The 71,497-nt window shown below is 45.3% G+C and overlaps 3 protein-coding genes across 5 annotated transcripts; 1 reads left to right on the forward strand and 2 right to left on the reverse strand.

Moving 5' to 3' along the window:
• Positions 1-23,701: 23,701 nt before the first annotated feature.
• LOC127308522 (phosphatidylinositol/phosphatidylcholine transfer protein SFH6) lies at positions 23,702-28,736 on the forward strand. Its single transcript, XM_051339367.1, has 15 exons — positions 23,702-23,720; positions 23,850-23,955; positions 25,148-25,448; positions 25,564-25,663; positions 25,748-26,014; positions 26,108-26,185; positions 26,293-26,394; positions 26,475-26,524; positions 26,618-26,717; positions 26,814-26,912; positions 26,998-27,114; positions 27,530-27,656; positions 27,748-28,145; positions 28,312-28,386; positions 28,522-28,736. The coding sequence occupies exons 2-15, from the start codon at positions 23,922-23,924 to the stop codon at positions 28,549-28,551; spliced, it is 1,878 nt and encodes a 625-aa protein (XP_051195327.1). The 5' UTR covers positions 23,702-23,720; positions 23,850-23,921; the 3' UTR covers positions 28,552-28,736.
• A 397-nt stretch (positions 28,737-29,133) lies between these two features.
• On the reverse strand, positions 29,134-33,239 carry LOC127308521 (phosphatidylinositol/phosphatidylcholine transfer protein SFH12). Of its 3 annotated transcripts, none has more exons than XM_051339366.2 (13): positions 33,106-33,239; positions 32,464-32,965; positions 32,089-32,355; positions 31,843-31,920; positions 31,519-31,620; positions 31,358-31,407; positions 31,111-31,204; positions 30,856-30,957; positions 30,649-30,762; positions 30,293-30,416; positions 29,779-30,197; positions 29,607-29,681; positions 29,134-29,485 (listed from the first exon to the last, which is right to left on the reverse strand). In XM_051339366.2, exons 2-13 carry the CDS (start codon positions 32,866-32,868, stop codon positions 29,468-29,470), a joined length of 1,848 nt encoding a protein of 615 aa, XP_051195326.1. In that variant the 5' UTR covers positions 32,869-32,965; positions 33,106-33,239; the 3' UTR covers positions 29,134-29,467. The 3 variants fall into 3 exon arrangements, with proteins under 3 accessions (XP_051195326.1, XP_051195324.1, XP_051195325.1); XM_051339364.2 differs by having other exon boundaries at positions 29,134-29,503; XM_051339365.2 differs by having other exon boundaries at positions 29,134-29,488; positions 33,106-33,238.
• Positions 33,240-46,070: 12,831 nt separating this feature from the next.
• Positions 46,071-51,129, reverse strand: LOC127309758 (very-long-chain 3-oxoacyl-CoA reductase 1). The gene is made up of 4 exons (XM_051340492.2): positions 50,716-51,129; positions 50,347-50,635; positions 50,079-50,148; positions 46,071-46,544 (listed from the first exon to the last, which is right to left on the reverse strand). The coding sequence occupies exons 1-4, from the start codon at positions 51,089-51,091 to the stop codon at positions 46,218-46,220; spliced, it is 1,062 nt and encodes a 353-aa protein (XP_051196452.1). The 5' UTR covers positions 51,092-51,129; the 3' UTR covers positions 46,071-46,217.
• Between the last annotated feature and the right edge of the window lie 20,368 nt (positions 51,130-71,497).

The following is a 71,497-nucleotide window of genomic DNA, read 5'->3' on the forward strand; positions in this document are numbered from 1 at the left end:
GATAATAACCTGGGGAACATGCACAAAAATTGGCTTCGCAAAATAACGTTCTGGCTGTTTTTGAGAATTTTTATGGTGACAGCCCAGAATCTGTTTTCAATCAGCACTTCCCCAAATATCATCTTCCTCTCATTCGAAAACCACTCAAACGAACAAAACAAGTATGTACAAGTATCCAGCAACCATAATATGCAAAGAATGAGTAATGCCGGTATACCTCCCCCCAAGCTTAGGCTTTTGGCCTAAGTGGAGCTCACTCCCATCGATCCCATGAGGTAATATCTCCGTAGTACGACGAAGATGGATCGTATTCCGGGTATGTGCTAGAAGAAGCACCGGGATACGTGATGGTGTAGTCGTGGGAGGCCTCGGCGTCCTCGGAGTCATGCTGCTGGTGGAAGTCTTGTATCTTCATATGTTCATCCACCTCCTCCTTAGTGCACGACCATGATTGCCTGTCAATACTGAACAAACCTGGTTGGGGAAGAGGAATTTCCTTCTCATCCCCGTCAGAAAACAACATTCTATAGACCATATTATCTAAAGTAGAATCAGCGGTAACAAAATGGTGACTCTTCATAGCAGCAATATCAAGTTTCCTAGGGGCCAATGGCACATCATTAGGATCAATAGGAAGCCTTAGATAAGTTAAAACGCGTAGTGCAATTGTTCCTCCAAAAATAGGCCCTCTATTAGACAGGCGGCGAGCAATAAGAGAACCAAGGTGATAAGATGTCCGACCAGTAAGTGCAATATTCAAGAAAGCAAGATGGTAACTAGAAATATTGCTAGTGTTCTCCCTACCAAGAATGCTAGTAGCAATGTAATATGCAAAATACTTAATGGCGGGGAGTTGAATGTTCCTTATCTTGCCACGCTGAATGGTGCGACAATCATCATCGGTAATCCCTCGATAGAGCTCCAACAAGTCCCGGGGGTTGTCATCAATCCTACTTGTTGTACCTACAGGGGCAATATCCAATGCACGACAAAAATCTTCCAATCCCATAGTAACAGGATTACCATAGATCTTGAATGCAACTGTCGGCTCATATTGCTTGTTGTGGAACTTGAAGCTCTCAACGAAGATTTTGGTGAGCATGTAGTATTGCTCCCTTTCATCTCCCACATAGGTGGTTAGGCCCGCCCTGTTGACAAGGGTAGAGAAATCCTCCAATATCCCTGCATTCCTCAGAAAATCATAGCATGGAAAAGACGAAGCATTAGGAGCCCCGTTGTCCTCTTCGGGCGCGAAGCTAGGCGCGATGATATCCTCATTCTACGATCGCCTAATCCGGGTGGCGGCCCTAGAAGGCCTCCCGGTGCTGGTTGTTCCTTTCTTGAACAACTCTCCAAAGTTGAACTTCTTCATCCCTTCTCTGAAATTTTCAACAAATGATATAAAATTTTGATTTGGTGACATATAATTGAGGGAAACTACCATAGGAACTTGCTAGAGTACTAATCATGCATCAAAACTAGTTTCTACCACTTAGAACAAGCATGCAAGCTCACTAAACATGTTACCTACAGCAGCAAAATATTCAAGATATACTCAACCAAACAAAATTCTACTTGGATGGGTGGAGGAGTCACATACCAAGGAGCAAATGTGCCAAATTTTAGCAAGAAATCTGGGCTGAGCAAAGAGATCGAAAAATCCTGAACTCTTGAGCAAAAACGCGAGTGAGAGAAAGCTGGTTCGAGTTTTTTCGGGAGAGAGAAGATTCTGGGAGGAAGAGATGACAAAGTGGGGCAAGGAGGGGCCCACACCGCAGGGTGGCGCGCCCCCCTCCTTGGCCGCGCCGGCTGGTGGGGTGACCCCTATGGTGCCCCACTGGTCATCCTCTGGTGCTCCCAGGTGCCTCGTCGAAAAATAGGACCAACGGTATAATTTTTGTGAATTTTTGAAAACTTTGAAAAATGCACTTTTCTGGGTATTAAGTTTATTATTACTGGCCAGGAAATTTTTTGAAATATCTAATTAACTAAGGAACTTTGCAAATCAAAAGTGCTACAGCAAATAAAACAAGTGGAGGAAGAAAGAGATGATGTTTACCCCTCTATGCATATAAAAAGTATTTGTTAACAAGGTTGATCAAGTCTTGCCACCAAATAAATTTTACATAACATATGAAGAAATAAACCCCAAATCAATCATGTTACCTTGTATTGGATTGATATGGATCCAATTATGAGAGTTTGATATTCTTCTTTAGGCTCATATATAGGACAATCAATAGTTCCAATTTTGATAGTTCTCACATTAGAGATAGTATTAACTCCACATGCTTTCTCAATCCTCTTGGGAAAATAAACGGTATGTTCCTTATCATCAACATTGAAAGTAACCTTCCCTTTGTTGCAATCAATAACAGCCCCTGCGGTGTTAAGAAAAGGTCTCCCAAGAATAATAGACATATTATCATCTTCAGGCATTTCTAACACAACAAAATCAGTTAATATCAAGCAGTTGGTAGTAACTTGAACAGGAACATCCTCACATATACCAACAGGAATAGCAGTAGATTTATCAGCCATTTGCAAAGATATATCAGTAGGTATCAACTTATCTAAATAAAGTCTCTTATAAAGAGAAAAAGGCATAACACTAACACCGGCTCCCAAGTCACATAGAGCAGTTTTAACATAATTATTCTTAATAGAACAAGGAATAGTAGGTATACCTGGGTCGCCCAACTTCTTTGGAACTTTGCCATTGAAAGAGTAATTAGCAAGCATAGTGGAAATTTCCTCATTGGGGATTTTCCTTTTGTTAGTAACAATATCTTTCATATACTTTGAATAAGGAGGCAATTTAATAGCATCAGTCAAAGGTATTTGCAAGAATAAAGGTTTCATCCAATCACAGAATTTATTATAGTGTTCTTCTTCCTTTGATTTTAGTTTCTTAGCAGGAAAAGGCATTGGCTTTTGCACCCAAGGTTCTCTTTCATTACCATATTTCTTAGCAATAAAATCTTCTTTAGTATACTTTTTATTTTTAGCATGCTTTTCAGGTTCATCTTCAACCTCTTCTTTATCAGAAGCATCATTCTTATCATTATCTTTGTCATTATCATGTTCATTACCACTTTCAGTTTCAGCATCAGAAATAGAAATACTATTAGGATCATTAACAGGTTCAGAGGATTCTACAACATTTTTATGTTTCTTCTTCTTTTTCTTAGAAAGAGCACTAGGTTCAATTCGTTGAGAATCTTGTTCAATTCTTTTGGGATGCCCTTCAGGATATAGAGGATCCTGGGTAGAGACACCGCCTCTAGTTGTTACTTCATAAGCATGTTTCTCTTTAGAATTATTTTTCAACAAATCATTTTGCACTTTAGTGAGTTGATCAATTTGAGTTTGAACCATTTGAAAATGTTTAACAAGCATCTTAACATCATTGGAGGTTCTCTCCACAATATCATGCAAATTGCTAATAGCTTGAGAATTTTCCATTAGATGATTCTCTACTCTCATATTAAAATTTTCTTGGTTAACAATATAATTATCAAACTCATCTAAGCATTGAGCAGGAGGTTTTGAATACGGAATATCTTCCCTAGTAAAGCGTTGAAGGGAGTTTACCTCAATCATGGTTGAAGGGGGAATTGTCTCACATATATCTTCTATGGGAGGTAGATTCTTCACATCTTCGGATTTAATACCTTTCTCCTTGAGAGACTTCTTAGCTTCCCTCATATCTTCATCATTCAATTTAATTAAACCCCTCTTCTTCAATATTGGCGTTGGAGTTGGTTCAGGTGTAGTCCAATCATCATAATTCCGGCTTATTTTAGCCAATAATTCTCCAGCTTCGTCTGGAGTTCTTTTCCTGAAAACACAACCAACACAACTATCCAAATATGCTCTAGATGCAATGGTTAGTCCACTATAAAATATATCAAGTAGATCATTCTTTTCTAAATCATGTCCAGGTCGAGCTCTGATAAGAGAACAAAATCTTGTCCAAGCCTCGGGCAATTTCTCTTCATCTCCCTGGTCAAACCTATAAATTTTCTGTAAAGCAATATGTTGAGCACTAGCAGGAAAGTATTTTCGAAAGAAAACATCACGCAAATCAGTTGGATTTTTAATAGAACCAGGAGGCAAATTATTATACCAAGTTTTAGCATCATCCTTTAATGAGAAAGGAAAAATTTTAACGACAAAGTAAGTACGCATCTTGACATCATCAAAAAATAAGCTACTCATAGAAGAAAGCTCAATCATGTGTTCTACAACACTTTCTTTTTCAGTACCACAAAAGGGTGTTTTCTCTACAATAGCTATATGAGATAGATCAAGAGAAAAATCATAATCTTTATCCTTAATGCATATAGGAGATGTGGCAAATTCAGGATCAGGAGATAACTTATGTCTAACAGTATATTGTGCGAGAAACTTTTTAATTTTTCTTGCATCAGTAGTAGCATTGCATCTATTAATAAAATCATCATTAAGCTCCACATAATCCTCATCAGGATCATCACTAGAGTAATCAAGTTCAGGTGAACTAACAGGTGTAGTAGCATTAGGAGTTTTAGCATTTTCAATTTGTCTAGACCTAGCAATTGTAGCATCTAGAAAGGATCCCAACGAACCACTATCATCAAGCACAGCAGAAACATTATCAATATTATAAGAGTTTTCAGATTCAGCAAAAGTACCAGCAAGTGAAGCTTGCGGCGGTGAAACAAGTTGACTTATCACAGATGGTGAATCAAGAGCAGCAGAGGTACTCAGAGTTGTACCTTTTCTTGTAGTGGATGGTAATATGGCGACTTTAGGATCGCGAGTTTTACCCATGATGGAGAATTTGCAGCAAACAATATCAGTCCAAGTGAACTTCCAAATAAAGCTATGCTCCCCGGCAACGGCGCCAGAAAACAGTCTTGATGACCCACAAGTATAGGGGATCGCAGCAGTCTTCGAGGGTAGTATAACCCAATTTATTGATTCGACACAAGGGGAGACAAAGAATACTTGGAAGCCTTAACAATGAGTTGTCAATTCAGCTGCACTGAAAACAGACTTGCTCGCAAGAGTTTATCGGTAATGTGATTTATAGCGATGTGATAGTAAAATAACAAGACAGAGTAACAAAGACAGCAGTAGTAATTATAGTAAACAGCAGGATTAAAATACTGTAGGCACAGGGATGGATGACGGGCATTGCATGGATGAGAGAAACTCATGTAACAATCATAGCAGGGCATTTGCAGATAATAATAAAACGGTGTCGAAGTACAAAGCAATCAATAGGCATGTGTTCCAATTATAGTCGTACGTGCTCGCAATGAGAAACTTGCACACCATCTTTTGTCCTACCAGCCGGTGGCAGCCGGGCCTCAAGGGAATCTAATGGATATTAAGGTACTCCTTTTAATAGAGTACCGGAGCAAAGCATTAACACTCCGTGAACACATGTGATCCTCACATCACTACCATCCCCTCCGGTTGTCCCGATTTCTGTCACTTCGGGGCCATTGGTTCCGGACAGCGACATGTGTATACAACTTGCAGGTAAGACCATAAACAATGAATATCATGATGAAACAATAACATGTTCAGATCTGAGATCATGGCACTCGGGCCCTAGTGACAAGCATTAAGCATAACAAGTTGCAACAATATCATCAAAGTACCAATTACGGACACTAGGCACTATGCCCTAACAATCTAACACTATTACATGACCAATCTCATCCAATCCCTACCATCCCCTTCAGCCTACAGCGGGGGAATTACTCACACATGGATGGGGGAAACATTGTTGGTTGATGGAGAGGCGTCGGTGGTGATGGCGATGATGATCTCCTCCAATTCCCCGTCCCGGCGGAGTGCCAGAACGGAGACTTCTGGCTCCTGCGGCGGAGTTTCGCGATGTGGCGGCGTTCTGGAGGGTTTCTGGCGACTTCGACTTCTCTCCGTGCGTTTTTAGGTCGAGGCCGATAAATAGTCCAAAGGAGGGCGTCGGAGGCCGACCGAGGGGGCCACACCACCAGGCCGCGCGGGCCCCCCCTTGGCCGCGCCGCCAGGTGGTGTGGGGCCCTCGGGCCTCCACCTTACTTCTCCTTCTGGCTCCGTCGGTTCGGGAAAATAGGGCCTTCTGCATAAATTCCGAGGATTTTCCCGAAAGTTGGATTTCTGCACAAAAACGAGACACCAGAACAGTTCTGCTGAAAACAGCGTTAGTCCGTGTTAGTTGCATCCAAAATACACAAATTAGAGGCAAAACAATAGCAAAAGTGTTCGGGAAAGTAGATACGTTTTGGACGTATCACCCTTCTTTTGCCGTTCGGACTTGGGCCAAATATTGGGACCGAATACCCAACTTCAATACATTGACCAGCCAAACACACGAAATTGAGGTATTCGGGCCTCAATTCTCCCGAATATCCAATGCCAAGGCTCAAAGCAAACATCCAAACGAACCGAAAAGGTTTTTGCATGGCATGCCATGTGGTCATTGTACTGGTATTCCAAATCATCCGGATAGGACATACTCCAAGATGTCCTATATGGTTCTTGAGGGTTCACTTCTTCCACAGAGTTGACCGCCAAGTCAAGGTTGGTCTTTTTTGACATCCCAATAGCTCTATTGCGAGAATCATGAGAGTTTTGCTCAAGCACCTTGAGAGCTTGCAACTCATGCACCGCTTGTTGAGAAGTGAGAGAGGAAAAACATTCTCTCCCAACAAGAGTCTTGACATCAATGGGTTCAAACGACATCATGCAATCAATATACTTATCTTTGATCCAAGAGTCATCAATGTGTTTGGCACCCACATTCCGGAAAGCATCGACAACAGTGATGAGTCTTCTATACATGACTTCATGATCTTCATCTGGTAGCCTCATGAATCCTTCGGCTTGATTCCGAAGGGCATTGTACTTGTTTCTTCTCATGCTATCACTTCCTATGCAACTAGTGGCCAAACCATCCCAAGCTTCCTTGGCGGTGGAGAAATTCCGAACACGAGACAATTCCTTTTCCCCCACACTAGTTTGAATCATGTGCAAGGCAATGTCGTTGAGTTGATTATCAACCGCTTCTCTTCTAGTCAACTTGTCGGAGTTGTAAGGCTTGAACCCTTCCAAGATGATTCTCCAAAGTTCATTGGAGGCACTGCGAACATGAGAGTGAAACTCAAATTGCCAAGTATCGAAATCTTTATCATTAAACTTAGGTGGGTCGCCCCGAACGTTTATATGAGGATGAGGAACCGGGATATCGGGAGATAGGAAAGGCGGAGCCATTTGATTGTAGCTAACACCTCCACTAGTTCCCCTAGGAGAAGCAACGGGGTTTTCAATAGTGTTTAAGTTATCACCATTCAAGGGAGTGGTAGAGGAGGGTAATGCCGAAGCATCTCCCTCTTCTAACTCACCCTTGTCCTTTACCTCTAAGGTGGGGATGACGGGGGGGGGGGGGGCGGGAAAACGGTCGGAAAACATTTTCATAAAGGTTTCCATTTGGGTTTCCATGGCGGATCTCAAGGATGCTTCCATCGACTTGAGATCATCCATGGAGACCGGCTTTGCGGCCCCTACCGAATGTGCGTCATCCGGCATACTCTTAGGCGGTTAAGCCCGAAATAAGAGCCGAGGCTCTGATACCAATTGAAAGTATCGTATGCCGCACCTATAAGGGGGAGGTGAATAGTTGCTAACTAATTTTTAGTTCTTTTTCAATTTAGGCTTGACACAAAGGTAAATTCTCTAGATATGCAACTATGTGAATTTACCTATATGACAAGGTTAACAACTAATCAAGAAATAGCTACGCAATATATAGGAGATAGAATAGGATAGAGGTAACCGAGAGTGGAGCACGCGGAGACACGGAGTTAATTCCTGTAGTTCCCTTCCTTTGCAAGAAGGTACGTCTACGTTTGGAGGAGTGTGGTTGCTACGAAAGCCAAACCAACGCCACAAAGGCTTCACTCAGGTATCCTGTGAGCAACGCCATGAAGGCTTAGCCCACTTCCACTAAGGGATTTCCTCGAGGCGGAAACCGGGCCTTTACAAGATTCTTGGGGCACACATCCACAACCAAATTGGAGGCTCCAAATCTGTAACAACACAACAATCAACAAGATTACATCAACAACAAACAACTAGGAATCCAAAGAGGAACACCAGTAAGGGGGCCCTCAAGCATATGAGGGGCAAATGAAAATCGCTTCAGTGAGGATGTAGATCGGAGTCTTCTCCTTCGAATCTCCAAAGATCAAGAGCTTTGCTTGGGTGAAGGAGGAGATCTTGCAAATCTTGTGTTCTTGAGGTGGCTCTAATGGTGGTGAAGCTTGGCAGAATTTTGTGTAATGATTGAGCAACTTGTCCCAATGGAGAAGAAAGCTATTTATATGAGAGGGGCTTTCAGATCTAACCGTTATGGACGTTTTTGTGTAACACCGGAAGTTCCGGCCAGGAGGGCCGGAAGTTCCGGCTGGATGCTTTCGCATCAGACCAGCTGAGGAACAAAGTGTGGGCGGAACTAGGGCGGAACTTCCGGTGACCGGAAGTTCCGGCCAAGTTCCGGCCTACTTCCGGAAAAGCGCGAAATCCATACTGGACATACTGAGCCACAAATACGCTGTTTTCGGAACTTGACCGGAGGTAGGGAGGAAGTTCCGCTGACCGGAACTTCCGGCCTACTTCCGCCGAGCTTCATCGTGAGCAGAGCTGAGATTCTTCTGCCTGGAGCATCTGGGCGGAAGTTCCGCCAACTGAGGCCGGAACTTCTGGCTGAAGTGAAAAGCCAGCAGAGCCTTCAGAACTGAGATCCCTCTGCCTGGAGCATCTGGGCGGAAATTCCGCCAGCTGAGGCCGGAACTTCCGGCTGAAGTGAAAAAGCCAGCAGAGCCTTCAGGACTGACATACCATTCCACCAGCCATGTATATAAAATGAGACCATGTACCTGTGTACATCAACACACATAAAATGATACTTGTTGTTGACATCAAACACACAAAACCCAAAAGGGCGAGAAATGTTCTTTCAACAACAACAAGTTTCCCGTAAGTGGATCACCCAAAGTTTATCGAACTCAGGGAGGTAGAGGTCAAAGATACCCCTCTCAAGCAACTCTGCAATTACGATACAAGAAGTCTATTGTGTCCCCAACATAGCCAATACACTTATCAGGTGTATAGGTGCACTAGTTCGGCGAAGAGATAGTGAAATATAAGTAATATGGATGATTATGAGTGGTAATTGCAATCTGAAAAAAAGGCAGCAGGCAAACATATAGCAGAACTGGTTGTAAACAGTGTTTCAATGCTTGGAAACTAAGGCCTAGGGATCATACTTTCACTAGTGGACACTCTCAACAATGATACCATAATTGAATACATAAATATTATCACTTCACTATCTACTCTGAACCACTCTCCGGTTTGATAACAAACACAAATTCACTGCGTATGACTACATAAGCACTCCTTAAAGTTCGCATTCCCAATCTATGGATGCGCCATGCTATCACTTTGAGCATACAAAATAAACACGGTGTGCACATTGTCACCTTCACACCGTTGGACAAGGTGTCCCCGGAGATCATATAATAAAACCACTTGAGTAGCACAATAGTTAAAGAATAACATCTACTTATTCAACTAGATTACAAAGCTCATGATCACATAAAGATCATACATGGAGAGATAGATAGACCACATAGCTACTGGTAAAGCCCTCAGCCTCGGGGAGAACTACTCACTCCTCATCATGGGAGTCAACAATAGCGATGAAAATGGCGGTGGAGTCGATGGAGATGACTTCGGGGGTAATTCCCCATCCCGGCAGGGTGCCGGAACAGAGACTTCTGTCCCCCGGATCTTATCTTTGGCAGCGGTGGAGCTACATAACTTTTCGTGGACGGAGGCTGGTATTTTTAGGGTTTTCGATTCGGGAGGTATTTATAGGCGGAAGAGCGAGGTTGGTGGCCGCCAGGGGGGGCCACACCATCCCATGGCGCGACCAGGGCCTGGGCCGCGCCAAGGGCAGGTGTGGCCACCTCCTGGCCCTCCTTCGTCTGTCCTCTGGACTCCATCTTCGTTATAGTAAAATAGGAACTTCAGCTTTTGTTTCGTCCAATTCCAAGAATATTTCCTGTACAACTTTTCTGAAATACAAAAACAACAAAAAATAGGAACTAGCACTATAGCATCTTGTTAATACGTTAGTTCCGGAAAATACATAAAAGTGTCACAGAGTGTAGACAAAACATATAGAAATTGGTGTAAAACAAGCATGGAGTATCAAAAATTATAGATATGTTTGCAAGTATCAACCACATCCACACTAGGTGCACCCAACACCAAGATGGTTTCCTTGTTGCTGACATCACCGCCGACCAGCCGCTTGGATGGTGCCTACGCTACACCTAGGCATCGTTGCCCCTAGTCCAGCCATCACTAGTAGTGGGGATGCCGCCCCCGCCCACCTCAGAGTGGATGCCCAGCGCCCACAAGCTCCCTCCTGGCGCCATCGTCGATCCGTGCTCCGCCATAGGACCGCTCGCCTCCATCACAACGCAGTCGTCGTCTCGAGAGGAGATTTGGGCCGCCCCCACGCGCGCGCCGTGAGCTCTCACGAGGCCGCCTTTGTTGGTGAGGGCTGCCACCACCGTGGCGAGGCTGGAGGCCGCACACGGGAAGGCCGGGGGAGCATGTCGAGTTTCCGCCGTGTCGCTCTAGCGGACCAACGTGGGGGTTAGGCCTTTTTTTTTTTTGCTATGCAACAACATTATATTTTGGTTTCAAAAAAACATTATATTTCTGAAAATGACCTATGCTGCGTTCGGCATTGCGGCAAATCATATTCATCCCACCCCACTTTGCACATTTTAATGCTAGCTAGCCTTTTGGAGTGTTGGACAATGGACAAACATCACTAACTACTTATATGGCTAAATTTTAGCAATATATTACAAAATATGTACGATGCAGCACAATGTAGCATAATCTCTCCCTCGGCCTCAACTCTCCTAAGAGTGACAATCTCTCTCGAGTCAGTGTGACAAAAGATAAGATCCTCTCTACATGTCACTCTCGAAAAAAAAAGGACACAACTACACACGAGACGCGACTAGGCCATCATTCCTCCGACCTTTAAATACATCAGAAGAGAAGGAAAACAATACTATCCCGATCTGTGCCAAACGTTAGGTTCACCATCCAGCCATGTGGTAATCATCATTAGCTCGTGGTTTGTTTACTCGACGCGACGGTGTGTACGGCGAGCGAGTCGACGACGCCATTAACGCGGCAACTCCTAGCAGATTATACTAGTACTACAATAATAGTAGTTCTTGGATCAATCCGACAGCTCGCTTCGATGGATCGATCGGCTAGAGCTGTCTTAACGCCCAATCAAGCGATGATTGAGTCTGTATAGTTAGCTGTGGTCTGATGCTGTCTCTAGTTTAACCACTGTCCGCCAAATGGAGACTCGCGCGGACGGATTGAGCCACTTACTTGAATCAGAAACGAGAGATGTTCTTTCTCGAAAAGTATTATTTCCTCTGTTTCAAAACAGTCTGTTCAATTTTATCTAGATACTATTAGATACATATACATGTATAAAAGCTGCTAGCGGATGAAGCTGATGTATGCATACACGATGATGAGCTTTGGTAGCTAACTTTGACGGGTTACCCTAGGGCGCAAAACACCTACGTGGCGTCTTAATTAGGCGTCCAACACGAAAATACTAACTAATTAGCTGTATATATATTTAGGTCTAGGGCATCCACAACAATCGTCGCTACGGTTTGTTTTTAGAGGTGCGACGTATGATTATTCCTGAGTTGCAAAGAAAGAAAAGAACACAACGTAAGTAGTCTTATATCCTCGTGAGAAAAGACAAGCTCTTTTTTGAAGTTATATCTCTTGCTTACATATTTTTCGAGTCTAATATGGCATGTATCATTATTGCTTAGTTGTAAAAAAAGAGAGAAAAAACCTCAAAAAAGTTGTCTTCTCCTCATAAAATGGACAAGCTCTTTACACAAAAGATATTGTCCTTGTTCTATAGTATAAGAAGTCATCTCACGCGTGCATATTTTCTTCTACTCCAAATATTGTCACGCGTGGGAGTATGATTTATTATTGAGTTGGAAGTAAGAGAAAATAACTAGAAGTTGTCTTCTCCTACTGAAAGACAATCTCTTTAGTCCCAAGAGATTGCCATATTTCTGTTGTACAAGAAGTCATCTCTTTCTCATAGTTTTTCCTATTTTCGATATGTCACATATGATTACTGTTGAGCTGTAAAGGAGAGAAAAATACAAGAAAAAGTTGTCTACTGCTCATGAAAGACAAACTCTTAACGCCCAAGAGATTGTTATTTTTCTGGTGTACAACCGATCATCTATTCCTCACACTTTTTTTTTCCTACTTCAAGTATATCTCGTATGATTACCGTTGAGTTGTAAGGGAGAGGTAAGTATAAATAAAAAGTTTTATTCACCTTATCAAAGACACGCTCCTTACACCCAAGATTTTTTTTTTATTGCACAAGAAGTCATATCTTTCTCACATTTTCCTATTTCCAGTATGTCATGTATGATTGTTACTGAGTTGTAAGGGAGAGAAAAGTATAAGAGGAAAGGTGTCTTCTCCTCATGAAAAACAAACTCTTTACGCCTAAAATTTTGGTGGTATACAAGAAGTTGTCGCTTGCTCACATATTTCCAATTTTTAGTATGTCATATATGATTATTGCTCAGTTGTAAGTGAGAGAAAAGTACAAGAAGATAGTTGTCTTCTTGTCATGAAAGGCAAGATGTTTACGCCCAAGAGATTGCCATTTTCTGATGTAAAAGAAGTCATATCTTCCTCACCTTTTCCTATCCAATATGTCATGTATAATTGTTGCTTAGTTGTAGAGGAGAGAAAAGACAAGAAGATAGTTGTCTTATCCTTATGAAAGATAAGGTGTTCACGCTCGAAGAGATATGTAAAAGAAGTCATATCTTGCTCATAATTTTCCTATTTCGTGTTGAGTTGTAATGGAGAAAAAAGTACAAGAAGAAAGTTGTCTTCTCCTAAAAAAAGGCAAGCTCTTTATGCATAATAGATTATCATTTCTTTGTTGTACAAGAAGTCTTATATCCATAGATTTTTTCTGTTTCCAATATGTCATGAATGATTACCGATGAGTTGTAAAGGAGATAAAGTACAAGAAGAAATTTGTCTTCTCCACGTGAAAGACAAGCTCTTTCTACCCAAGAGATTGTCATTTATCTATTGTACAAGAAGTCATCTCTTCCTCATATTTTGCCTATTTTCAGTATATCACATATGATTATTGTTGAGTTGTAACAGAGTTAAAAGTACAAGAGTAAAGTTGTCTTCTCCTCATGAAAATACCAAGCTCTTTACGCCCAAGTGATTGTCATTTTCTGATGTACAAGAAGTCATCTCTTCCTCGTATTTTCCTATTTCCAGTATGTCACATGTGATTATTGCTTAGTTGTAAAGGAGAGAAAAATACAAAATAAAAGTTGTCTTCTTCTCATGGAAGATAAGCTCTTTACGCCCAAAAAATTGTCATTTTTTGTGTTGTGCAAGAAGTCACCGCATACTCATATATTTCCTATTTTTTGTATGTCACGTACGATTATTGCTTAGTTGTAAGGGTAATAAAAGTACAAGAAGATAGTTGTCTTTCCCTCATGAAAGACAAGATGTTTACGTCCAATGGATTATCATTTCCTGATATACAAGAAGTCATCTCTTTCTCACATTTTCCTATTTCCAATATGTCACGTATGACTATTGTTTAGTTGTAAGGGAAAGGAAAGTACAATAAGATAGGTATCTTTTTCTCATGAAAGACAATATGTTTACGTCCAAGAAATTGTCATATTCTGGTGTACAAGAAGTTATATCTTCCTCACAATTTTTCCTATTTGCAGTACGTCATGCATGATTATTGCTGAGTTGTAAGGGAAAGAAAAGTTCAGGAAGATAGTTGTCTTCTCCTCATGAAAGACAAGCTCTTTACGCTCGAAAGATTGCCATTTTCCAATTGTATAAGATGTTATCGCGTCCTCACATATTTTTCATTTTGCGTATGTCATGTATGATTGTTGCTTACTTGTAAAGGAGAGAAAAGTACAAGAGATAATTGTCTTCTCCTCATGAAAGACAAGATGTTTACGTCCAAGAGATTTCCATTTTTCTGATGTACAAGAAGTCATATCTTCCTCAATTTTTTTTCTATTTCTAGTATGTCACGTATGTTTATTGCTGAGTTGTAAGGGAGAGAAAAGTACAAGAAGATAGTTGCCGTCTCCTTGTGAAACACAAACTAATAAGGACATCATCCCTATTGAGATACAACTGGTGTACCTGCAACTACAATTTAAAGACCCATCACAAGAGCCCATGCACGTGAATTAAATTATTAGATACTTTCGTTTCTAGGAACTATTTCTTACATGCATGAGAACATGATTCTTCCTAAATCAGATGTGTTTATGTTACTTAAAAAAATAAACCTAGCATGAATGAGAGGGATGGTTTCATGACTTCAAAGCCACTACAATGAGATATGGATGTTTGGAAAAAAAATTCAAGTTTCCACTTCATAAATTTCGTACATAGAATTATTTAATGTTACAACACCTTTTTTGATGGACCAGACCCATGTAATTTTGGATCAAATATTTTAGGGAGTTTTAAGAGGCCGTATGTAAGGAGGAAGCCCCATATAGGGTTATTTTCGGCCACGACCAGTTGGATGGAAGAAAATCCCTTCTCCTCCTCCATATGTACCTCCTCATAGTCGTCATTATAATTTGGATTTTTTAGACAAAACGTTAACCATTTTTGCAATTTATGTATTTCTTTTGAGGTTAACGCCCAGAACAAGACTGACTATTCAGAATCCCACCTCTCAATAACCTAAACTTTGAAATTCATGTACTTCTTTTAAGACCTCTCATGAATATGGCACAATAAACTACAAAGATCATAGCATTTTACATGGATCGACGTCCCCAAGCGTAACATATGCTTGTCCTCGAGCATAAAGGTGATAACTAAATGAGCTTTGGAGTTTATTGTCAATAGATTCACAATATAAAATCCGTGATCATTGCTATATTAAGAATGATGGTTCGTTGAGAAGTAAATAACAACAAGCAATAGTCATATGAAGTAAAAGAAAACATAAACTTCTCATATGCGTGAAAGTAAAAGCATCTAGCATAAAAGTAATTGAACAAGTACTATGAACAATTTAACAAACTTGTATGCATGATATATATAAATGATTCTTAAGCAAGCTTATGCATTGATAATTGTTCTTAATTTTTGTATTATAATACAGATCTTGCAAGAAACTTTGTTTCTTTGACTCAAAAAGAATTATAAAGTCCCTTCACAGAGGGATGTAGAGATTAAACATGTGAAGGATATCTACCTTTCAAATCTCATTACTTAATACATGCTTTAGATCATAGTTCATCATTAGTATGGAGTTCCATTGCCTATATCATAAGCATCGTTGATGGCTTCGTTAGCCTTTTTTATGGCCCAAATGTTATAAGTTATATTGGCACGAGAAGAGTAAAGTTTGACATGAATCCTTAGAGTATCTGTTGCCCCTTTGTACGAGTAGTCACACCAGTTCACACCATCATGTATACACCGATGACCATCCATACTCCAATGACAATAATATCCACTTTGTTAGTTGAAAAAGGTCCACCAAGTAAGTGTGGCTTATGTTAACGGTCCAAAAACCATGTCAAACTCAACTAAACAAATGACATACAGAACTTACACCATAAAACATTTTTTAACTATATTTTGTTTTCTTTATTGGCCCTTTTTGTACCACCTATGGTTGAAGGGTTTTTGTATTGATCTCATCACAATTGGTGGCATTGTAAGACTATTTTATATTTATCTTAAAAATTCCTTTACAATGTTTATGATTGTTGATCTTATCATGTGTGAGTAGTCCTCACGGACCGAGGGTTGAGGCCTAGCCTCGCAGGATCATGTGCATCTAATTAAACATGGGTCTTGTACTCAATTTTCATTGTATGATTTGTATGATTGCATCTCTATGTCCTACTTCATTATAAGACTTGTTAGGTACCCAAGACTCCGATGATTGCTAACGGTAATGAGGTGAGATTAGTGGTAATCTATTGCTTCTTGCGAAACCCGGTGATAGCAGGGGGAGTACGGTGGTAGTTTGATATCCATTAGGAAATAACGATGATGTCATTGATTTTAATGCTTTGATCCGTGGATCACTTAATATAATCCTTCATAACCAGCTCGATTGGAGTGAAAGGGTTGGACAATAGTTTGTAGATAACCAACTCGTAAGGTGTCTATAGTACATAAGGACACTTCGTCCACAAGAATCTAATCTAAATTGAATTAAGTACGATTATGCATATTATTATATTTTTATCCCATACAACATGTATGCATAGCTGTAGAAATCCTTAGCCCTAGCCTAACACTCAGCGCGAGATGGTCGATGCCCACCTCGAGGGCCTTTAAGGCGAGGACTTCAACTATGAGGAGGCCGAGTTAGCCTTCTAGCCCCCACCGTCGCCACCACCACCGCGACATGTGCCGTGAAGGAGGAGAAGGACGTGGGTTACACCTTCCACCTACCTACCTTTACTTTCTGCTACTGCTAGCCTGCCACCTACCTACCTTTACTTTCTGCAGTCCTCCCCTGCACTGCACGTTGACCTCCCCTCCCCATTCAATTCACAGCAGCAGCCCACATGCGTCCACTGGCACCCTCCTCGTGAACGCCGCAGAGGATCCCAGGCTCCGTCTTCTCCCGGCGTTCCATCTGCGTTCTGCAACGGCTACATAGACGGCAGCACCACACCAGGCACCCAGCGAGCATCGACACTGCATGAGCTCCGGCTGAAACACTGACGTGTGGGCCAGATAACATGCGGGCCCCACGTGGACGTGGGCTACACCTTCCCCACGCCGCGTGCAGGCTGCAACGACTGATCCCGGTACCAGGAGGCGTACACCAGTACGTTGAGCCCTTTCTGTCGATTTTGGTGCTTTCGGGGGCCGTCTACTAACAGGTGGCAGCCGATGACCCGCTTGATGATGACGACGACCTCGACTACCAGCCAATGGAGGAGGACATCGTGGAGCAAACAGAGGAGGAGGCCATCGCGTTGGTGAAGGAGCATGCCAAATGGCCCCTCCTCGAGTAAGTCATTCAAGCTTGCCAGGATGTCGCGGCACTGCCGGCGCCATTGCCATCGGTGGAGGATCTGTCGCCGCCTCCTCCGGTGGCCAATGTGTGGCCAATGCCGCAGATCTTCATCGACCTCGACAACGAGGACTAGGAGGCAGCCGACCAACATCCCCGTAGTAGGATTATCCAATGTTTTAATTCCTTTTTTTTATAGTCAAACCTAATCCCGGATTTCCCCCTCTCTCCTCTCAAGCGTGAACAGTACCTGAGTGTCTCTCACCGCCGCCCGGGCCTCTCTGATGCCCTCTCCGCCGGATTAGCCGGCCGGAGATGGGCCAGGAGGGGCGCCGGAGTAGATATGTCTAGTACTAGTTTAGTTTTGGGCTATATGCCCGGTAGTAGGAGCAGAGCTTGGGATCATGGCGGCCAGATCCGGAGCTTCGTAGGGTGTCTTTCTCTGTTGTTCGTGCTCCTCCGGTCGGAGCTGGCGGAGGAGGAGGAGACCACAGGCTCCTTCAATAAAGGTATGGCCGTCTTCCGCATCCAGTTGCCCAAGATCTTCAAAGCGGAGCTCCTCCCGGCCGGCCGTGGCGGCGAGGAGGAGGGGCACCGAGTTGAGGGCTGTAGTTCGACGGAGTTTCTCCTGGACGGCCGTGGAGGCGAGGGGGAGAAGCTCCATCGGGCTTCGTCTACGGCATCGACGATGTGGAGATCGGGTGGATCTGGCGGCAGCCGATGCAGTGGTGACTCCCTCCTCTCTCGTCATCGTGGTGGTGGCGGAGGAGAGGCTGAGTCGTGTGATGTTCGTGTGTGCTGGCAGTGTCCGCAGTAGGGGAGTTTGCAGGCTTCTGTCGGAGGCTTCACAATGCGCCGCTGTCGCCGTATTTTATGGCCGAAGGGCGGCCCCTCCATCCTTGGAGGTTTACCACGACGCCTCTGTCGCCGTACTTCATGGCCGTAGGGCGGCCCCTTCATCCTGAGAAGGCGCTTGTCGTCGTCCTCAGGATTTCTTCAACCTCCAATCATCTAGACGGAGGCTCAAGCAGCTTCGTCGGAGTTCGCTCCCGCCACCATGCCCCGAGTGGTTCTGTCCCCGGCGGCATGGAGGTTGGCTCCGGCGAGTTCGAAGGCGGTGGATGTGGAGCTGGCCTGGATCGCGTTTTCTTTCGCCGGTCAAAGGTCCTTAGTGCGAAAAGTTTGGGTCGATTTGTACTTTCTCTTTTGTCCATGACCCTTTATGTAAAACGTATCTCCACCGCTGATATTGAAATGAAGCTCTAGGTCCTTCGGGACCTCTCCTGTTCAATTTTTTTTCCTTTTTTATTTTTTATTGACGTGAAAAATCGGAGGCTTTCGGCCCCAACTATATAGTATATGTAATTTTGTTGACTACTTTATTGACGCGTTGGGCTGTCTCCGGCCGTTAACGGATGGAGACCTATTTGGTGGCCATGAACCGTTGCATCCGGACTCAGTTGCGGGCAGGAATGTTGGATTGGCAGGCGTAGTAGGGCCATGATGAACCCATGATCGCACACGCGCTGCGCGCCAGGCGTGCTGCTACTGCTAGCCTGCCACCTACCTACCTTTACTTTCTGCAGTCCTCCCCTGCACTGCACGTTGACCTCCCCTCCCCATTCAATTCACAGCAGCAGCCCACATGCGTCCACTGGCACCCTCGTCGTGAGCGCCGCAGAGGATCCGAGGCTCCGTCTTCTCCAGGCGTTCCATCCGCCGATCCGCGTTCTGCAACGGCTACGCACAAGGCAACACCACACCAGGCACCCAGCCAGCCAGCGTGAGCGTCGACAGAATGATGCTACCGTACAGCACAGTGCTCGGAAACTCGAGAAACTATCATGAAAGCAAACTGCATACTTACCGAGGGCCTATGTGCAAAGTGGTCACGAACGCCGGGTGACGTGCAGTGTGGGCGCCGCCTCGCCGGGCGCGCCACGTTGCGGCGACAGACCAGACAGCAGCACATGCGATCCCCCGCGGCCGGCACCGTTTGGCGCTGGTTCTCGAATTTTCTATTTTCCTTTTCTCGTTCGCCTAATTTCTGGCCGACGTTTTCAAAGCTGGTGGAGGATATTTTAAAAACAGAAAAGAGGGCCCCTTGCTTGTTGTCGTTTTTGTTTCCATGTCCCTGTGTAAACCACACATTCTTGACTTAGTCCCGCCGACAGATCCATGGATGCCCGCTTGGCAATAGCACCGATCGTCTCTCCATGAGCTGAATACTATAAAAATCACCGCTATTTTTTTCTTCCAATTGTTCTTGCGTGATCTGAGTTATAGGAGGGTCGCAACATGATTTCTAACATTTCGCTTTGCAATCTAAAAAAAAAAAAACATTTCTCTTTGCGTCGTGATTTAGGTTGGCTAACACAACTCAGCGAGTGTTAGCGCATCTTCAGCGGGGCGACACATTTCGGACACCCAACCGGACGCGTCGTGTCGGCCAAAATGGTCGAAATCGTCCACGCGTCCGTTTCGGTCACGGTGGACGCAAACGGTCGCTCAACGTCCGTTTGCGTCGCGCTGCTGGAGATGCCCTTAAGCTAATTCTAGGTTGACTGAGAACTATTTGCTTCCTAAATTCCATATTCTGAAAAATTCATAGTGTTAGGTTTGATCCACGGAAATTTCTATGAAACGGAATTGCACTGAAATCTCTAGAGAGATTTATGTAGAAAGGTGGCCCTACTATCGGAGACAAAATGTCCTAAGAGCATCTCCAGTCGCGTCCCCCAAAGTGTCTCCAAACCGCGCCGGATTGAGCGTTTGGGGGACGTGTTTTGTTCGTGCCGCCTTTGGGGGACGTCGCACCCTAGCCGCGTCCCCCAAACGCCGCCCCCAAATGAATATTGGTGCACGAAAATAAAGGTTTTCATTCAATTTTGATTATATATTACAAAGTTTGAATGAAAACGGCTAGATTTCATCTAAACCTACACTACTGACCGCCCGGCGGTGCGTTCGACGGCCCCGCCCCGTCGTCGCCTCCCCTACGCCGCAGCTCCTCCTGCGCGCGCCTCCTCTCCTTGCGGTCGGCGGTGGCCAGACGGTGCCGCTCCCGCTGCGCGTCCTCCTCCGCCCTCCCCTGCTGGGCCGCATGGAGGGAGAGCTCGACGGCGCGACGAATCTTCGCCTCTTCGCGGGCACGGGCGTCGTCCTGGAGCTTCTTCTCCGACTCGAAGGACTCGACGAGCGCGCGGTGGTGGAGGAGACGGCGGTGGAGCGACGAGGGCTGTGTTTGTTGCCGGCGGGGTGTGGTGGCTACCATTGCGCCAGGAGACCTTTTATAGACGCCGGCGTCGGGAAGAAAGCGCGGGAACAGGCGAGAAGAGGCGGGAAGAAAGCGCGGGAACGGGCGGTAGCGTGCGCACGCCGGCGACGCATCTCGTCGGTGCAGCACCGACGAGACGTCTCGCCTGCCCCTCCGTCGCCATTAAGGCAAAGATGCCGCCGTGTGTCGAATAACTTCCATCACGAGGTAGGCGACGGTTAGGTTAAAATTAATTGTGCCGCTGACGGGTCGGCCCCGCCACTCCCCGCCTCGCTTTTCGTTGTGTCCGGCGTCCCCGGTGTGTCCCCTGTGGGACGGGGACGGGCTCGGGGCGCCGGACACCGTATGGGGGCGCGCCGGATAAAAATGGGCTTTGGGGGACGCGACTGGAACGGTTTTTTTGTCCGGCGCGCCCCAAATCCCTTTGGGGGACGCTTTGGGGGACACGACTGGAGATGCTCTAAAGATTCCTATTATCTGAAATATCTATGTGGATGATTCAAATATAATTTTCATTGGCTACCTATTTGAGAGAAGAATCAAATATTGGTTTCTAATTGTGCACAAACGACTTTCACACGAATTCAACAATATATATGATCAGTAGCGAAGGATGGAAATAATTTGTTTTCAGTTTGAAATCATTTTTGCGCAGTGTTCACTAAAACAAGCATAACTTTCTTATACAAATTTCGTTTTCGATATATGACCACTCAAATTATTCACAACAACACGTGTATCACAACGTATTCACAAAAAATCAAGATAGGGCAGCTGCCATACGTGTATCTCAATTGTAATTGATTATGATTTATGTGTAGGAGAGTCGCATGCATCAAGGAGGTGCTACAATTTTCCAAAAGAATGACGAATCGTAGCGTCGTGGTTCAAATAAAATAGATTGTGTAATTGTAATTATTCTTAAAATTTAATGTAATTAAGCACCATTACATTAGTAGATAAAAAAATGAATCATAATCAATTACGTAATTCCATCGCCAAAACAACATCACTATGTGCCGCAACTAACAAATACTACAATATCATAGTAGTATTAGTCACGTTTCTCAAGTGTGCGGATATTTTTCACAAAGAGTGCAAAGCACTCCCACTACTTCTCCACTTCTTAGTTGTTACATGAACATTTTTCTTCGGCAAGCTTGAGAGAATACACAGTAGCGGACGCACAAAAAATCTGCAGGATGGACACACCTTCCTAATTTTTATTTTTACACTATAGATATGTTTTTCAAAAAGTCAGGGTGGGCCACGGCCCAGCCAACCACCCTCATACGTACGCCCCCGAGAATACACATAATTATAACATATAGCCCTTTCAAGGGAACACCTTTTGATAGCATGGAATGGAATGGAACAAAGTAAAAGCATCGCATCTTCCTTTTGGCTGTTTGTTATCTCAAAGAGTAACTAGCAATAGCTAGTGGCCCTGTTGCATGTACCCAATTTTTCTTTGTACCGTCATATTGCACATAGATAAAACCATAAAGCATAACAAGAAAATCAACTTGGCGAAGTGGTCCATTGTGTTTTCAGCTGAGTAGGATAAGGTGCAACATGGAGACTACGGTTGAGAACATATTTTTTCTATGAAATACAAATGTAGCGGACTTTCTTGGAAAAGTTTGTATGGAAGAGACTTACAAATCAAACAACCCTCATAAGGGAAATTATGAAAAGCTCCAACTTCAAATCATCTAGAACACCTATAAAAATATTTTGGCCAACAAAGACAACAATATCATCATCAAAGACCTTTCTTCCAAGCAAGCTGGGGTAGGCCAATCGACGGGAAACAATTCAATCTTTTGCTTGTGGTGCGAATGAATAAATATTTGTACGAATTAAATCTGGTAAGATTTAACTAGGCGTGCAAGTGCAATTATGTGTGATTTATACTTTCATTAAATCCCTTTGTATATAAAAAAGGCTCTAATAAGTGCAATGAGGTTACAACAAGTTGCCCAACAAACGTTAACAAATAATGTGGCCGTTCAAATATGTCTTTGGACTAATCTTAAAGTATACTACATGTCCTAATGGTTGCTGCATGCGTAGTCGATCTCTCTCAAAGAAAGAGAAAATCCTACGATATTAAATCCGCTTTATGACCATCCTTAACATGTGTTATATTTATGCAACACTATACTTGGTACAAAGTTCGACGGTGCATAGTCAAGTATGTTAATCCCTTGATCGGAAATAACATAAACATGTGACACAATTAACAATAGCATCACACATTGATCACGATTCTCGAAAGTATCACGATATTTTCACGGGGATATATTGCAAAGCAATCCCACTACTCGATGTGGACATTCCTGAGCGAACATTCGAAAGCACCTTTTTTTTCTTACATGGAGGCACCATACAACGACATGGAAATAAGAGATTCGAAAAGTTTCCCACCGCATTTTTTTGGGGAAAATACGTTATCTTCAAGATTAATCGAACATTATACTACCAAGTAACAATGCTAGCATCCTACATCCTGTGAGGGACACACTCGTGAATATAAAACATGTATGTATAACATGGTAAGCAAACACAATTTGTGAGAAAAACTAGTGAGGCATGACGCTTGCCATAGATGTACAATCATAGTTCAGGGCCATGAGAAACCAACATGCAAGCTGGTACATGTTATCATGACATTCAGCCATAATACTGGTACATGACCTATACACGTCTGTAGGTTGACCTCGTGGTTCTAAAAGTGGATAAAAGAAGCATGAAACGACTTCAAAATTACTCAAAGTCAGATTTGCATCCCTATATAGTAGTATCTCACGTTGACTTTGTCTCCCATATATACAACCGGTACTCGATGAACGCCTGCGTCAGCGCAGCCAAAAAGGAAGAAAAGCCCTGCGTCAGCCGCCAAGGGGGAACCGCGATTCCCGCGGACCCGAGGGGCCGAAACGCGAAACGGCTCCGGAAACCCGCAGAGATAAGAAGGAAGCCACCGAATTCCGGGAGGACGCTTCTTCTCGCCTTTCTCTTCTCCCATCGTCTCCTTCCTCTCTCTCTCCACCTTCCGCTGCCGCTTTCCATTATACTTTTCCACCACTCACCGCCCACTCCCCACCCTCCCCCGCCCCGCCACGCCGCTCCCCGGAAAATTCCCCGCCGTTCCGGCCACGCGGCGCGCGCCCGATCGATCGCCGGCGGGCCGTCTCCTGTGCTGAGGTGAGGCGCGCGAGATCCCCATCCGCGCCGGCGGCGGCGGCTCAGGCCGCGGCGGCGCCCGGGCCGTGTTTTGTTCGGGGGGCGGCTTCTCGTTAGGGTTTCTGACGGAATGCGGGTGCCCCGTTTCAGGTTTCGGAGGCCTTGCGCGGACCGGAGGAGGAGGGGATCACCGACGCGCCGCCCCGCGCCGCGCCGCAGGCCATGTCGGGCCACCTCGACCGCCACGCGCGCCCAAGTGAGCCCCCGTTTCCCCTCCTCCCAAGTACCTCCTCCTCCGATGTCGGTTTTCTGAGGCGGGATTTGGGGCCCGGTTCGCCAGGATCGGATTCCGATCGCCGGCTCCGGCTCCGGCTCCGGGGTTGTGCTACGCCGTCTCGCCGTGCCCACGGGGTTCGCGCGCCGCGTGATCTCCCCCCCACGGCGCATGTGAACAGTGCCAAGGCAGATTGGACTGGCTGCAGCCGCCCGGGCGGGCGGCGAGTTCCGTCGGTTCCTACTAGTGCAGTAGAATACTTCTCTCTCGTATTTTGGAGGCGTGTGTGGGGATCGGGTCATAGAGGGGTGCGTTGGCGGCCGCGAGGTGAATTGCGGCCTGACCTGTTCAAACAATATTCCGTTGATTTCGCCCTCATCAGAGCCGCTGGTGTTGGCCTGTTCAACACCTCTAGTTTATTATGCCATGAGCGGCTAGGCTTGGCTGGATTCCGTGGGCGTTTTAAACCTTTTTCTACTATATTTACGTGTGATTTTCATCCTGAGACGAGCCGTTTGGTAGGCTAGAATGGATGAGATCATTTAGGTAAATCTGCTAGACAAGAATACCAGAAAATTTAATGCTCAAGGCTGAAGTAGCACCTGCAATGTAGTTTGGTATCAACTGCTTGAGGACTACTAGTAGAAGTAGACCTTACAATTAAGAGCACATGCATCTGTTGGGGGTTGTTGAGCCTTTTTGGCCATCATTATCGCTGATTTGGCCGATGCTTTCAAGGAATTCTGTTCATCTGATATTTTGATCCTTGTTCAAGAAACTTTGCGAATAAGTTGAAACGCTGATGCTTATGCTAATTGTAGCTGTTATCACCTGGCCGCGTAAGGCTGTGAACACTGGATTATCTTGTTGGAACCTCTGCATGTGAGCTGGATTCATTGCTCAGAATAATATTGCCAGAGCTTTGTTTAGTTATTTTGTTGAGAAGTTGCCATGACAATGACTTTGTTGTTTACTAATTCTAATAATACTATGGCGGGCTTAGATTCTTTGACAAGCCCAATGTTATGCACTTGGTACTTATGCTCCTACGTATGATGAGCTGTCTACAATTTCATAAGGCCACTTACTCCCAAGGAGTCAGTTTTGTGTTCAAATAAATTAGTGTTGTGAACTTGCCATGACCATGGGCTTATCTTCCTCTATGACGGCTCAGGTACTGACGGGTGCTCAAGTCACGACGAGCGCAGGGACCACAGGTTGGATTTTGAAATCTCCGAAGATGAAAAGAAGACGAGGATGGGCTCTCTCAAGAAGAAAGCTATAGATGCATCGAGTAAGCTTAGACATTCCTTAAAGAAGAAGAACAGGAGGAAGAGTGGTAGTCGGGTTCTGTCTGTGTCTATTGAAGATGTGCGCGATCTAGTGGAACTGGAAGCAGTCGAATCATTTAGACAGGCATTGATTTTGGACGAGTTGTTGCCTGCAAAACATGATGACTATCATATGCTTCTGAGGTATAATCCTGTTAATTGTGATGTCCCTTCTACAAGAGTTCGACATGTCTCTTTTTTGTTTTTGTTCTATTTAAGATGGGTGTCTATAAGCTAACTTGAAATGTTTTATGTTTAGATTTCTAAAAGCAAGGAAATTTGACATTGAGAAAGCAAAGCAAATGTGGACCGACATGCTTCAGTGGAGGAAGGAGTATGGTACCGATACAATTGTTGAGGTCAGCTAGCTGAAATTAAACTCTTGATACAGTTTGGATTTCTTTGGCTATAAATAACAGCTGGCGCCATATTTATCTCTGTAGGACTTTGATTACACTGAGTTGGACACTGTTCTGGAGTATTATCCTCATGGTTATCACGGCGTTGACAAAGAGGGAAGACCTGTTTATATTGAAAGGCTTGGAAAGGTTGATCCTAACAAGCTTATGAATGTAACTACTATGGACAGATATGTAAGGTATCATGTGAAGGAATTTGAGAGGAGCTTCTTGATCAAATTTCCAGCATGCTCTCTTGCCGCAAAAAGGCACATCAACTCGAGCACAACAATTCTAGACGTTCAGGGCGTGGTATGTTGCCGAAGACTTAATGTCCACAACTCGTCCATGTTCTCACAAGCTTGGCAACTGGCAAATTCTGACTTGATACATGCTTTGCTGCAGGGTTTGAAAAATTTCAGCAAAACTGCACGTGAATTAATTATGCGACTGCAGAAAATTGACAGCGATAACTACCCTGAGGTCTGGACTTCCACCTTACTCTTGTAGATAAGCATAGTTCTGCATTTGTACGTTTTTATTGTGATCTATTGAGTTAAACATTCCCCCTTTTCTGTTCTATGTTCCAGACTTTATTCCAAATGTTCATAGTCAATGCTGGCCCAGGCTTTCGACTGTTATGGAACACTGTGAAATCCTTCATTGACCCCAAAACCACTTCCAAGATACATGTAAGTATTTCCATGGACTACACATTGCCCTTTTCATGCCAAAGTCACTTTATTTACAGGGTACTATTATGTTTCTTCAGGTACTTGGGACTAAGTGTCATAGTAAACTGCTTGAAATAATTGATGCTAGGTAAGTGACGTTCAGTGTACTGTTCTTAGAACAATTTGAACTTTTCTTTAAGTTCTGTTCTAATTATTCTCTAAATTTGTGATGATTGAACAGTGAATTGCCAGAATTTCTTGGTGGCACTTGTACCTGTCCTGAATATGGAGGGTGCCTTAAAGCCGAAAAAGGGCCATGGAAGGAGCCGTACATACTGAAGGTATGGCTTATGGGTTCCTGCTAATCTTGTATCTATTATTAGTCACTCTCCTTTCATTATTTCCCTTCTAATGTTCTTATTATCTGCTGATACCAGAAAGTCCTTAATGGTGAGGCCCAGTGTGCTCGGCAGATCGTAACTATTTCCAATGGAGAGGAAACTATTATTTCTTATGCCAAGTCCAAGCACCAAATGGTATGTGTCACAATCAATTTATATTGTTCTATGCCTGACTGATTTATGTGGGAATACAATAATTTACTTCAATGTGGAATTCCAGATACGTGGAAGCGATACATCAACTGCGGAGTCTGGATCTGAAGCTGACGATGTAACTTCTCCGAAAGCTCTCAGAAGTTACATCTCTCATCCTAAGTTGACCCCTGTTCGAGAAGAGGTCAGTAGTTGATATTGCATTGTTCTGTGATGCAGTTAGTTATGAGCAATGGCCCAGTCAAGCTGTCCGTGCAAACAGAATGTTAATCAGCTTGCTCAATAGGGTAACTGAAGTGAAATTCTTATGGCACTCAATCTACTGTGCTCCAGAATATTAAAATGAGACTGGTGAATCTTAAGTATTTGTATTATTTTTTAACTTTCATACGAACAGAATAATCGGAAGTGCCTGTCTCCATCAATCAACCTTATAGAGGGTTCTAAACAACTAACCTCATTAACCAGGCATTTTGCTGCCATGCTATTTTCCTGGCCAGCAGTTTTTGAATTTGCCACGTTACAGAAAACAAACCCCTTTTCTTTGTCACTGAATCGGCTGTGTTACAGTGTTTGAACTTGTCTCTTCGTCCTTTCAGGTCAAGATGATCAGGGCCACTAGCTTTACTACCCGTATGCCTGAATATGACATTCCTGTCGTCGACAAGGCTGTGGATGCAACATGGAAGAGAGAAGTGCCTAGGAAGGCACCCTTCCCATCCACAGGTTTGTTTTTGTCAGTTTAATTGCAGGATCTAAATATGCCTTTTGTTACTCTTACCAAAACCTGATGTTTGCTGATATTTCTTTGATGTAGAATCTTCTCCCAAAAGCACCACTAAGGCATCCAACAGGTCCTTGGATCAGGTTCTGCCAGCTCTGATGGCTTTCGTGCTTGCCATTGTAACGCTACTTCGGTCAGTTAAAGATATTGGCACAAAGAGATTGTCTGATAAAAACGAGCCAGAAGAACAAGGCCCTGAATTATATCACGACTCTTTTCCAAAACCGGAGTTCCGGCCCCCGTCGCCAAGTCCTGGGTTTGCTGAATCTGACCTATTTTCCTTAGTCTTGCAAAGACTGGCACAGCTTGAAGAGAAGGTTCAGACGCTTCAAGAAAAACCTTCTGAAATGCCTTGCGAGAAAGAAGAGTTGCTTAATGCAGCTGTCCGCCGAGTGGATGCACTGGAAGCCGAACTCATCGTAACAAAGAAGGTGATCCATACTGCACAATGGCTTGTTTCTCACTGTTTCGTTAGAATGCAAAAAACCACAACTGGTCACGCAGACAAACTTCACTCCAGATTTTTTAAACCTTGTATCAGTTTTAATTAAGAATGAATGCCCAGCCATTTACTCAGAACACTTCAAATTCATGCAGGCTTTGCACGAGGCTCTCATCAGGCAAGAGGAACTACTTGCATACGTTGACAGGAAGACCATTGCCAAGGCTCAGGTTTGTCATTTCTCGGTTGATCCTTTCACTGCTTTTCTCATTTCTCGGTGCTTGATCCTTTCAGTTGCTGCTTGATCCTTTCACTGCTTTTTTCATTTCTCGGTCAGTTTCTCATGTCTACCTTCCTCTGTGCAGAAAAAGAAGAAGACGATGTCTTGCTACTAGGACCAGGAGAGAGACCACACCCCCTGTTGAGTTTTCTTCCTTCTGAGATGCCGGAGAGGCAGAGATGGCGTTTGAGATGATGTAAACGAGTGATCTGTTCGTTTTCCTGACAAATGCGAAATGACAGATATCGGTTGTAAATCGACAGAAAATCCTGACATAAATAAATGTGTTTTTGCACTGAATTCTGCTTTTGTCGGGCCTTCCTGTCTCAAATACCAGCAGAACTTAAATACAGTCTACTTTCCTTTGTGCCTTTGCGCGTCATATTTGTTCACCTGAACTTCGGCATCACAAGCACGATGATAAGCATAGTTGGATTTTTGTAGATCGAGAGGAAAGATTTGCTGAGTTAACTTGTGAAACATGAACTTTGTGGCTGGTACTCCCTCCGGTCTCTTAAGGACTGGAGGGAGTACACAATGCTTGTTTTTCTACAGCTGCATCCCGCGATCACTTCTGCCCTCAATTGCCAAGCGATGATATCATCATCATTATATTATCATCACGTTTCAGTCATACAGCAGTTGGGGGGGGGGGGGGGGGGGGGGGGGCCTAACAGCAGGTTTCACAAACTTTAAGTGAGCTGAGTTTTTCAAATACAATTAGACAAATATTTTACATTCTATACCCACATATAAATACGTTTCGTCAAGGGATCGGCCTACTAGCTAGGACCTGCCTGCTTGGAACACTGCAACTAATTTCACATGAACAGCTCATTCTCTGCACCGAAGTAAAAATAAAACAAAATCTTGTGTTCCAATGGGGCCTAATGTGGTACATTCTGTCTCGGCATTCCAGATGGTATGTATCCATTTTTGCTACGAATTTCTTTCCTTTCTTTGCGTAGTCACTGCTTCTTGCTCGATTCCTCCTCCAGGGGTCGGCGGTGGTGCCATCATCAAGCTTTTCTTCACCAACGGAACGGGTTCTGCTGTTGAAGACAAAACTTTAATGAAATCAGCTTATAAGACGAGCGAGATGAGCTCAAGAAGAGCAGAGTCTGACAGTGTATCAATGGCTGCAAATGCAAGCGAGAGTGGTGGCCTTACCATCCCTTTCTTCTTCTTTTTCTTCTCGATGTACGCCAGCACCTCCTCCTGCTGCCCTTTCGACGTCTCCAGATCCTGCAATGCAATTCCATGGCAACCAGATCAGATGCTGCCAATTGCCTTGCAAAACATTCTAGAGAAGCATCAGGTACTATATGCGTGTAACCAGTACCTTCTTGGTGGTCTCAAGCTCGGCCTCGAGAGCATCGAGCCTGGTGGCAGCGGCGGCGAGCAGCTCTGCCTTGTCGGCGGGCATCTCAGGGGGCCGGGAGCTGAATGCAGCCACCTTCTCCTCCAGGTCACCCACCCGCTTCACCAGCGCCTCAAACTGCGCCGCCGACACCGCCACCACCGCCGGCCCGTGCCCGCCGTCACCGTGCCCGCCCTGCTGGGCCTGCAGGAGCTTGCGGTTCTTGGCCATGGCCTCCATGGTGGCGATGCCCATGGCGGCGTCCATAGCCCGCTTCGGCGCGATCTTGCCCACCCGGAACATGGCCACCACCCCCATCACGAACGCCATGATCCCCGTCACCGCCTGCCGGTCCCCCGCATCGCCGTGCTTGTACGCGTCCGGCAGCGATGCGTACATATCTGCCACCCGCAGTCAGTGCACACATTTCTTCAGGATCAGACACAAACCACGTCTCACTCCTTCAAATTTATGTGTCAAGGATGATAGAGTTGACCTCTGGCGAGCGCGAGCTTCTCGGGGCTGACCTCGCCGTTCCAGTTGAACTCCATGTTCTTGTCCACCATGGGGAACACGTTGTCGTAAGGCCCGGAGCCTCCCTCTTTGCCAGAAGGAGCAGCCTGCACATTGTACACCGGAGAAGCAGAAAATTATGCTAAACTAGTACTATCTCTAGTCCTATTTAATCGATGCGGGTCTACCGACACGATACGCTAGCTTCGGCTCCCCTCCGCGTCGATTTAACCCGACTGGAGGGAGCAGTTAGTACTAGTACTATGGAAAGCACAAGTGTCTGGCCTACTACTGTAGCAAATCCGACAAATGCTAGATGTCTTAAACATATTCATTCACCTTTGGCTCTGAAGTTGACATCTCATGCAGGGGAGACATCTGCGGCGGGTGTTCGATCTTGTCACGCGCCACCTTGGGAGAGTCGACGGCATCACGTCTCATCGAATCTTGCTTCTGCGTATGAAATCAGACGGCAATGTTCAGAAAAATATGACGAAAAGGCCATATAATACCTGCATATAAGTAAGAACTGAAGTTCATAGTAACCTTTATAACTGGCATGGTGTCGTCTTCGGTGACAATCTTCTCCTCGGCACTGACAGGGTCCGAGCTGTTCATTCCGCATCTCCCCATTCCACATTGCACCATCTGAAGAATCAAACCAGGAAAATGTTAATGGACCTGTGCTCAGGAGTTCCGCTGTAGTAGTACTGCTACTTCCTTCAGTTCAGTGGCAAGTCTGCACTACATTTCCCACAGGTCATGCATGAACTCCAAAATCTTCGGAGAGTAACCATTAACCTTTAGGATTTCAGGGTCCTTCCACGGCCCTTTGTCAGAGCGCATGCAACCGCCTTCGCATACGCAGGTGCCTCCGAGGAAATCAGGCAATTCACTGTTGGGCTCCGCAGAACAAGAATAGAAAAGGTAAGTTCAGCTTCAACATGCTGCTGATAATAATGCAAGCAATCCTATTTGCATTTTCAGTACTGCGAAGTCCTTAAGAGGCAAAAGCTTGAGTTGGAGAAAGGAAACCTTTTAGACAAACCTGGGATCAATGACTTCCAGGAGCTTCGGCTGGTACTTGTTGCCAAGGACCTAAACCAGCGGGGCGGTTCGTAAGAAAATGGAAATTAGAACTCTTGATCCAGTGTATAAATTAGCCAATGATTGGTTCAGGATAACAAACGAAAAGAATATATGGGTTACATGGATCTTGGCCGTGGTCTTGGGATCAAGGAAGGACTTGACGGTGTTCCACAGGAGCCTGAACCCCTGTCCGGCATTGATGATGAACATTCGGCATAGTGTCTGTAATGTCAATTAAAATCATCAGTCATCATCGTTCCTCTGAAGTACCACTTGGCAAACATGGAATGAATTTTTTTTCCTCGGTAATCCTTGTACATCGATTTTTTTTTTCTGCTAAATCAACATATTTTTAGGATTCATATTATTTTGTAAACGATGAGTATGGAAGCGCAAACTGCAGACACAACATTTGCACTGCACACATATGAGCATATGATGTACCTCAGGATAGTTATCCCCATCAACCTTTTGGAGGCGGCCGATGAGATCTCTCGCGGCCTTGTTGAAGTTTTTGTACCCCTGAGAGATGCCAAACAATGTTACATGAATTTTCTACAGACAGTGGAACATATATATCTCTCTCTTGGCCTTGTGTCCAATGATGCACACAACCAAAAATGTTGATGGAGCTATGGAAACGCCAAAGAAACTTGACATGAATAAGTGGCAAATGAATTGCTCCATTACCACTCCGGAGACGTCGAGGATGGTGGTGCTCTGGTCGACATGGCGCTTGGCAGCGATGGAGCATGCCGGGAACTTGACGGCGAAGGCCCTCTCGAACTCCCTGACGTGGTACTGGACGTACCGGTCCATGCTGGTGACCTGCAATAGCTTGGTGGTGTCGATGGAGCCCAGCTTCTCCATGTAGATCGGCCGCCCGTCCTTGTCTACCCCGTGGTGCCCCTGTGGGTAGTGCTCCAGCACCTGGTCGACCTCCTCGAACACGAAATCCTGCATCGAATTTTCATGCAGCAGCCAGTTCACCCCAAAATGCTTGATCGGTCTTGTGTGGCGATACATTTGAACAGTAGAATGAGAACGGCAACAGTATGTACGCACGTCCATGATGGTATCTGTGCCGAACTCCTTGCGCCACTGGAGCATGTCGGACCACATCTGCTTGGACTTGTCGATCTCGAACTTGCGGGCCTTGAGGAACCGGAGCATCATGTGGTAGTCGTCGTGGCGCGCCGGGAGGAGCTCCTCGAGGACGAGGGTCTGCCGGAAGGCGTCGACGGAGGCCATCTCCTCGGCGTCGCGCACGTCCTCGATGGCCACGGACATCACCTTGCTGCTGCGCTGCCGGCCGGACCGGCGGCTCATGGAGCTCCGGAGCATCTTGGAGGAGGCGCTCATGGCGCGGTGCCGAAGCGACGCCGACGACGCCATGCCGGACGCGCGCGGGGTCGACGAGGCGCCATCCGCCGCCGCGGCGGCGGCGCTGCTCGGCGCGGCGGCGGACATGTGACGGTGGTCGTCTTCGTCGCCTTATTTAGTAGATAGATCGCCGGCTGGCTAGGGGCAACGGCGGCCGGGCGAGCGCCCCTGCACCACCACCTACCTGCACAATCAACCACCGCCGGCCGCCATTAACCGCTGATGAACCAGCCAAACATTTACTCGATCGATGGAGAAAGATAATTGACAAGAATAAAATCTAACGGCCGGTAATTGAGGCGAGCGATTGGATCGATAGGTTACCTGGGAGACGGCCTTGGGGGAGGATGGAAGGGAGGTAGAGGTCCGAGGAAGAAGAAGATGGGGAATGGCGAATGCTGGCTAGCTAGAGTTGGTTGGTGCATGCATGCATGGCCACAGCCCGCCATGGAGGTCTCCTCTCCCGCGCGATCGAGGCTCTCCCACTATTTCAGGCACGATGGTAGCTGCGCCGTTCCTAACTTTAACTTGGTCGATCATGCCCGTTTTCTTTTGTTAATTATTATAGTGCTACTACTAGGTAGTGTAAGTACTCTCTCTCTTCATTCACAAATAAGACTACTTATAGTGGAAGTAATATAGCTAGTAACATCACATATCTCAAAACATTTTGGTGACATGACATACCAATAAATGAAAAAAAAGTGAGGTGGTAACTATAGCTATGTTACCATAACATCACACACCGCAATGCAAGATGAGTCTACAACATACTAATGACACAATGCATGACACCACATATAAGTTACTATCCACTATGAATGTAGTAACTTAGACTAGTAATTAACATGGCATATGTTACTAGTCTAAGTTACTTCCCCACTATGACCAGCCTAAGTCAAACTTCATTAACTTTGACCGACTTTCCAGAAAAAATAGTTGCATTTATAACACTAGATTAATATTGCTAGATTCATCTTGACATGTAATTTAATAATATAGAAATTTAACATCATGTACGTTGCTATTTTCATGATTTTTTTTGGCCAAACTTAAAATTGTTTGACTTCTAAAAAATGAAACATGCGTAATTGTATAACATGGTCTAATATTTTGACCCAAGCATAATTGAATGATGCATGCGTCAACCCTCAGCCCTCCCCTAACTCCCTGGAAACGGGAAGAAAAAGCTCCCGACTCCCCAGCCCTCCCCTAACTCCCCAGCCCTCCCCTAACTCCCCAGCCCTAAACGCCGCCGCCGCCGCCGCCTCTAGCGCCGCCGGGGCAAAGACCCTCGGGGCGTGGCGGCGGCGGGGGCCCTTCCTCGTCGACGCCTGGTGGACGGCGGCCGGATCCCCTTCCTCGACGCATGGCGGGCGCACGGATGGGTTGGGCGGCGGCGGCCTGCGCTGCACCCCCTTCTCCCGTCGGCTCTCCCAAGGCCGGCGTGGTTGGGATGGGCGGCGGCGGCCAGCGCTGCGGCCTCCCTCCTCCCGTCGGCTCTCCGCAGCACTCCGACAGGGGCTGGTGGTGGGCGGCGGCCAGGCTCATGGCCTGCGCCAATTTTCCCCCGCCTCTCGCCGGTGAGTGGAGGCGATCTCGGGCTTCACCCGCGACACGAGGTCGCCCGGGGCAGCAGCCTTGGGTAAGACGGTGGAGGTGGCCCTCTTCTTCGCCGGAGAGGGTTGGCCTGCGGTTGGTGGTGGTGGATCTATCGATCTATCACCGCGTTCCGGCGGTGAGATGGAGATGCTTGGAAGCCGGCGACGGAGTCGCCGGTGGAGGGTTGGAGTGGCCAGCCCGGGATGGTCGCCGACGTGGGGGTCCGACCTGAATAAAGGCGGTCGTCCTAGGGTCTCTCTTGCGTGAAGAGGAAGACCTACCGGAGGCCTGGACTCGTGATCTAGCCGGAGTGTTGAGTTCCGGAAGGCTCCGCCGGCGAATGTAACGGTGCTTTTTGCCTGGAGTTTGCTGGATCGGTGGTATTCGGTCGTGCGCACCCATGCTTTTATTCCGACCGATTGGTTCTGGAGGGAGCGGCGCGAAGCTCTTTTTCTGTGTTGACATCAAGTGACTATGGATCCATGATGAAAGTCGGAAGAAGAGAAGTTCATGAAGGCCGGAGGGGAGGACTAGCTAAGGGAGGTTCAAGTCTCCGCGTTGTTGAGGGACTTGCTTGGTGTTCCGGGCTTCACAGCAGCGGTATGAAAGTGGGGGCGACAACACAGGTGAAGTTCAGAGTCCTACCTTTCAGGGTGAAAACCCAAGGTCTGGCCTTAACTGGTTGTGCCTGGCAATGACCTTGTTGGAGGCATTGTTTTGAGAGCGGGGACTATCTTCAGGGTGAAAACCTAAGATCGTTGATCGGGCGACGATGGTGTTCGCGCACTGTTCCCTTCTTGGAGGCGTCGTTTTTGGAGATTCTGTATTTCAGGTGTTGTCTTGGCGGTGGATGTATTGCTGTTGTTAGGCCCGAGATACTGTAGCGGGAATTTTGTTTCTTAGTTTTCTTTTCTTCTTTTTAGCTGTGTGCATCCGTAGTGCCATTAGGGTGGTGCGTTGTTGCAGAGGCTGGGTGTAATTGGTATCGTTTTGATATTAATATATTCCCTTTATCGAAAAAATGCGTCAACCCTCACGGTAGGAGCTAGCTGCTAGGAGTAGTGTTGACTAGTTTCATCACATTCTCTCATTCATGACGAGTAAACTATTTCGCTAATTTTATCTTATATCTTCAGAAAGTTGGAACCGGTGAAGTACTGTATAAAACAAGTCGAGCATTCTCACCTGGCCAAAGGACACTAGCTACATACACAGAAAAGGGATACTAGTTATACATAAAACCTTGTTGAGGAGTGAGGAGTGAGGCGTGCATTACATCGATTGCCCAAGGTTGAGCGGGGGTGTCTAGAATTATGCCTCAAGATCCCAAAGTTTAGCACGTGGCCGGACGATTCCTAGGCTACACGGTGGGCGTTAAGTTTAAACCCAAAAATGGGTTTTTAAATTTCGCCCTTTTACGATTTAGGTTAGGAAAGAATGGGACTATTTTATTATGAAGAAAGAGGGCACCCTCCGGTTTCTATTATTAGAACCATATTGTCATCTTTACAAGAACATGAATTAGGACAATATGGAAACCAAATACCTACACAAATTCAGAAAAACAAAAAGTCGGTACATAGAACTTTGGTTCAACTCTACTATGCTAAAGCCAAATTTGCATGCACGACACACATGAGTCGATTTCACTAACGTTTTGACAAATTAGTGATAGATAAGGAGGGGGGATTCAATAAAAAAAAATTTAGGCACTTATAATATTCTGGAATTCTCGATTTAGTTACCGAGAAACCTCTATGAAGATATTTTCTATTTCCATATAAATCACTCTACTATGTTCAGTGGATATTTAAGGATATTACCGATAAGTACATACTACATTAAGGACATACATTATTCTATGGAGTAAGGCAATACCTTTCCTTCATTTAATGTAAATCAATTTAGCACATTTTATTAAATATCTGAAACAAAAAGGAAATTATAAAAAATAGCTGATAAAATGAATTTTAGCTCAAAGCTGAAAAGTATTTGTGATGATAAATATTAAAAGCGATCAAAAGTATGCATCTTGACATTCATCAGCATGATAATATTGTTAGTTATGCTTCTTACATCGGAAAAACAATATTTAAGATTGTTTTTCAGATAATGAATAAAATAATGCATTTAGGAACAACATCATTATGATAAGTAAGAAAAACTAGTATAAAAAATATAGGAACAATTATTCTAACCAACCAAAGATTTTTTTTTGGAGTGACCCTCCACGGCTCCATGGCTCCACGCTGCCACTTGTCATGCCAACTTATCCACTCATCACAAATTGTCAATAAGCACTTGTTCTAAGTTCGCATTGAGAAATACATGGTGGTAGAGTTGGCACTACAACATGGTGGATTGTATTATAATAATGAACTGAGTTAATGGCACCTGCGGTCATACAACTTGTCTCGCATGTGCACTTAAGTCACACATGTCACAATAATATTCCAAATTTAAACAACAAAATAGATAATGAATGAACATTATAGACATAATAAAATGGGAACCAATTGTCAGGCTACAGAAGGGGAATTGGAAAGAACTATAGAGGAATTGCAAGAAAAACTGTAGTCTGAAGATAAATTGCAAGATAATTGACAGGAATTGAGTAGATAGGTGCAAAACTGGAAGGGAAAGTAGACATAGGAATATAGGATTTTTTATTCTCGTGCCACCCATCCGCCCCTCTCCAGACTTTATATACCAATCTGAAGCCACGAGTTTAGTTTAACGTTTACAGCGATATGCCATTAAGGCTAAGATTGTACTTAGTAGCTTTATTACATGAGTAACCATAGGATGCTTTCCAGTACTGAAGAGGAGACACTAGTCCTGACACTGCTCCTCCCTTGGAGACCATACTTCAAGGATGGAAACCAGGAAACGTAGCCATCATGTAGTGAGCATCTTCCTAGGTGGCTTCGTCTTCCGTCATGTTCTCCCAGTGCACCTTCCATTGAGGTACTGAGACATCATAGTCCCCGGCTCTGCGTGGAACCTGACGAATCTGTAAGACAACGATAGGTTGAGTTTTGAGCTTACCATCATGTGTTAACAAGGGAAGCTTGGCATTAGGTACTGCCTGCGGGCCCAAATGTTTCTTCAGCTGATTTACATGGAAGACATTGTGCATTTGAGTTCCAGTCGGTAGCTGTATTTGATAGGCCACATTCCCAACCTTCTTCATCACTTGAAACGGTCCATAGAACTTCGAAGTGAGTTTTAAGGCATGTCCCAGACCTAAGGCCTTTTCACGATATGGTTGCATTTTTAGATAAACCATATCACCTATCTCGAATGTCCTGGGAGTTCTCTTCCTATCAGTGAATTTCTTCATCTTATGTTGCGCATAAGCCAGATTCTGCTGTAGAGATTTGATCATTTGCTCCTGTGTCATCAGAGCTTCTTGTGTCTCAAGGCTCACATTGTCAGGAATGACAATTGACAATTTCCTGTATTTGGGGTGGAGGGTAACCATATAGAGCTTCAAACGGTGAAGTTTTGATGGCTGAGTGATATGATGAGTTATACCACCATTCTGCTGTAGACAACCATTCAGTCCATTTCTTTGGTGCTTTGAATGCCATACTACGTAGGTACTGCTCTAAGCACTGGTTGACACGTTCCGTTTGGCCGTCAGACTCCGGGTGGTAAGCAATAGAGAAATGCAGATCAACATTGAGTGCTGCAAAGACTTCTTGCCATAACTTGCTTGTAAATATCCCGTCTCTGTCGGATACCATGATAGTTGGCATGCCATGGAGTTTGAAAATGTTATCGATGAAGAGTTGTGCTACCTTGTGAACCGAGTATGGATGAGACATGGCCAAGAAGTGTGCATACTTTGTAAGTCTGTCGACCACCACCAGAATCACATCCTTGCCATGTGACTTTGGTAATCCTTCAACAAAGTCAAGGCTTATTTCTCCCCATTTCTTGTCTGGAATGTTCAAGGGGTTTAGGAGGCCAGGGTACTGGATTTTTTTAGTTTTTGAGATTTGGCATACTGGACATTGGCTAATTTGCTCATCAATGTATTGCTTCATGTTCGGCCAATAGAAGACATGCTTTAGTCTGTAGTAAGTGACTTGATGACCAGAATGCCCTCCAAAATTGGATGAATGAAAGGTTTGGAATAGTTTCTGTTTCAGGTCAGTTGTTGTTCCGATCACAATTCTATTTTTGTATCGCAGCAAGGCAGCCTTCATAGTGTAGTGTTGATGGCTGGCCGGGTTTAGTGCCAGTTCTTGTAAGAGTTGCACACATTTGGTATCACCTACATAACTTGCTTCAACATCCACTAACCAAGAAGGAACGGCAGCTGATATTGCTAAGCATGAGTCACTTGTTTGCTCTTTCCTTGACAGGGAATCTGCTGCTGTATTTTGACTGCCCTTCTTATACTCGATTGCATAGTCAAACTCGAGTAACTTCATCATCAGCTTGTGTTGAATCCCCTCAAGCAACCTCTGGCTAGTAAGATACTTTAAGCTTCTCTGATCCGTTTTAATAGTCAGTTTGTTGCCCAGCAAGTAGTGACGCCATTTTTTTAGGGCTTCAAGAATTGCCATAGCCTCTTTTTCGTAAATGGACATCGAGGCCAATTTGGGACCGATAGCTTTGCTCAGGTATGCTATAGGTTTCCCTAACTGCATCAACACTGCTCCCAACCCGGATGCACACGCATCAGTTTCCAGAACAAATGGAATGTTGAAATTTGGGAGGGCCAGAACTGGAGGTGTAGTCATAGCTGTTTTAAGTTGTGCAAAAGCCTCCTTCTATGCTGTTTCCCACTGGAAGGAATTCTTCTTGAGGGCTTCATGGAGTGGTTTGCAAATGGTGGCATAGTGCTTAATGAAGCGCCTATAGTAGCCCGTGAGGCCCAAAAACCCACGTAGCTGAGTAATGTTGGTCGGAGTCTTCCAAGAGATGATGTCAGTGATCTTGGATGGGTCGGTTGCAACGCCCGAGCCCGAGATCACATGTCCAAGGTACTCCACCGAGTTCGTTGCGAATGTGCACTTGGATAGCTTCACCTTTAATTGATGTGCTCGGATTAGCTGCAAGACAGTTGTTAAGTGTTTTTTGTGCTCCTCCACTGTGTGACTAAAGATTAAGATGTCGTCGAAGAAGACTAAGACGAACTTCGTCAAAATCTTGGAGAAGATGTTGTTCATGAGCTCTTGAAAGGTTGCAGGGGCGTTTGTTAGTCCGAAGGGCATAACGAGGTACTCATAATGGACCATATGAGTTCTGAACGCCGTTTTGGATATATCAGCCGGGTTCATACGTATTTGGTGATAGCCTGATCTTAAATCCAGTTTGGAGAATACAGTAGCTCCTTGCAACTCATCCAATAAGTCCTCGATGACAGGGATCGGATACTTATTTTTGATGGTCAATGCGTTGAGCTGCCTATAGTCCACACAAAGACGCCAACTTTTGTCCTTTTTCCCGACTACTATGGCTGGAGAGGAGTAGGGACTAGTACTGTGTCGAATTTCAGATTTCTGAAGCAGATTTCTGATGAGCTCTTCGATGATGTCCTTTTGCTTGTGTGGCATTCGGTATGGCCGGATGTTGGGTGGTTTAGAGCCTTCTTGGAGAGGGATCGAATGATCACATGCTCGAGTTGGAGGCAGTCCCTGAGGTTCAGAGAAGACATCATCAAACTGTTGCAGAATGCCAGCTATTGGGGAATTATCTGGACTTGGTTGCTCAGTTGTACCCTGTGGGTGCTGTGGCAGGAGAGACTCTGCATTTAGTTGCAACACATAAGCTATAGCACCTTGACGCAGCAGTTTGGAGCATGATTTTGCTGAGATCAAGCAGTCCTTTCCTGTGACTTGTTTGTCAACCAATGTCAAACCATTGTCCTTTGTGAGTAATGGAAACACTTCTCTTCTCCCAATCAATGAAGTTTGGGCTGAATCGTTTCAGCCAGTTGGCTCCCAGAATAACATCATATCCTTTCAATGGAAGGATGTGAAAGTCATGGGTAAATTTTGTACCCTAGATAGTGTAGCTGCACTGTGGTAGGATAGATTGACAATTTAACTCTCCTCCACCAGCAACTAGTACCTTTCGATGAGGAATTGGAATTAGGTGTTGCTGATGTCCTTTTGCAAAATGAGCATCTAAAAATGTATTGGTACTGCCAGTGTCAATAAGGGCCATTGCATGCTTGCCTCCAATAGTTATCTGCACCGATAGTGTGCCTTCCCCTGGCATTCCATGCAATGCTTGCAAGGATAATTGCATTAGCTGTTCTCCAACAGGAACGACTACTTGTGGAAGCTCTTGCTGTGGAGTTGGTTGGGCGGGTTCTGGAGGTGGAGCTGGCTGTATCATTTCTCCTGCTAAAACTGTTTCCTCTTCATCTTCCTCGTCACTATGCCCTTGCATTTGGATGGCATGAACAATACTTTTAATGCCCGCACATTTGTGTTCGTATGTCCAAGGTTCCGGACAATACCAACATTGTCCCTTTTCTTTTTTGTTTATCCAGTTGATGCATGTTTCTTGTCTCTCTATTAGGAGCAGGACGATTTGCATTGTAAGTAGGAGGCTGCCTATTGGTGACTGTAACTGATGTTTGCTTCTTTGTGACTGACAGATACGCTTGCTCCTCTTGGCGAGCATACCAATAAGCTGCTCTCAAATCTGGTGGTTTGTGTGTCTTGACAGAGTGCCGTAACGTGTCTTTCAGCCCACTGATAAATCTTAGTGTGAAGAAATACTCTGGTAGATAGGTGTGGTCTCTCTTCATGAGAGTCATCCATTCCTCAAAGCTATCAATGTAGGTGTTAACTGATGTATATTGTTTCAGCTGTTGACATTGATCCATAGATTCATGTGCTCCAGCGTCAGGGAATCTGTCCAACAGTAACTTGCAAAACTGTTGCCAATTCATCAAACACAGCTGCGCATTGCAATTGTTGAGCCAAAGTTTTGCTCTTCCTCTTATGTGAGCTGCTGCCCATCTCAGTTTCTGGTCATTGCCTATGCCTACTAAGTCAAACACACCTTCACAATCTTGTAGCCATTGATAGGCATGATCTCCATAGAAAATGGGCAATTCTACAATTGGGGAGTGGATGTGGGGTTCGATTATAGGCCTGGGCTGCTGTTGGTTCCTGTACTCGGGTTGGTTGTTGTCGTGTTGTTGTGGAGGTGGGTAGACAGCTCTGGTTGCTGTTATGGGTTGTGTATGTGTATAGGTTGGCTGGGGAATGTGTTGGTGTTGTGGGTTTGGGTAGTATGTTGGCTGGTGGTGTGCCACTCCTGGGTATGGCAATTGGTGAGGATTTGGGTAATATGTTGGCTGGTGGTGTACCACTCCTGTGTATGGCAATTGGTAAGGGTTTCCGGTGTATTGGGGCTGGTAATTGTTTGTTGGTGCTGATGAGAAAGTGTTTGGGTATGATGTGTGGGTGGGTGGCGTGGGTTTCGGAATTTGGTATTGTGGTGGTGACTGATGGTAGTGGTGAGGGTGTGATTGAGGGTTTGTGTTCTGGAAAATGTGAGGAGGTGGTAAACGTGTAGAATTTGGTGGAGGAAAGGGTTCTGAATATGGTGGTTTGGTATGTGAACTGGTTGCTGGACCGCAAATTGGGGGAGGAGTGCTAGAGGCATTACCGAATTGGAGCGGTCGGGCGGATGGATGATGTGACGTTGTCGACGAGTCCACCGGCGTCGTCGCCTCAGGAATTGTGCTCAGGTTCAGCTTGTACTGCGGCGGCGTGACCAGAGTCGCTGTTGTTGGAGGGGATTCCGTCGGAGTAGGCGCCCTCTCTGGTTGCTTGCCCAGCGACGCCCCGATCTGGGCGACCATGGCCATGAGGTTGGTCATGTCACCCTGTAGCTTGCCGACCGCCTCCTGCTGCTGATCCAAGCGCCTGTTGGTGTTGAGCACCTCGCGCGGGAGCCGACCGCGGATTTCCTCTTCCTCTCGCGCTTGAGCTTGCGCTGCCTCCAAAATCGCCGCTTCCTCTGCTTGGGCCGCGAGGCGCTCCTGCGAGCGGGTGCGGACTATCGACATCTCGATGGGTTGTTGGTTCAATCGCTGGGAAAGGGATTTGAGTGGAGAAAGAGACCCAGTGCATGAGCGGCCAGGGAATTTCGATCTGAATCGAGGATACTAGAGACCCCTGGGGAAAAAAATTTGGGCACAGGATCTATGCTCTGGTACCATATTGTCAGGCTACAGAAGGGGAATTGGAAAGAACTATAGAGGAATTGCAAGAAAAATTGTAGTCTGAAGATAAATTGCAAGATAATTGACAGGAATTGAGTAGATAGGTGCAAAACTAGAAGGGAAAGTAGACACAGGAATATAGGATTTTTATTCTCGTGCCACCCATCCGCCCCTCTCCAAACTTTATATACCAGTCTGAAGCCACGAGTTTAGTTTAACGTTTACAGCGATATGCCATTAAGGCTAAGATTGTACTTAGTAGCTTTATTACATGAGTAACCACAGGATGCTTTCCAGTACTGAAGAGGAGACACTAGTCCTGACACCAATTTCCCAAGTAACTGTCATTGGTGCTGAATGAGATCATTAGAAGCTTGGTATATGAGGCCTGATCTTCAATCTGCTGGTAGGTCTCAAGAAAAGCATGCATCTAGTCCGGGTTACTACGAGGTTTGAGTTGGCTACCAACATTTTCAAACTCAAAGGGAAGGGTGAAATCCATAGCACTCTCGATGACCGGGTTATGTCGAATCAAAGATGTCTTCTTGGTATTGGTGAGGGATTTCTTGTCCCGAAAATGACCAGGACCTCGAATAATAGTAAACTAAGCCTGAAATGCACCTAAAGCTCTCTAAATATCATTTCTATATGTTTCTTGGCATAATTGAGATATATTTTTTACTTTGAGGAGTTGTGATGGTCTTGACGGATGTTGACCAGGAAGGATAGATGCCATCAGACAGATAGTACCCATGTTATATTCATGGCACTGATAGATCGTGGTAATCCAAAGAAACAATTCCAAATCCACAAGTCCTCAAAGGCCACTAGTTGTAGCACAATAGTTTGATCACAATGATGACCAGTGTATTGTCCTTGTCATGCTTTCGGAAAGTTATTCCACCTCCAGTGCATGCAATCGATGCTTCCAAACATGCCTTGCCACCCCTTGCTTCATTAGAAGCCATTAGCCTCTTGTGTCCTCGTCATTGGGAGCTCGGAGATATTTAAGATGGAACACCTTGATCAATGTCTTTGTAAACCTCCTCACACACTCATAGAGTACTATTTTTTGCATTCACCAATGTGAAGATACTTGTTGGTGTAATCGACTGGAATTTCATACGCAGTCACTTGCATTTCAGCCGATATCTTTTGATATAAACTAAATCCAATGAGGCCGGTGGCATTCCTCCGAAGAGAAAAAAAATTATAAGTTGGTCTCACATGCTTTGACAATGCACACAAACTGATATATTCTCATTCGATGACATCTACGAAAGAGATGAGCAAAGTAGGTTCAAACCTTTGCTAGATAGTCCTTCCTCAGAAATTCATGGCCGAGAGCTCCGTTCTGAGGAAAGTAAAGAGGATATATTGTGGATTACTTCTGCTTCTCTTCTTCTATGCATTCTCAATATTCTTCACGACGAGCATCAAAAGTATGTCCTCAATCTCATCGTTACAAATCAAACCATCTATGTCTGAATCGTCTGAGGACGACGAGTCCAAAAAAAAAGAAATATTCACGGTGAGCATCAAGAATATGTCCAAAATATCACCGCCACAAATCAAAGTATCTATCTGAATCATCTGAGGTCGATGAGTCCTCAAAAAATTGGACCGATGGAGTCATGGACAAACTCCACGATGAACTCCTCTAAAATGTTTATAGTTATACGTGACAAATAATTTGATTGCAATTTTACTTCCAAAAAATACAAATGAGAACATACCCCTGGTTATTTCCCCCAACACCCTCCGGCCAAAGATAACCACACGTATGGATCCGGCAGATTCCGGACTTCCCCGAAGGAATCCGGCTAGGAAACATCGAGGTGATATGTAGTGGCCTATAATAATTGGCGGTTGCGGCTGCTACCGAGATGGGCAGGCGGAATTGGGATGAACAACGGTTGCGCCAACCCCCACCATGATTCACCCCGAGAGTGTTGAGCCATGCTAGTAGGATGGAGGAGGATGGCTATACAACTCATTAAAGGCAAGAGGCATCGTCGTATCTATCGTGGGTGGCCGAGAGGAGTCGTGGCGGAAGGGAAAGACGCGTCGCCACATTCACGAGAGGTGGGAATGGACCGACATACGGTGGAAGATCTTCTTGGCGGCATGGCATGGCCGTGAATGGTTCAAATCTAGCACGGGAGGTAGCGGAGGCCGGAGGCAGCTAAGGTTAGATCGATAAGATTCTCCAAACCAGGTAAAGGCAATAAAAACTATAAAACTAGACATACATTTTCCCCCGTCTGATACAACATGGAAGGAAGAATCTTTGATAGGTGAGCTCGCCACATCAATCTTACTCCAAAACTAAAGAAAGCAAATTACATGAGCCATGAGGTAAGTACTAATTATGCGATGCAAGTCAATGCGCCTTCAACGTTCATCTAGTTGATGAATGTCTACAAAAATTAGACAATTGATGGCGGTTAGAAAATTAAGCCATAATGCTACATGTTTATTTTAGATAGTTACCATGCTACATAGAAAGTCAACCTTGGTGGAAAGCACAACATGAAAGAACCTACCTCATTCACTAGAATGTAACTCTAGAGACATGTGGAGCAAGCAATATCATCAGCCAAACCTTCTTTTTTACTATGCAATCAGATAAATAAGTTGGACTTATTTATTTTCGTTATGAGCGATGACATTTCCTAACACGTTGGAACTTCAATTATTGAACCTCGGGTTACCTTGTGGGGAAGAGACCCACTGCTAATAGCCGTAGGTCGTTTGAACACTCCCGCATTCTAAACTTGATGTTCCCTGCTTCACTTAATGTCATGCACAATGTAGTTTATAGTAAATGTTCTACAATGAACCATGCTCCTCGCCCCACAAACAATATGACGTTATCTATTGATGTGTACCGAGGCGGTGCATCAAACATCACCATATCCACCGCACCAGGGGAGGCTCAACATGGGTCTAGTAATTGAAAAGATATGTGTCAGTTAGGACAAGGTTTTTCTGCTCTCAAGCTCATATGCTCCTGCTCCAATGAAAAAATTAGAAAAATAGCAAATAAAATCAAAGAATTCTGATTTTTTTGTGCAATGAACATTAACATGTGTTACAATAGCATGCCAAAAAAATCTCTGAAAAAATATACATGTATTGGTCTATGAAAAAAAAAACAAATATGATTGCTGCAAACAACAAGTCCAAATGCTCCAAGCAGCATTAAATTTTGTTACTTTTGCATAGGCCACCAAACATGTCATTTAGGTCCACAATGTTGCTTGCAGTTAGAACACATTCTCATGTTCATCGTAAAAAAAGGTTAGATCTTCTTTTTAATTTTGTTTACTATTTTTAGCAATTTTTTATTTAGTTAGGAGCATATGACCTCGGGTTTAGACGTGCATTTTCGGTCGGCATATCCTTATGTCTAGGGCCCTTGAATATAATCATCAAAGAATTCTTAATTTGACAAACAACATACACATCGTTGATACATATGAGTGCCAATGTTCATGGAAATGTAAATAACTAATGAATACCATTAAAAAAATCAACATCGCATGATTGTCTCCAAGGCATATATTTTAAACACATAACAACCAGATATTTGTACGTACACACTAGCAAATGATGCAGGACAAACCGGTTAGGCTTGTTTCCGAGGCTGAACTCCGTCGTTGATGACAGTTGTCCGTGATGCCCTCTTCGTCCTGAGGCGCTGGAAAATAACTCTATGCCATAGGCTCACGCGGAGGACCAATACATCGAGCATGTAATCTGGTACAACATGACAAATGCACCACTGGAGCCGGTGGCCCAGGTTAGGCATGCAGAGTGGGCCATGACCGATCCAGCATGCCGCCGCTCTCGCATACTCATCAGACGTCGGCATCATTAGCCTTGAGAAGAGGCCTCGCGGCTTGCGGGATACCGCCACACCCATCGTCATCTTCGTCTCCACGAAGAGTGGTGCCTGTACGTACTTGCACGACACATGAATTTAAATCAAGTCAACCATGATTTTATTGAATCTAAATCAATTCATTGGCATAACAAGCCTTAGATTCTATAGTAGATAAATATTGACAAATTTTAAATTGAATTGCTATTTTATCTACACTGCTCTGCTACTATAGTGTAGATTAGGATTTCCACCTCCATCCCAGCTTTCCCGCCAAAACAACCATGGAGTCTTCTCTACCATTGATTTGTGATAATGAACTGAAATCTATCATTCATAGATCTCTAACGCTAAAAATCCAACGGCTAGCATGGGCTGGATTCGCCTCTCCTGCCGGTCTGCCCCGATCATATTGTGTGAACCACCTAGGAGGTAGAAGATTTTCCAAAAGCATGTACTCTTCCCCGATCCGGTAAGGTAAAACACGTAGGAGCAGTGGTAGAGCAAGGGGTGGAAGGGTGGGGCCTAAAATTTAGCCCAACACATATACCATCTAGAAAAGGTAGAAAAAGAAAAGAAAATGCCGAGCCTAATTTAGACATGCGCCCTACCCTAATGAATTGGGCTGGATCCATCACTGATAGGAGCCTAACTGTCAGTGTGAAACACCTACGAGCTAAACATTTTTTCTAGAAACATGCACGTTTGATTTTGAATTGAGTGGATCTTCTGTGGGTGAGTGATCTAGGATTCTATTCTAGGTAGTAAAACATCCGGTAATACATATGTATATTTGTTTCAACAGGGCTGCTTCATGTTCTCTTGATCACCTCAGATCTTATACAATGAATGCTTCTTGTTGACTAAAGCTTACACATAAATTAAATAAATGAGAAACATGAAATAGTCAATACACTTCAAATTTAAGGCTAAGTATGCAATCAAAGGAATAATTTCTATTCTAAATTTATGAGCGTTTTTTTGCGTGTTCATTCATATTTTTATGATTTTTTCAGTATGCACCAGTAGAAAAAGGCTCATCTATACCGGTTCGTAAGGGCCATTTGCACCGGTTTCTCAACCGGTATAAAAGATCCGGTACAAAAGGCCCCCCCTTTCGTACCGGTTCCTTACGAACCGGTATTAATGGTGCCTCCACGTGGGCGCCCAGGAGAGCGCACAGCGAGGGAGCTTTGGTACCGGTTTGCACCGGTTTGTATTACAAACCGGTACCAAAGGTTGTCTGCCGCGGCAGAGAAAATGCAGAAATCTCTGCCGCGGCAGAGAATTCAGGGTTTAGGGTTTTAGGAGGGGTTTAGGGGTATCAGAGCGTTTCGTATCATGTCGATGCACCAGAAACGCGTTTGGGTTTACGTAGTACATGAAGATCAAGGTGATGCATATCAAGTTGGTGCATATAATATAACACACATGTAATTGCATAAGTAGTACTCTTCGATGCATATCAAGTCGATGCACCAGAATAAAGTAGTACATGCATGAAGATCGATCTTCATGTGTAGTGGTACTCTCCGAGGCATACTATCTATTACATGTACCATAGTGGTACACTCCGAGTCGAACTATATATACACAAAGCAATCGAGTAAACGTGTGGACTTGGCTGCTCACGAGGACTGCTACCAGGAGGAGTCGATGGCATTTGCTGCTCATGTGGAGGAGTCGGTGGCCTTTGCAAAAGGACGACGTACTTCTTCGGCCATAGGGCGAAACCGTGCTTGACATCGGCCAGTGTCCTCTCATCTTCACCTCTAGGAATATCAAGCTCCAATGTTTCAAAACCCGGAACAACTTCATCCACCTCGACACGAACACAACCAGGTGGAATGGACATATGATGGTGCATTGCTCCATCTTCACTTGGGTACACATAGCCGACCGCCACCTTAACGGACGCGGTCCTCAATAACATATGTAGCGCGCAATCTGTCTTCTCCGTGACATAATCCACGGGGTAGCTTCCTCCACATCCGTCAAGATGCGAGGAACCGACACTGCGTGGAAAAAAAGATGCTACCTGCGCTTCGACATATCGACTCCACCGGTGCCCTTGCAAGATAAGATCAGTGAGTGTCGGTCCGTTGTATGTATAATATGATTGTGTAGGATTATCTCTCTCTAAATTGTGATGTGTGTGTGCGCACGGGCACGTCACGCTATATAAATGTCTACAGGGAGGAAGGTGATGGATAATCAGATGATCAGCCTGGAACACTCAAAAAAAAAAGATGATCGGCCTGGTCGTCATCAAACTGATCGTTGATGGGCGGACGATAAGGGTCAGGAACAACGGGAATGCAGCAGCAGCCATTGGCGTAACTTAGTTCAAGTCAGGCGGCGATACTACCGTAAATCATATGGTGCACGTCCTGGTGCAGTGGGCGAGGGACGAGGCCACGATAGACCGTGTCGGTTGCCTACGGCCGGCGGCGAGCGTTTGGGGATCTCCGCCTTGGAAGGATGCGTGGCAGCGGTCCTTGGTACCAGATGCTACCTGCGCTGTGTGGTTTTTGATGAGTTGTAATTGGTTCTATAAAAACCTCTCTAAACGCTTCAGTAGACGGCGATCCCTCTTCTATTTTTTCCTGCTACTTTTTGAACACCTATTGTTTTTCGTTATCTTGATGGTAATGAAAATCGATCCTATGTTAGATCGCTTGGAAAAAAAGATGCTACCTGCGCTTCAGCATATCGACTCCACCGGTGCCCTTGCAAGATAAGATCAGTGAGTGTCGGTCCAATGTATGTATAATATTATTATGTATGATTATCTCTCTGAATTGTGATGGCGTGTGTGCGCACGGGCACGCCACGCCATATAAATGGCTACATGGAGGAAGGTGATGGATAATCACCCTGGAACACTAAAAAAAATGATCGGCCTGGTCGTCGTCAAGCCAATCGTTGATCGGCGGATGATAATGGCCAGGAATGCAGCAGCAGCCATTGGCGTACCTTAGTTCAAGTCAGGGGGGCCGCCCCCCCCCCCCCCCCCCCCCCCAACACACACCCACCCACCACACACACACACTTTTTTATCAAGCTCTGAAGGAATTTCTTTTTGCCAGCTTTTTATCAAGCTCCACCGCAGTAAGAGGTATGTATGCACGTTTCTGATTCGTTCGTTGCGCAGTGATGGATGGTTTTCGCGTTGCGGAGATTAGTACCAAAATAGCACCAACGAAATGATACGTAAGAGTTTTCAGAATAAAATTTGCACGGGTCACTTTGGTTAGCTTGCATTTGCTTGTTTTTTGGGGAGCGTGTAATTTCAGCTTGTAAAAAACTACTCTAGTAATTAAATTACTTGTAGATCCGTAGTGGGAAACTAGAAAGTTTACAAGCTGTAGAGACATAGTAATTTATGTAAAGAATAATCTTGCGCTAATTTCCGTGCCAAAAAAGTATATACACTACAAAATGAAACGGAGGGAGTACTTTTTTCATCCATAATAAGTGTCGCAGATTTAGTTCCTTATGAATTGGAGGGAGTACTCAAAATTCTTGTAGTTTTACTTGACCCATGCTCTCAAAGTTCATTAAAAAAGAAAGTTCTCAAAGTTTCACTTGACTTAGTTGACTAACCTGACATTGTACGTCGATTCCTTTGCCCCTGTACTCAACATAAAGGCTCCTGGAGAACTGAGCAACGTACCTGAAATTTTAACTTAACCCTCTGTAATTAACTGTCTCTCTGTTTGTTTAACTCAACTAGAAAATATGGAAAGCTTTAAAAAAAATAACGTTGTACCACTTTTTTTGAAATCATAACGTTGTACCACTTGGTATACCCGAGTATACCACAGTTATGTTTATTGAAAATTGTACTACGTGGACGACAGAACAGTTGTACCGTTTGGAGGCGTGGTAGATGGAGTAGAGCGGGAAGGAAGGGATGGCCTTGGTGGTCCCGGAGCCGATGTTGACGACGGCGCCCCTGCCCCGCTCCACCATCCCCGGCAGCACCGCCGCCGTCACCTCCGTCAGCGCCCACAGGTTCACCCGGATCATCCTCACCCAGGCCTCCACGTCCGCCTCGTGCAGGTACACCGCGCACGGCTTCGCCAGGCCGGCGTTGTTCACCAGCACCCCAACGTCGAGCCCCGCCACCGCCTGCCGGAGCAGCCGAAGCGCCTCGTCGCCTGGCAGTCAAATACGCCGATCAGTACAGCTAGCAGATCGTGTCGCGCGTACGTGTGTGCGTGCGTGGTTGCACTTGGACCTTGCGGCGTGGCGATGAGGGCGAGGTCGACCACGACGGTCTTGGTTTGCACGGAGGCGTTGGTGTTGGAGATGGTGTCTGCCATGTCCTGGAGCTTGGCTGGGTCGCGGCCTACGAGGACGAGGTTGAGGCCGCGGCGGGCGAGCTCGAGGGCGACCGACTGGCCGATGCCAGACGTGGGGCCGGTGACCAAGGCCCAGGCGCCGTAGCGGCGGCGGAGGTCGGTGGTGCGGCAAGGAAGCAGCAAGACGAGGTGGGAGAGGAAGAGGATGCGGAAGGCGACGGCGGCGACGTACAGGGCGCCAAGGATGGCTAGCGAGACGAACCATGCCGGCTCCTGCTGCCTGAAGAGAACCTCGTTGCTGCCCATCTTCATTCCCTCTTTTCCCGGGCGAGCTTAGGGATTCTTGCAAATGAACTAATACGATCGATGTCGCTATATATAAAACATCTTAGCGCTAGCAGATCGCAACGGGTGCAGCTGATGCTTCTTATCGTACGATCGGCGTGATCAGTTAATGGAATCTACAGTACGATACAATTTTTTCAGCGGCTTTTCTCTGTTTGCAATCAACGTGATCTGTACACCGTATCAATCAATGGAGGACAAAAGGAATCAAACACCGTGACACTGTAGCAGCGTGAGCTGTGCTGTGCAAATGGAAGCATGGCGAGATAGTGTCGTGTGGGTGTGAGCGATGGGCGATGGCGTTTAATTTCACAGCTTGTGATCTGTGCTTGTGCTGGTGTCACAACTTGAGTAGGTAGTAGTGAAGGCAAATACTATAAATATGGTGGTGGAGGAGGAGTGACCGGGGGAAGTAGGAGGTGTGAGTGTGGTTTAGAAAAACAGGAAGTGAATTTTCGTCGAAAACAACGAGCCAAGAGATGATGATTTTATGGGTAGCAAGGTCAAAGGAACGATAGCCACGGTGATTAGAGGGGTACCCAAGGAAAACACATGCGGTTGTGGGGGAGCTGTGAGGTGTTGTAGCGGAGAGGTTAGGATAACATAGACAACCGAAAACACGTAGCTGCTGGAGAGGAAGTGGTAAGCCACGGAGAACCTCGTGAGGTGTGCGGTGCTGAAGGGTTTTAGTGGGATGAGGTTGAAGAGAAATGTAGGGGTGTGAAGAGCTTCAACTCAATAGGCTGGATGCATGCTAGCTTGGAGAAGAAGTGAACGCACCATGTTGTTCGAGCGAATGACATGTTCGGCTTTGTCATTTTGGGGGATGTATATATGCAAGATAAATGAAGTGTGACACCTAGGGATAGGAAGAAAAGGCGAGCGGTGTTGTTATCGAATTCACGGCCAATGTCACATTGGAGAGACTGAATGGTTATATTAAATTGTGTAGAGACATAGGAAAAGAAAATTTTGAGGGTAGGGAAAGTGTCGGATTTGACGCATAACGGGAAGGTCCAAAGATAATGAGGAAAATCATCTAACACAACTAGGTAGTATTTGTAACCAGACACACTAGAAAGAGAAGATGTCCACAAGTCACAGTGAACGAGTTGAAAAGGACGAGTCGTTTGAGTAGATGAATCGTCAAACGGTAGGGGAACATGTTTCCCTAATTGACAAGCATGATATAAATGGGTAGTCAGTATTAAAAGGAAAAGAAAATGAACTTGCTAGGTGCGACAAAGCTTGTCTACTGAGATGTCCTAGACGATGATGCCACAATGTTGATGACGATGTAGTGGTGGAGAGAGCATGCGCAGGGAAAGACCTCCACCAGAAGGGGTAAAGGTTACCGGAATTGTTGCACCTGACGATCTCGTTCTTGATGCGGAAGTCCTTCACAGAGAGACCAAAAAGATCAAAATCGCTAGAAACTAAATTATCAATGCTGAATTTATAGAAACAAGCCTCTGCAGATGAGGGAAGCTCGCTGGAGGTAGGAGGGCTACGGAGGGAGGCAGAAGAGGATCTCGGAAATAAGGTCATCGTCGCCCAGCGGTATCACCGCCGACGAGCGGGCGTGACCGTGGCGGCGGATTCGAGGTTTTCTGGTAGTGAGTGCCCTAGGGCTCTCTCGTGTTGTGTGGGGGAGTGAAGACGAGCGAAGTGGATCAGCCCGGAGACACGATGAAGACTGAAGAGGAGATGTCGACCACAAAGCAAACAGCCCAATATACAGCTAACCTTTTTTGTTCCGTTGTTTCTTTTTGAATAGCCGTTTAAAAAAACTTTGAAATCGAAATAAATATTTGGTCCTGGATCAGGGATAAATTGTTGCGTTTTAACAATTATTTGTCGTTGATGCGCACTCGTGGATATCTTTTTGAACAAGTGCGAACATTTTCTCATTTCCAGTGAAAGCTTTTGGTATTGTATCGTGTTTTCTTGACAGATTTTAGTTGATTGTTATATTTTCATCTTTCCCCGCTATGATATGACAGTCTTCTATTTGTTGTTCATTTTAAATCAGTACGATTGCTTGTAGAGTGTTCATGAGATTCACCGTTAGATTTTTTGCCAGTCTTATCCATGATGATGCCTTGGTGGCTGTTCGCTCTTTTTTAGGCTTTGTTTGTTACTAGAATTTTTATGGGAATTAGTGGGGGATAATACTCTAGAGTATTGAATGCCCCGCTACCGTCACTCAATCCCCACAAAATCTCATCCCCAATCCATTAGATACGGACAGAGTATTGGGGATTGAGAAAAATATACACTTAGATTTGGAAAAAAGTGGGGATAAACGGAGATTAAACTCGCTCAATACTCTAACACCAAACATGCATTTAAAATAAGTAGAGATTTAGAGTTTGTTGGAGACTATCCTCACTAAAACTCTAGAGCCAAACAAGATCTTAACCCCATGTGGTTGAATTTGTTCCATTTTTGGCTGTGCTATAAAAACAAAATTGGCTTATAAGTTGGGAGTTTCTATCAATTTAGGAGAAGAAAACAACACGACCAAATAGAGCACTAGCGTTACTTGTAGACACATAATTAACATTTTAACGAGCAAATTAATTCGGGAATTTTTTGATTTCTTAGGTTGTATCTCCTACCTGGTACAATTTTTATTAGGTAGTATCTACTACTTGGTATAATTTTTATAATATATAATTCACATTTTATTGACTAAATTAATGGTTAATTTTTTCTTATGTTCGTGCTTGTTAAACCGAACCAGACAGAGTAAATGAGATGAGTCGTATTCTCACCTGTCCTAGCTTCCTAGGGCATGTTTGGTATCGTGGGATTCTATTAGCTCACATCGAGGATGTAGTTTTTGTTCTCAAAACACCTCTATAACAGGTCTATGAGGAATGCTTAAATCAGCCGTTTCTACCGGGCTAGGAGCGTTCTTTTCACTCGTTTACTCGATCCATGCAACCTTTGCAGGTGAAGCAGCTTTCGCTCACTCTGCCTAAAACTACTCCCTGCCTCTTCAAATCAAAACATACTCTGAATCAAAATAAGTTTTATATGAAAAATAAGCGTGTCGATGATATGAATCAATTCCGACAATCGGTTTCGAGTTTCGTCGTAAATCGTAAATTGCGTGTATGAAGTTTTGAGCGAATTTTGTCAAATTCATTGCATATGCTCAAGCATTTGAAATTTTCTTTGAAGAGTAGGTTCACCTCACCATTCTGCATTACTCTCATGTTGAAAGGGTTTTGTTTCGCTGGAGTCTGGAAATAGATGGATAGATAAATGACTCACGAGTATAATGTAATCCGTATGTATGTGTGAGTATATTTTGGAGTACTCTTTCTCAACTTCTCACTTGCCATCTTCATGAACGGCGACGTGGCAATGATAGGTGAGAAGTGGGAGGTGATAATCCATGGTGTTGGCCAATCCTTGTCGTCGGTGGCGGCATGGCGTCAGGCTTCATTGTCAGCGGCGTGGTGCTTTGACCAGCGTGAACGGTGGTGTCAAGGTGATGTTCGTCTTCAAGGTCAGTAGCGTGGTGATGCTTGTGACCGGTGTGACCGACAGTGTCATGGTGGTGTTCGATCGGCGATGTCGGCGGCGACATGGTGATGCTTGTGACTAGCGGTGTCATGGTGGTGTTCGGTGACATCGTCGGCCCCATGGTGATGCTTGTGACCGGCGTGACCGGTGGTGTCATGGTGGTGTTCAGCGATGTTGTGGGTATACTTCATGGGTGTACCATCGACAGTGCCTAGATCCGGCAAGCCCGGGTGGCCCATAGATGGTGATTGTGGCATGTGGCCCATCGGGCGGCCTAGTTGATGTAGATCAAGATGGATGAAGTCCAGCCCAGGAACAAGGAGCCGGATCCACCGACCAACTCTGGAAGTCGGATCTGGCCTGGCCCATTAGGAGTAGTCAGATCCGGTACGACGTGTAAGGGAAGGTGGATCCTTGAAGTACACGGCAAGAAAACATACCGTAGTTAGGCAACTTGTATTCCGGCTAGGATTCTCTGTGTAAATCCTAGATCCGTGCGTCTTTATAAGACGGATCCTGGGAGCCCTAGAGGCACAACCACAACTCATTGTAACAACGCGAAAGCGCCCAGATACTTCCAGACAAGCAGCAGTAGGCCCTGCCACCGTGCAGGTGTTCCGAAGCTGGGTAAATCACGTACCACTGTCCCGAGGACACTCCGCCCTATGGCCCCTACTTCTTCTCCCCCTCGTGAGGATCCCTCCTCCGAGGTACCATCGAATAGGCAACGACAGTTGGCGCCCACCGTGGGGCCTGCGGCGTCTGGAGGCCGGAACCGGGAGGGTTCCGCCATGGGAAGTTACGATGAATCCATCGTTGTGGGGCGTGTTCTTTACGTCGGAAGTTTTCCGATCGTCCCCCAGGTCGAGTGCTGGATTCCGGCTAGGACCAACCCCGTCAAGCTCTCCATCGTCCCAATTGGTAGCATTCACGTCTTCATCGGCGAGACCGTCGATTCCGACGGAAACGCCCTGGTAAGTAACGCTGACGCGACCACCGCTGAGCAGGGCGCAGTCGCGAAGATCCGATCTGAGATGCAGGAGCTTCCCAAGAAAGATTCCGCCTTAGGGAAATTTCAAGGCCCACCCAATCCACCCCTGAGCAGGAAATTACGGGGGAAGACCAATGCAGATCCGCCTGGATCTCCCAGGTGTTAGAGAAGCAAAGGTGCCACTTCGTGCACTTCCTCGCACATACCGCAGGGACCGCCCCTCCTCAGGAAGGAGTGATGCGTGTGGTTGGCACGTCCGTTGGGAACCCCAAGAGGAAGGTGTGATGCGCACAGCGGCAAGTTTCCCTCAGTAAGAAACCAAGGTTTAATCGAACCAGTAGGAGTCAAGAAGCACGTTGAAGGTTGATGGCGGCGAGATGTAGTGCGGCGCAACACCAGGGATTCCGGCGCCAACGTGGAACCTGCACAACACAACCAAAGTACTTTGCCCCAACGAAACAGTGAGGTTGTCAATCTCACCGGCTTGCTGTAACAAAGAGTTAACCGTATTGTGTGGAAGATGATTGTTTGCAGAAAACAGTAGAACAAGTATTGCAGTAGATTGTATTTCAGTAAAGAGAATTGGACCGGGGTCCACAGTTCACTAGAGGTGTCTCTCCCATAAGACGAACAGCATGTTGGGTGAACAAATTACAGTTGGGCAATTGACAAATAAAGAGAGCATGACCATGCACATACATATCATGATGAGTATAGTGAGATTTAATTGGGCATTACGACAAAGTACATAGACCGCCATCCAACTGCATCTATGCCTAAAAAGTCCACCTTCAGGTTATCATCCGAACCCCCTCCAGTATTAAGTTGCAAAGCAACAGACAATTGCATTAAGTATGGTGCGTAATGTAATCAACAACTACATCCTTAGACATAGCATCAATGTTTTATCCCTAGTGGCAACAGCACAACACAACCTTAGAACTTTCTGTCACTGTCCCAGGTGTCAATGCAGGCATGAACCCACTATCGAGCATAAGTAGTCCCTCTTGGAGTTACAAGCATCTACTTGGCCAGAGCATCTACTAGTAACGGAAAGCATGCAAGATCATAAACAACACGTAGATATAACTTTGATAATCAACATAACAAGTATTCTCTATTCATCGGATCCCAACAAACGCAACATATAGAATTACAGATAGATGATCTTGATCATGTTAGGCAGCTCACAAGATCCGACAATGATAGCACAATGGGGAGAAGACAACCATCTAGCTACTGCTATGGACCCATAGTCCAGGGGTAGACTACTCACACATCACACCGGAGGCGACCATGGCGGCGTAGAGTCCTCCGGGAGATGATTCCCCTCTCCGGCCGGGTGCCGGTGGCGATCTCCTGGATCCCCCGAGATGGGATCGGCGTTGGCGGCGTCTCTGGAAGGTTTTCCGTATCGTGGCTCTCGGTCCTGGGGGTTTCGTCACGGAGGCTTTAAGTAGGCGGAAGGGCAAGTCAGGAGGGCACACGAGGGCTCCAGATGACAGGGCCGCGCGGCCCAACCCTAGGCCGCGCCGCCCTGTAGTCCGGGCGCCTCGTGGCCCCACTTCGTTTCGTCTTCGGTCTTCTGGAAGCTTCGTGGAAAAATAGGCCCCTGGGCGTTGATTTTGTCCAATTCCGAGAATATTTCCTTACTAGGATTTCTGAAACCAAAAACAGCAGAAAACAACAACTGGCACTTCGGCATCTTGTTAATAGGTTAGTTCCAGAAAATGCACGAATATGACATAAAGTGTGCATAAAACATGTAGATAACATCAATAATGTGGCATGGAACATAAGAAATTATCGATACGTCGGAGACGTATCAGCATCCCCAAGCTTAGTTCTGCTCGTCCCGAGCAGGTAAAACGATAACACACATAATTTCTGGAGTGACATGCCATCATAATCTTGATCATACTATTTGTAAAGCATATGTAGTGAATGCAGCGATCAAAACAATGTATATGACATGAGTAAACAAGTGAATCATAAAGCAAAGACTTTTCATGAATAGCACTTCAAGACAAGTATCAATAAGTCTTGTATAAGAGTTAACTCATAAAGCAATAATTCCAAGTAAAGGCATTGAAGCAACACAAAAGAAGATTAAGTTTCAGCGGTTGCTTTCAACTTATAACATGTATATCTCATGGATATTGTCAACATAGAGTAATATAATAAGTGCAATAAGCAAGTATGTAGGAATCAATGCACAGTTCACACAAGTGTTTGCTTCTTGAGGTGGAGAGAAATAGGTGAACTGACTCAACATTGAAAGTAAAAGAATGGTCCTCAATAGAGGAAAAGCATCGATTGCTATATTTGTGCTAGAGCTTTGATTTTGAAAACATGAAACAATTTTGTCAACGGTAGTAATAAAGCATATGCATCATGTAAATTATATCTTATAAGTTGCAAGCCTCATGCATAGTGTACTAATAGTGCCCGCACCTTGTCCTAATTAGCTTGGACTACCGGATCATCACAATGCACTGTTTTAACCAAGTGTCACAAAGGGGTACCTCTATGCCGCCTGTACAAAGGTCTAAGGAGAAAGCTCGCATTGGATTTCTCGCTATTGATTATTCTTCAACTTAGACATCCATACCGGGACAACATAGACAACAGATAATGGACTCCTCTTTTATGCATAAGCATGTAACAATAATTAATAATTTTCTCATTTGAGATTGAGGATATATGTCCAAAACTGAAACTTCCACCATGGATCATGGCTTTAGTTAGCGGCCCAATGTTCTTCTCTAACATATGCATGCTTAACCATAAGGTGGTAGATCTCTCTTACTTCAGACAAGACGGACATGCATAGCAACTCACATGAAATTCAACAATGAATAGTTGATGGCGTCCTCAGTGAACATGGTTATCGCACAACAAGCAACTTAATAAGAGATAAAGTGCATAATTACATATTCAATACCACAATAGTTTTTAAGCTATTTGTCCCATGAGCTATATATTGCAAAGGTGAATGATGGAATTTTAAAGGTAGCACTCAAGCAATTTACTTTGGAATGGCAGAAAATACCATGTAGTAGGTAGGTATGGTGGACACAAATGGCATAGTGGTTGGCTCAAGTATTTTGGATGCATGAGAAGTATTCCCTCTCGATACAAGGTTTAGGCTAGCAAGGTTATTTGAAACAAACACAAGGATGAACCGGTGCAGCAAAACTCACATAAAAGACATATTGAAAACATTATAAGACTCTACACCGTCTTCCTTGTTGTTCAAACTCAATACTAGAAATTATCTAGACCTTAGAGAAACCAAATATGCAAACCAAATTTTAGCATGCTCTATGTATTTCTTCATTAATGGGTGCAAAGCATATGATGCAAGAGCTTAAACATGAGCACAACAATTGCCAAGTATCACATTACCCAAGACATTTATAGAAATTACTACATGTATCATTTTCCAATTCCAACCATATAACAATTTAACGAAGGAGAAACTTCGCCATGAATACTATGAGTAGGAACCAAGGACATACTTGTCCATATGCTACAGCGGAGCGTGTCTCTCTCCCATAAAGTGAATGCTAGGATCCATTTTATTCAAACAAAACAAAAAAAACAAAAACAAAACGACGCTCCAAGCAAAGCACATAAGATGTGATGGATTAAAAATATAGTTTCAGGGGAGGAACCTGATAATGTTGTCGATGAAGAAGGGGATGCCTTGGGCATCCCCAAGCTTAGACGCTTGAGTCTTCTTAATATATACAGGGGTGAACCACCGGGGCATCCCCAAGCTTAGAGCTTTCACTCTCCTTGATCATGTTGCATCATACTCCTCTCTTGATCCTTGAAAACTTCCTCCACACCAAACTCGAAACAACTCATTAGAGGGTTAGTGCACAATAAAAATTAATATATTCAGAGGTGACACAATCATTCTTAACACTTCTGGACATTGCATAATGCTACTGGACATTAGTGGATCAAAGAAATTCATCCAACATAGCAAAAGAGACAATGCGAAATAAAAGGCAGAATCTGTCAAAACAGAACAGTTCGTATTGACGAATTTTAAAATGGCACTAGACTTGCTCAAATGAAAATGCTCAAATTGAATGAAAGTTGCGTACATATCTGAGGATCATGCACGTAAATTGGCTTAATTTTCTGAGCTACCTACAGGGAGGTGGACCCAGATTCGTGACAGAAAAGAAATCTGGAACTGTGCAGTAATCCAAATCTAGTACTTACTTTTCTATCAACGGCTTAACTTGGCACAACAAAACACAAAACTAAGATAAGGAGAGGTTGCTACAGTAGTAAACAACTTCCAAGACACAAAATAAAAACAAAGTACTGTAGGTAAAAACATGGGTTGTCTCCCATAAGCGCTTTTCTTTAACGCCTTTCAGCTAGGCGCAGAAAGTGTGTATCAAGTATTATCAAAGGGTGGTGCATCGTTATTATGAGCTCCCCCATCCGCAGTGGTATTAAGGGCCTTGTCAATTTTAGGCCTATAATAATACTTCTTTGATTTAGGCACTTTAGAGACATACATAAACTTTTGCTCCTTACCCACATAAGCTTTCTCCTTATATTTAAGAGAAGAAAATGTTGAACCTAAGGTTCCCATAGCCTTTTCAAGTTCATCAATCCTATCGATTTGATCATCATGGACAACACAAGTTCCTAGGACACTAATTCTTTCATCAATTCCTCCTAAGGATTTATCAAGTTCATCGGTTTTATTAAGTAACATTTCCAATTTAGCTTCAATACTTGGAAATTTTTTCTCTATGGTTTCCAATTTTTTCATAACATCTTCAAGAGAGATTTCAGTTTTAACTTTATCAACAGGGGGTATTCCAAATAAACTCTCAATAATGCAACTAGCTTCTAATGCAGGAGTACTTAGGAAGTCACCTTTTGCGAGACTATCAAGAACATATCTATTCCAGCTAGAGATACCAACATAAAAATTCCTGAGTAAAATAATGGTGGAGTGTTTCTTAGTGCATCTATTATGAGCATCGCTAATTCTATACCAAGCATCTCTCAAACATTCTCCCCCTCGTTGCTTAAACGTGCGAACTTCAACTTCAGGATTACTCATTTTAGTAGTAGTAAATAAAGCAAACTAGATAAAGTAAATGCAAGTAAACTAATTTTTTTGTGTTTTTGATATAGCAAACAAGATAGCAAATAAAGTAAAACTAGCAACTAATTTTTTTGTATTTTGATTTAGTGCAGCAAACAAAATAGTAAATAAAACTAAGCAAGACAAAAACAAAGTAAAGAGATTGAGAAGTGGAGACTCCCCTTGCAGCGTGTCTTGATCTCCCCGGCAACGGCGCCAGAAATTTGCTTGATGCGTGTGGTTGGCACGTCCGTTGGGAACCCCAAGAGGAAGGTGTGATGGGCACAGCGGCAAGTTTCCCTCAGTAAGAAACCAAGGTTTAATCGAACCAGTAGGAGTCAAGAAGCACGTTGAAGGTTGATGGCGGCGAGATGTAGTGCGGCGCAACACCAGGGATTCCGGCGCCAACGTGGAACCTGCACAACACAACCAAAGTACTTTGCCCCAACGAAACAGTGAGGTTGTCAATCTCACCGGCTTGCTGTAACAGAGAGTTAACCGTATTGTGTGGAAGATGATTGTTTGCAGAAAACAGTAGAACAAGTATTGCAGTAGATTGTATTTCAGTAAAGAGAATTGGACCGGGGTCCACAGTTCACTAGAGGTGTCTCTCCCATAAGACGAACATCATGTTGGGTGAACAAATTACAGTTGGGCAATTGACAAATAAAGAGAGCATGACCATGCACATACATATCATGATGAGTATAGTGAGATTTAATTGGGCATTACGACAAAGTACATAGACCGCCATCCAACTGCATCTATGCCTAAAAAGTCCACCTTCAGGTTATCATCCGAACCCCCTCCAGTATTAAGTTGCAAAGCAACAGACAATTGCATTAAGTATGGTGCGTAATGTAATCAACAACTACATCCTTAGACATAGCATCAATGTTTTATCCCTAGTGGCAACAGCACAACACAACCTTAGAACTTTCTGTCATCCTTGTCCCTGTGTCAATGCAGGCATGAACCCACTATCGAGCATAAATACTCCCTCTTGGAGTTACAAGCATCTACTTGGCCAGAGCATCTACTAGTAACGGAAAGCATGCAAGATCATAAACAACACGTAGATATAACTTTGATAATCAACATAACAAGTATTCTCTATTCATCGGATCCCAACAAACGCAACATATAGAATTACAGATAGATGATCTTGATTATGTTAGGCAGCTCACAAGATCCGACAATGATAGCACAATGGGGAGAAGACAACCATCTAGCTACTGCTATGGACCCATAGTCCAGGGGTAGACTACTCACACATCACACCGGAGGTGACCATGGCGGCGTAGAGTCCTCCGGGAGATGATTCCCCTCTCCGGCAGGGTGCCGGAGGCGATCTCCTGGATCCCCCGAGATGGGATCGGCGTTGGCGGCGTCTCTGGAAGGTTTTCCGTATCGTGGCTCTCGGTACTGGGGGTTTCGTCACGGAGGCTTTAAGTAGGCGGAAGGGCAAGTCAGGAGGGCACACGAGGGCTCCAGATGACAGGGCCGCGCGGCCCAACCCTAGGCCGCGCCGCCCTGTAGTCCGGGCGCCTCGTGGCCCCACTTCGTTTCGTCTTCGGTCTTCTGGAAGCTTCGTGGAAAAATAGGCCCCTGGGCGTTGATTTCGTCCAATTCCGAGAATATTTCCTTACTAGGATTTCTGAAACCAAAAACAGCAGAAAACAGCAACTGGCACTTCGGCATCTTGTTAATAGGTTAGTTCCAGAAAATGCACGAATATGACATAAAGTGTGCATAAAACATGTAGATAACATCAATAATGTGGCATGGAACATAAGAAATTATCGATACGTCGGAGACGTATCAAGGAGCTAGACCCATGCAGGTTGAAGCTACCGAAGACAGTGACGCCCCGGATCAGCAAGAGGTTGCCGGAGACAGCGAAGCCCCGGATGAGCAAGAGGATGCCGGAGACAAAGAGGAATCAATCCTGGGCAATCTCAGCCCAACCTCAGACGATGTTTCAACCATGAACACGAAGGAACACAACAAAGCTCTGAAGGAGTTGGAAGATGAGGAGGCAGCCGAAGCGGAATCCGCTCCGCCTAAACAGGTCCTGGCGACCATAGTTGGGCTGGAGCAGGACGCCGACGAGGAAGAAACTCCAACCGACGTCGGGCTCCTGGGATCATCCACTTCAGAGACTCCGCCCGCGCGTCCTCGCCACCGCGCCGTGCTAGATTCTAGAGAAGGACATGTTTCCGGGAACCAGGAATACCTATCAGCGGAAGAGCTCGTCGAACAGGCAGGCCGGGGTGCTATCGCACTCTTAGAAATCCTCAACAAGCCAATAACTCCGGACGACGCTGCAGATCCTGAAGCTCTAGAAGCGACAAGAAAAGAGATGCTAAGCACCGCCAAGGTAATTGCCAACACAGTGGCAGCAATGCTGGAGGAAAGGCAAGAAGCAGGCAAAGTAATGGAAAATTTCCTCAAGAGAGAACGCGAAGCCGCAACATGTTTGGCAAAGGCTAAGAAACTCCGAGCTCAATGGGAAACCATGATGGAGGGCGCTGATAAAGAGGCAGATAGGATCCGCTGGGAAGCCATAGGCCCCCGAAAGATCAACTTCGCGACCGCCTCAAACCAGCAGCCACTTTCCACTCCCAAGGACAATATGAAGAAGGCCGCGGAAATCTTGGCGAAAAAAGACGAAGAAATCGACATCGCACACCTCCGCACACTGATAGCTTCAGCAATGAAGCAACAGAGCAAGGCAGACACTTTGCGCCGGTTGGAATCCAACCCGGAACACCGTGTGTCCACAGCGCAGAAGGATGCCTCTGGAAGGCCTCACCGTGAAAATGAATCACGCACCGGATAATCGGAGCGCAGAAGAAGAACCAGAGAACATCCAAATCCAATCCCGGTTCCCTCGAAAACACCTCCGACGGTTCCTAGGAAGGGAAAGGATCCGATGTATACTGGCAGAGACAAGTACCGGAACTCGTCACCTCTGTCCCATGGGTACCCGCGTCCTCCCCCACCTCGTCGTCGTAGTACAGTCGGAAACACTAGGCCCCATGGGCCTGGTGGAATCAATATCCGCGACAACGTGGCACCTTAGAGGAACATGAGCACGGAGCGCACGCCGGAGCCTCGTCGGAGTTGGAACGAAGAGCGAGAGCCGGAGCCCCACAGGAGCCGGAATGACGGCGGTGACCGCCCTCATGGCGAAGGTAGCCACCGAAGCCGGAGTCAGCACAGGGAAGGACGCGGAGAATCTGAAGGCGGAAGCAAGAGGTCGGACAGACCCCCTCGCAGATCTCCCTCCCCACCACCCAGTGGAGGAGGTGGAGGCGGAGGCTGAGGCCGAAGATCCCGCTGAAAGTCTCCCCACAATGGCTCACGCGACGCAAGGGAAAGTCTCAACGAGTACATATCTGAATACATTGGCCCGAAATGCTTCGGCAGGATGATCCGAGAGGAGGCTTATCCAAAGGGCTTGAACATTAAGCTACCCGAAAATCTGAAGCACTATGATGACAGTGAGAGACCCAACACCTGGATCGAGGATTACTTCAATGCAGTAAGCTTCGCCGGTTCGCATGCCGCATGCTTCAGTTGTACCTTATTGGTCCAGCTCGTACCTGGCTCGGCGACCTCCTGAAAAACGCCATCTTGTGTTGGTTCGACTTGAAGATTTCCTTTGAGAAGCACTTCAGGGGCACCTACAAAAGGCCTGCCACAACAAGCGACTTGCAAGCATGTATCCAGAAGAAAGGCGAAACTTCACGGAACTTCCTCCCGCGATGGTTGGCAACCAGGAACGAGTGTGAGAACGTGGATAATCGCACAGCTATGCACGCCTTCATCGGTGGACTGCAGAGGGGAGGATTGCTCTGGCATGAGCTCACTTGCCTGATCAACGAAAACAAATTGACTTTGGATGACATGATCGGCATTGCAAGCACTCACTCCGCCGCGGATGATGACGCAGGAGGAGAACTTGCCGATACAGCCATTTCCCTGCACCAGTAGAAGAAAAACCGCGATAACGACGGCAGTAGCAACAGCAACAAGCGGAAGAATCCCTCCGACGACCAGAAGAGCACTGGGTCCAACATGGTAGCCATGGCATTCCAATGCGGAGGTCAAGGAGGCGGAAGAGGCCGCGGTTGGGGAGGCGGAGCCGGCAGGGGCAGCAACGTGCTGATGAGGTCACCGTTGCCGGAACCCGCGCTCCCCAAACCTACGAGGAATACAGGGATATGCCATGCTTAGCCTACATAGATCCGGCTACTGGCAAATCCTCTCACACCAACCGCAACTGCAAGTGGGTCAATGATCTCAAGACCGACCCGGAAGCATGATACAAGCAAGCCCGGAAGCACCACCCACGCGGCAAAGGAGGCAAGGGCAAGAACAAGGACAAGGACGAGGAAAGTTCCGGGGCGATGGACGAGGATGATGCTTCACCGGATCTCAAAGAGACTTCCACAGCTAACAAATCCAACCCCTTCGTCAAAAAGAGTGTTGGTGCATATCACACCTTCCTCAGAACCCCGATAGTCCACGCCAATAAGTCAGCTCTCCCGATCCTGAATGCCACAGTTCCGGCTGTGCCGCAGTATGTCAGGTGGTCGGAAACTCTGTGTACGTTTGATAGGGTGGATCACCCCACCATCATTCCGAAGGAGTGCTACGCCTTGGTTGTAAGTCCCCGCATCGACGGGTATGATTTCTCCAAGTGCCTTATGGATGGCGGAGCCAGCTTGAACATTATGTACCCGGAGAATCTGCAAAAAATGCAGCTTACCAAGGTACAACTCAATCACAGCACCACCGAGTTCCACGGGGTGGTTCCGGGTAAAAAAAGCAAACTCTCTGTGCAACATCAGACTTCCCGTGGCCTTCGGCGATATTAATAATTTCCACGAAGAGATGATCACATTTGAGGTCGTGCCCTTCAAGATCTCCTACCACGTCATCTTCGGCAGGCCCACATATCACAAGTTCCACGCAAGAGCGTGCTACATCTACAATAAGCTCAAGATTCCGGGTCCCAACGGTATGATCACCGTATCCGGAGATTACAAGAAAGCTCGAGAGTGCGAGATAGGCGAAGCCGCCTTCGCTGAATCTGTGATATCTGGGGAGGAGCTGCAAGGCTACAGAGCCGCGGTGGATCTAAAAGAGATGCATACCACCAAGAAGCAGATCTCCGAACAGAAAACTTCGTTCAAGGCCGCGATAGACACCAAGAAAGTTGACCCCAAGATAGGAGACAGCTCTAAGCAGGTGTCAGTCGGATCCAGCATGGACCCCAAATAGGAAGACGCGCTCATCGAGTTCCTCCGCGCTAACATGGATATCTTTGCATGGAAACCTTCTGACATGTCCGGAGTACCAAGTGAACTCGTCGAGCATTACCTCAACATAAATCTGGGTGCGAAACCGGTGAAGCAAGCTATGCGACGCTTTGGAGACAAGAAGCGCCGCGCCATAGGGATGGAATTAGCAAAGTTACTAGAGGCAAGTTTTGTAGTAGAAGTTATCCATACTGATTGGGTCGCAAACCCCGTCCTTGTACCCAAAAATAATTCTGAAATACTAAGAATGTGCATTGATTACTCCGGCTTGAATAAGCATTGTCCGAAGGATCCGTTCCCTTTGCCGCGCATTGACCAAGTCATTGATTCGACGGTAGGGGTGGAACTTCTGTGTTTTCTTGACGCATATTCCGGGTATCACCAGATCCGGATGAAGAAGTCTGACCAAAAGGCGACCTCGCTCATCACACCTTTTAGCACTTACTGCTACGTCACCATGCCTTTTGTTTTGAAAAAATGCAGGTGCCACCTTGAATGTTCGAGGACGTCGCCTAGAGGGGGGGGGGGGGTGAATAGGCGGTGTGACAAGTTTTAGGCTTTTCCAATTTTAGCGCAACGGAAGGTAAAGGTGATAGCTTTAGCAATAGTGATGTTCCTACAATGATACTAGGACAAGTGCAACATGTAAATGAATCAACAAGATAGTAAGAGTAAGGTGCGAGATAACCGGAGGACGCGGAGGCGAGGCGAGGTTTGTTTACCGCAGTTCCTTCCACAACAGGAACTACGTCTGCGTTGAGGAGGTGCTAGTCTCACACAAGAGACTAGACGGCCACACCACGAAGGAAGGCCTCACCTTCTTCCTCGAGATAGCTCCACGGAGGTGCTCTCCCTCTTCCACTAAGGCACCGGTCGAGGCGGTGATTCCTTCACAAGGTTGGGGCGAGCTCCACACACAAGGATGCTCCCAACACCCTATGGAGCTAGTACATCACCAAGCTAGCTTCCATAGCTGCACATCTCCAATGTCCCACAATAGGAACTCATCCAATGCTCCACCAAAGGAACCCTTCCAATGCTCCACCAAAGGAACCCTTCCAATGCCCCACCAAGGAACCCTTCCAATGCCCCACTAAGGAACCCTTCCAATGCCCAACCAAGGAACTCTTCCAATGCTCCACAAAAGGAACTCTACCACCAAGATCCACTAAGGAAGAACACACACACCCTACGTGATCGAAACCCCGGAGAGAGCACAACCGATGCACCTAATGCAATGGCTAAGAACACCACTAGGATGCCCAAGTTCTTCTCTCCCAAATTCCAACAAAGCTAGAAGAAGCTATTGGGGGAATAAGGGAGGAAGAACAAAGTGAGGAGAAACACCAAGAAACTCCAAGATCTAGATCTAGCAAGATCCTCTCACTTAGAGAAGGATTCAATTGGTGAAGCTCTAGATCTAGATCTCCTCTCTCCTTTCCCCCAAAAATATGCAACAAATAGTGGGGGGATCAAGAGGAGGAAGAAAGAACCCAAGGTCAACAATGGAGGAGAGAGAGTGGAGGTGCAGGGTTACAAGGGTCGGAGGTGGAAGAGAGGTATATATAGGGGCCCAAAAATATAGCTGTTGGGGGCTGGAAAAACGGTCAGTTTCGCACTAAGCAGTACTACCGCTGTGCAGAGCGGTACTACCGCTTTCCCCCAAAAAGTCAGATCTGAAAATCGGGCCAAAACCGGTAGTACCGCTCTGCGGAGCGGTACTACCGCTTGTGTTCAAAAACTGTGCAAATCTGAGACTGAGAGAGAGAGAGAGAGGCAGCAGTAGGGTGGCAGGCAGCAAGCAGCAGCGCGCATCAGTGCAGCATGCAATGCAGCGGCGCAGCAGCAGCGCAAGCGCAGCGGCATGGTAGGGCGCGCGCGCATGCGCGCAGCAGGCAGCGAGCGGGAGCGGCGCGGCGTGCGAGGCGCGGGCGGGAGAGGACCGGGGTCAACGCCCCGATCTCTCTCGATCGATGCGAGCGGGCCACGGCGAGCGAGGCGTGGCAGTGCGTGGCGTGCCGCGCGGCAGCGAGCTGGGCCAGCTCAGCCCAGGCGCGAGGCAAGGATGCGGGGCGGGCTAGAAGAAGAAGCAAAGGGGCGGCCGGTACTACCGGGCCCGGTACCGGCCTGGTACCGTAATCGAGTTACGGTACTACCGGCCTGGTACCGGCCCATTACCGCTTTGGATCCAGTAAAGAAAAATGCGCGTGCGGTATTTAGCCCGGTACCGCCCGCGGTAGTACCGCCCGGCCCAAAACAGATTATTTTCGTTTTCTTTTTCTCTGCAACACGGAAAACGCAATATCTTGAGTTAGGAAGATCGGAATGACATGAAACCAGTTTTGTTGGAAAGAGGGCAACAAGAGCTACCTTCTCACATGATGAAATCATGGAAAAGGGTGAGTGATGATTTTCCCATGGTCATAGAGGTGTAACCTCTCAATACGGTATATCGGGAAAATCATCACCCTCGCATATGCAACATGCGATGCAACTGAAATCCGTTTCATGCATAAGAACCAAGAAGAACCAAGAACACGATGCAATGCATGCAAGGTTTGAGCTCTCTCCGATGATACGACCCACTATCCTATCGAGCACAAACCTAGTCCTTGCGCATTCTTCTCGAGTTGCCAAGCTCCGTCTTCACCCTCTTCATCATTGTCCATGCCACCGTCTTCCTCCAACATACACGCCACTGTCTTCTTCCATCTTGTACGCACGCCGTCGTCTTCATTCATCTTCAACGCCGTCTTCTCTCTTCATCTTCTACGCCGTCTTCTCTCTTCATCTTCAACATCGTCTTTGTCTATCTTCGACACCATCTTCATCATGTACTCCGTCTTCTCCATCTTACAACCTTGAGTCCAACATGACTATGGACTTGACCTAAGATTGATTCTCAATGCAACCGTTAGTCCATAGGGATTGTCATCAATTACCAAAACCACACATGGGGTAAAGGACATGTTCTTACAATCTCCCCCATTTTGGTAATTGATGACAATCTCTTTGAGAGGGTTTAGATATGGAATTTAGCGACCAACCCAAGTTGAATATTTAGAACACACTCCCCCATAATATATGCATGTGTGAATGAACTTGAATTTCATTGCATATACCGGCAATTAAAGCCTAGCGGAGTATCCTATAAATATTCAACCATGCAAAGCAACGAATGCAAGGCATGAAAGGCAAATGCTTAAGAACCAACAAAAGCAATTCCCTTAAACCCTCCAAACTTCTCCCCCATTGGCATCGATGGCCAAAATGGACGAAAGGTTTGAAAGGCCAATATAGTGAGCGTTCCTCCATAAGTTGTGCATTTCTCATAATTGTGAGTGAAATCAAATGCACATATTCAATGACGAATATTCGGAGGAAATCAAACTATATTGAGGATCAAAGATTGCAAGAGGATGTGAAAGTGAGAAATGAAGCAAGCAATCAATGAACCAATACAATGCTCTAAGTAATATGTGGAAGCTCGCCAAAGTTTGTGCACAATATGAACAATTTGCATTGACGAATAAGGTGCTCAAGCTTGGCATCATCACTCCCACAAGACCACTCAAAGCATGTGCCAATATCAACTATGAGTGCTTGAAGATGTGAATAGGATAAAATGAGCACTCATAATCACAATCTTTGTGGAGTCATCAACAAGTTAAATAAGAATGAAGGAAAAGACTCCAACAAACAGGGATATCAAAATATATGCACCATCTCTTATGTATATAAGTTTCTCTAAGTGGACAACATCACGAAGACATTTGTCCACAAAGAAACATGCACACACAAGATAGGTACAAGAGAGATAGAGCAAGATACCCAAAACAAGCATGCTCAAGGACTTATCTCATGTTAAGAAACTAAACCAAATATAAGAAATGAGATAACCCACTCCCAAAGAAAGCAAGATTCGAATAAACCAAACCCTCAACACTTTTCATGATGGCACAAATGTACCGAAAAGAAAAGGTTTGTCTTCCAAGGTCAAATTCTTGAAACAAGGGAGTGTTCTAGCAAACATAGGAGAGCTCCCCCAAAATTAGTGCACCATTTAGAATTTTGCATTTGAATACAAAATGCACAAATGCGGGATTTGCTCAATCACGTTTGTCAAAATACCAACAAGGTTCAAGAGAAATAAGGAGATCCAAAAGAAGCAAGGAAGACAAATGGGAGTCTAACCCACAAGGAAAAATTCTTGGCAAGAAATGAAGCAATTGAGCACATGAGCCAAGTGTGAGGATGATCCGGAACAATACTACACAATTTATTACCAATTGTCAAAGGACAAGAGGTGTATAGGAAATATCCATATGGTAGTTTGTGAGTATGTCCAAGATCATCTTCACATCTAAGAAAGCAAATGGCAAAGTGGGATTTGTTTGAGCACACATGTCACATAGGAACAAGATAATCTATAATATCAACTATATGTGACACAACCTCAAATGTTCACATTTTCTAGGCTTGTAAAATGCACACGGCACAATACTCCCCCATAATGTGATAAAGACATTTTTCGTGCAAGAGGCAAATAAGAACCAAGTGAGATAATTAATGGACATTATAGAATTTTAATTCATCACGTCACACATTTTAGGATTGTGAAATGCACGAAGCATATCATTTCCCCAAAATGGGATAGTCCATTAATTTCTCACATGAGCCAACAACTAAGATATGAACAAGATGCAATAGGCTCAACAAAGAACAATTGTACATGATGTGCCACCCAACATATAAGACGCAAGATAAGCAAGTAGGAAGCACAACATACACAATCACATGCAAGGTACAAAACCAACACATGTAAAAGGGGAGCGAGTAACTTTCAATGTAAAGGAGTTGAGGACTCGTTACCGCAAGGAGGTGCATGGGTAAAGGATAAGAGGAATACAACTTGACTTGAGGAAGTGAGAATGATGAAGATCCCCTAAGTCTTCATGAGCTAGTCAAGCCTCCATGCCCTCCACTTGTACCTATTGATCAAGTTTTGGCTTGTTGGTCCCCAACTAAGTTGGGTCCTAAGAAGTTAGTCACAATAGGCTTGGCAACCCAGATGGTTCTTTTTGCGAAACCACTTTGAGTGCCAACATATTTGGCAAACACATCGCCAACCTTATCCTTATGTAGAGAGTAAGCACCATGGATCAAGATAGGGTTGGATGAGTTACCACTAGTGCAAAAGGAGGAGATGTGGCCCTTCTCACGGCATATGTAGCATCTTCTTCTTCTCTCCTTCTTCTCACTTGATTTCTCCGCAACGGGAGCCTTGGCTTGATCCTTTTCGGGTAGCGGCCCTTCTTCAAGTTGAGGTAGACCTTGAGCTTGGCCTTGAGGTAGACCAAGAGCTCCATCTTGAGGCCGCTTCCCTTGTT

The sequence above is a fragment of the Lolium perenne genome, chromosome 6 (genome assembly GCF_019359855.2).
Source record: "Lolium perenne isolate Kyuss_39 chromosome 6, Kyuss_2.0, whole genome shotgun sequence".
Taxonomy (NCBI): domain Eukaryota; kingdom Viridiplantae; phylum Streptophyta; class Magnoliopsida; order Poales; family Poaceae; genus Lolium; species Lolium perenne.

What these genes read in the sequence shown, in the direction of transcription:
- LOC127308522 (XM_051339367.1), top strand. Translation starts at nt 23,922, where the DNA reads ATGTCGGGCCACCTCGACCGCCACGCGCGCCCAA. An exon ending in CGACCGCCACGCGCGCCCAA is followed by an intron (nt 23,956 to 25,147) that starts GTGAGCCCCCGT and finishes ATGACGGCTCAG; the next exon opens with GTACTGACGGGTGCTCAAGT. An exon ending in TTCTAGACGTTCAGGGCGTG is followed by an intron (nt 26,015 to 26,107) that starts GTATGTTGCCGA and finishes GCTTTGCTGCAG; the next exon opens with GGTTTGAAAAATTTCAGCAA.
- LOC127308521 (XM_051339364.2), bottom strand. Translation starts at nt 32,868, where the DNA reads ATGTCCGCCGCCGCGCCGAGCAGCGCCGCCGCCGCGGCGGCGGATGGC. An exon ending in ATGGGGATAACTATCCTGAG is followed by an intron (nt 31,621 to 31,842) that starts GTACATCATATG and finishes TTGACATTACAG; the next exon opens with ACACTATGCCGAATGTTCAT. An exon ending in AAAAGAAGAAGAAAGGGATG is followed by an intron (nt 29,504 to 29,606) that starts GTAAGGCCACCA and finishes ATTTCATTAAAG; the next exon opens with TTTTGTCTTCAACAGCAGAA.
- LOC127309758 (XM_051340492.2), bottom strand. Translation starts at nt 51,091, where the DNA reads ATGAAGATGGGCAGCAACGAGGTTCTCTTCAGGCAGCAGGAGCCGGCA. An exon ending in CCTCATCGCCACGCCGCAAG is followed by an intron (nt 50,636 to 50,715) that starts GTCCAAGTGCAA and finishes TTTGACTGCCAG; the next exon opens with GCGACGAGGCGCTTCGGCTG. An exon ending in GAATCGACGTACAATGTCAG is followed by an intron (nt 46,545 to 50,078) that starts GTTAGTCAACTA and finishes AAGTACGTACAG; the next exon opens with GCACCACTCTTCGTGGAGAC.